Consider the following 68,957-nt stretch of genomic DNA (forward strand, 5'->3'; position numbering starts at 1 on the left):
TTTTAAAGGAGTAAACACCAAACACCCAGAGCGATTTTGTCTGACAAGAATCAGGGGGATGCTAGCTAATGAATTAAACTGCTTATTGTCTTCACCCAGCAATGAATCTACAGGACAGCGATAGTACTAGTCAGTTATAATTTGTACGGCAATTGCACCTAGAGGCGACAACAAAGACTGAGCTCAACGGGCCAGAGGGCTGCACATTCGAGACAATCCTTTCCTCAGAGAGCTCACAGTCTACATCGACAAGCCAGACAAAGGAGGGATTATTAGCTCCATTTGACAGATGGGTAACAGAGGCCCATCCCCAAGACACGCTGGGTATGTCCAGGCTGCAACTGGGACTGACCCTCCTTACCCGGCACAACAGACTAGAGGGCTCAAGCTAGAGCACCAGAAATAACAGTGTGTACGTGGCAGCTTGCACTGCATTTCAGACTAGCCCCGGGCCCCTCAGGGTCTGAGCTTGCGTGACTAGCCCAAGTCCCCGCCGCAGCTGCAATGTTCACGCTGCTAGCACAAGTCTGTCTACTTGGGCTGGGAGACTCACTCCGAGCTCGTGTAGACATACCTTAAGTGACGTGCCCAAGGTCACAATGGGCATCTGTGGCAGAGCCACAGCCCTCCTTAGTTCCCATCCAGTGTTAATCCTCAAACCAGCCTTACTGCTGGAAGCCCTTTTCAACCTTTCTCTGGCCTGCAGGACCCCAAGGCACTGCACAAACTCCATAGGCCTTTTCCTTCTCCCCTGACTCATGAGAATACAGACAGGGACTTCCCCCTCCCGTTGATGTGAGTGGGGCTGCTTGTGAGGGTAAAACTATCAGGATTTGGTTTCTGGGATCACTTTACCACTGAAATGCAACCACCTCTGGAGGAGAGAGAAGCAGCTGGGCGCTCAGACGGAAGACAGTGCACAGTGTGATAAGGGACAGGAGAGCAAGGCAAGCTTCCAGCACATAAATATTACACAGGGATCTTTAATGTCTCTGCAGGGCAGGACCACAGGGCTTCACATCTAGCTTGACAGACCTCCCCATCATCTCCTACCATCCAAGTTTATTCACAAATGCTGGGCATCCTTTATCTGCACCTATCATATGTTCCAGAGTAAGGGCCTACCCTGGAAGCTTTAATTAGGCAATTAATTAGACCACGCCTGTAAGGCCCACTCTTGCAAGCAGGGTTGTAGGATTGGGCCCTAATGAGATCCTTCCTCTAGCTTTATTGAGGTTATAACTGTCCAATCCCTCCTGCAAAGTGAATGTTCGTGAGGTTCTGATGAGTGCAAGCTCAGGGCAGGCTGCTTCCTTTGTTCGGTTTGCGGTGATTGAAAGGGTTTCAGATGCATAGTGTGTGGTCTGTATATATGAGCCAAGGTGGCCTAGCTGTGACAACAGAGACCTAGGAAGGCAGGCCCAGTGGGTTTAATCATGGTGCTGCAGAAACTGTGTCACAGGGGCCTGGCCTGGGCTCAGAAACCTAGCACTGCTTCTCAGCAATAGTGTGATTGCTCCACGGTAAGAGCCAGGTTCCTTGGGACAGGTACTCTGTTGTTATGCATTTGTACCGCATCTAGCTAAGCGGGTTCTTGACCTTTCCAGACGCCTGTCCCCCTTTCAGGGGTCTGATTTGTCTCACATACCCCCGAGTTTCACCTCACTTAGAAACTACTTGCTTACAAAATCAGACAAAGATACAAAAGTGTTACAGCCCACTAGTACTGAAAAATAGCTTGCTGTCTCCTTTTTACCCTATATTTATAAAATAAATCAATTGGAATATAAATATTGTCTGTACATTTCAGCGTATGATATATAGAGCCATATAACCAAGTCATGGTCTGTATGAACTTTTAGTTTGTACCAACTTGTCCAGTGCTTTTTATGGAGTCTCTTGTAAAACTAGGCAAATCTCTAGATAAGTTGATGTACCCCCTGGAAGACCCTTGTGTACCCCAGCAGAGAACCACTAACCTAGCACAATGGGGTGCAGCCATTGAGCAGGGCCTGTAGGCACAACCATTATAACCTGTTTGTTACCCCTCTGAAGGCAAGAACCGGCCTGGCAGCGAGATCTGTTTGACTGTGGACTCGTCTCCCTAAGGAAGCTGCAACTAACTCTGTCGCCCGGGGCACTTCAGACTGGTCTAGACAAACTACAAAGTCCAAAATAATTCCTTAGGCTGAACTATCTCTCCCTTGGGCTTAGCCCCAAACTGACCATTTCCTGAAAAGGTTGGTAAAATCCCAGGTGGGCATTTTTGGCGGGATCGACTTGAAAGCAATCCATGGGCAAGTAGGAGCCACCATGCTGCAAATCACAGCCACAGCGGGAATATGTCAGCAGTAACAGAAATCAGATCCCCTGCTCCAAGCAATGCTGTCTGCTTAGCCCCACCATATATCCCATCTCATGAACTAGAGGGAAAATGTCTATAGGGGTCAGCAGTACAAGACCCATTGCCTAGAAAGGAGCAGGTCTGAGTCTATGCAATAGGGGCCACTGGTGCTAGCTAGTTCATGACAATAGATTCTCAAGCATAGAACCACAGAAATGTAGGGCTGGAAGGTGCCCTGAAAAATCCAGCCTCCTGTGCTGGGCTGGACCAAGTAAATCTAGACCGTCCCCGACAGGTGTTTGTCCAACCTGTTCTTAAATGCTTCCAATAATGAGGATTCCACAGACTCCTTTGGTAGTCTACTGTAGCGCATACGCTCTGTGCTTTGGTAACTCATTGACAAGCTATACAGAAGACACCCCCCTTGCTGAAGGGGCTGTGCTTTTACAAGGAGATCAGAAGTTTCGATCTGTTGCTGCTAGAGAAAAAGGTAATAATTAGTCATTATTTGAAAAGGAAAGGCGTGGGTTTGAATGGGAAACATGAGATTGTACAGGCAGATGTCAAGCAAAGGCTGCCCGGCACACACAAAACACAGCAGCAACGCACCGCAAGGCACTGGAAAACAACAAACAAACAGTCCCAGGCATTCAATCTGAACGATTAAAGGGAACTTCCCGCTGCAGTTAACTCCACTGCATTTGGAAAGTATATGCAGTGATGCAGAAAAATGAAACACGTGGCCTTTTACTGTTTGCAGCCTCTCCCTGTGGAGACAGGGGGAGCTGTGCCATCAGTGGTACCATCTTTGACGCAACGCCACGCTCTTGTCCATTTGTCATCACCGAAGATTCCCTGGCACTTTTTGCAAGAGTCAGGGTGTGACCATCCCCATTGGCCAAACTCCAAGCTGGGTAATAATGGTCTCCCATCAGCAGCTTCAGCTGGAGACAGTCATTTTCACCTCCTACCCTCCCCTGTTGTTTAGGGCTGATGCGGCACACCACTCCAGAGATGGCTGAGTTTCAGCAGTGACTAAACCCATTTGACAAATGCTTTGAGACCCTTGTGGAGGCAAGGTGCCACGCACCGTACCCGCGAGACGTCCTCATGATGCTGGTTGTATCAAGATAAACAAAAAAGGAAGCAGGATGTGAGCTGCTCGGAAGAAGATAGCGTTAGAAGCTTGGCTGTTTGCCAGCCTCCTTTGGGACACCTGCAAGGAGCTGCTGATCAGAAACAACAGCGGGCAAAAGAAACACTCCTGCATGACGAATCAGGACTTTTTGAGGCATCATATGAGGGGTTTAGGAAGAAACCCATGGGCCAAATCCTTCCCCTGATGCTGGCCTCACCAGCACAGCGGGTGGTGTGGAGAGAATCTGCACAAGGGGCATGGGTGAAGTTGATGAAGTCCTGTACCCCGGCATGCAGAGGAAGCCATTCCCCTTGCAGGTGCAGGGCAGCCACAATGGCACAGAATGGCCATGGCCATCTCTCCCCTCCCTGTTAGGGGAGAGGATTGTCATGTTCCTCCCCCGAGCATACCCCAGGTGCTGAGGCTGCATGCAGGAGGGAGGACATAGCCCTGTTAGAGATAAGAACATATGACTAGCTGGACCCTCTGTGCAGATATGGCCCCACAGTGACGCTGTGCACTGCAGATCTGGGTCTCTCTGCACCTTCTGGTGGCCTGTGGCGTGGTGAGATGGAGCATGCAGCAGCCCTTCCTAACCTTGCCAGTGTAATCAGACTACGACTTCGGCTGCACCAGCCCCTCGACTCCCCACACTCCCCTCCATTCTCTTCACCCCACTCTGTAATTAAACGGGGACAGCCTACTGGGGCATGTACTGCTGGGAACAATCCTGCCCTTGAGGGCGTGGGTCATTGGGAAATGAGCTAAGAAATCTCTTCTTTTGAGTCTCTCATTCCATGGGCTGCTCCTAATACATTTTGCGCGGGCGTACGTGCTTCTTTAGCTTAAGCAGTTGAGATTCATGCTTTTAACTCCAGAGGTCCTCCATTCAGCCTTGCAGAGGACGCTGGCCGGGCAGGGTTGTTGGATGTGCCCACAAGGGGTATGAAACATAAAGGCCTCTGAGCATCTCCTCTTCCTGGCTGACTCCCTAGCAAGGAGTCCTATCTCACACCATCACCACGTCAGCCACATTCACTTCCCCTTGTATAAAAATAATCAAATGATTCATTTTTTTAAAAAAGAAAGTAGCATGGGGCTGCTAAAAAAACAACAACAACTAAACAAGTTCCGATAAGGTATATTACGGCCTTGCATTTCCAGTAAAACAGGTATAGGCCTGTGTTGGGAGGAGGAGGTGTGACGGAAAAGTGAGCTACTTATTATCATGGTTTGTTACTTAATTACCACACGACTTCTTATCGGGCTTCCTTCCTGAATCTCACCCTTTGAAGCCCAACCAACCCCTGATGAATGGGGCTCTCTGCTCTTCCTTCCATTCCTTGCTGTGCCTCGGAATCAGAACAGGGATGGAAAAGCAGCTGCCATGAACAAAAGGCTAAGAAAAACACCCAGCACTGGGGGGACGTAGAAATAAACGTGAGAGATCAGGGGTCCGAGGGAGCGAGCGAAGAGTCTGGCGAGCAAAAAAAGTGGGAAACTGACAAAAAAGAGTTCTATTAGGAAGTCAATTAACCAGGTCTCCTCCAAGCGTTCTGGAACGGCGAGTCAAAACGTTCTCTCCCTAGCATCTTCCTCCGACTCACTGTTCTGACCTGGAGCAAGCCACTTAGGCCAACATTTTTAAACACGGGTTGCCTAAAGTTCGATCCATCTTTAAGCCACCCCCGGTGAGCATATGCACCTAAACGTACAGGGCAACGTGTAAAGAACTGAAAGGAAAATGCCAGTAGGCAGGCGAGTTGTATAAATGATCTGCAACCCAAACTACGGGGGTGAAGATTCTGTGGAGTAATGTTGCCACAAGTCACTGCACACCCCCTTCCTGTTCCCCCTGCAGGCTGGCTCCTTCTTTCTGGGCTCTCCGAGGTTTCATTGATGTGTAGGACCCTCTCCAGGGGGTGGCCTTTAAAAGTCATATTTTATTGGTGTGCTGTTTCCAAGACACTGCCTCGGTCTAGAATATTTCTACCAGATAGTGGCTAATGTTTTTTTCTAAGAAGTCTAATCCTGCAAGGTGCTGAGCACTGTAAATTCCTATGGAAGTAGGTGGGAGCGAAAATGCTCAGCACTATGGGGATTAGGCTGTACAGTCTCTCTCTCTCTAGCTCCTCTGCACATGGAACCGTCTGACATCCTGCCATGTATCCCACATGGTTTCGGTGGACCTAGTTCGTTTAAGGTTTTATAGTTATCCTACCCCAGGATTCACGTGTAGAGGGAAAGCAAAGAAGTTCCCCCTACCTCTATGTCATAGTACCCAAGGTCTCCTGACTCCCAGGCAGATGCTCCCCATAGGCCTTTGCACTTCCAATGTACTCCCCACGCATCCTCCCAGCCTCCTTATGAAGCAGGTAAATATGGAATCTTAGACCAAAGGTTCTCTACCTCTTTTGTTCTGAGGTCCCCCCAACAGGCTATAAAGAACTCCACGGCCCACCTGTGCCACAGTAACTGTTTTTCTGCATCTAAAAGCCAGGGCCGGCATTAGGGGGTAACAAGCAGGGCAATTGCCAGGGGCCCCATTGAAGCTACATTGCTCAGGCTTCAGCTTCAGCCCTTGGTGACGGGGCTCAGGGCCCCGGGCTTCAGCCCCATGCGGTGGGGCTTTGGCTTTCTGCCCTGGGCCCCAGCGAGTCTAATGCTGGCCCTCCTTGGAGGCCCCCCTGACCCCTACTCAAGGCCCCCTAGGGGGCCCCGGACTCCTGGTTGAGAACTACTGTCTTAGACCCACTTCCCTGATGGCGAAACGTGAAGCACAGCAAGGGGATGGGGGTTGGGATGGTCCAGCAGCCAGTCAGTGGGAGAGCTGGGAGTGGAACCTAGGAGTCCTGACTTACAGCCAGAGGATATGCTGCCTTCCCCGCTCCTTCCTCCGACCAATGACTCGATGGGGAGGAAGATACGCTTATGTACCCACAGCAAACTGCAGAGTAACTCCTCCTTGAGATGAGACACGATACAGATTTCTGATCTGCCAGAAGATCATTTCCAGGCGATGCTTCACACTGCAGTGAGAGAGGAAAAAAAGCTTAGCGTGGGTGTTTTGTATGGGAGTCCGTTGTGCAGCTCAACTGCAGCTCCCTGTAACCCACTTGGCTGTGAGATCATTTATCTTTAGACGCTATTTCTGCCTTCTTCACCATGGTTCACAGGCGAGAGCAAAGCAAAGGCTGCCATCATTGTTCTGTTCCTTCCTAAGTAAGGTCCTGCATTTCCCTATCATCTTTTACCCCACCAGATCCCATAGCAGAGAGGGCTCACCTCATCAACCACTGCAGTGCAGCCCCTCCTGCTCCTGGGAATGGAACAGGGGCAGGCAGCTGTTTCACAGAGCACAGCTCTTTAGGACAGGAAGTAAAGAATAACACACCTAGTTGAAATTGCAGGAGGAACTTAAATAGGCAAAAGGCAGCTGCCTGAGCTGGAATTTGGTCAAGACACCAGTCAGCACTTTTATTTTTACCAGTAGCACCATGGGATCTTTAATGTTCACCAGCCCCACTTGGTATTTGTCCACAAGTGGGTCCTTCAACTCTTTATCTCAAATATCTGCTTTTTAACTGAATTTCATCACTACAAAATGTATCACGGGCGGGGATCTCTCTCCACCTCCCTTTCAGTCATAGGCATTTTGTTGCTGTTCACTGAATGCCCGCAGGCTTTGTCTGGGCCTAGACTAGAGAACTGTTTGTCAGTCACCTCTCTTCCCAGCTCGCTGCAGGCTGCCACGCAGACGTGTAACCCAAAAATGATACCCTGTCGCTCTAGGGCATCTTCCTACATTGGCACACAGGTCCCCTGTCCAGATAGGCACGTTTCTCCCTGGGCACATGCCCCCCTGTCCAGATGAGCATCCTTCCCCATGCCCTGGGCGTAGGCCCCCTCCGTCCAGATGTGCGGGCCTCCACCCCCATCCAGATGTGCAGCCTCCTCCTCCAAGCCCTGGGCACCTGCCCTCCCAGCCAGATGTGCCTCCTTCCCCAGGCCCTGGGTGTAGGCCCCCTCCGATCAGATGGGAGGGCCTCCGCCCCCATCCAGATGTGCATCCTCCTCCTCCAAGCCCTGGGCACCTGCCCTCCCAGCCAGATGTGCCTCCTTCCCCAGGCCCTGGGCGTAGGCCCCCCCTCCGTCCAGATGTGCGGGCCTCCGCCCCGCACAGGGGCGCCCGCCCCGCCGGCAGAAATCAGCGCCCCGCCCGTGCCGCGCAGCTCCTGCCCGCGCGGCGCTGGGGGGCGGGGCACCGGCTCGCGCGGCTCCCCCGTCACGTGACGGGGGCAGAGGCTTGCAGAGTCCGGAAGCGGAAGCGAGGGGCGCCGGCCGGGGGGAGGGCCGGTTGCTGTGGTAACGCGGCGCGGCCGTGGCCATGGGGGAGCCGCTGGGCCAGCCGAGCCTCGAGAACTCGTACAGCCTGCGGCCGGCCTTCCAGCACAAGTGAGCGGCCGCGGCCGGCTGGGAGGGCCCTGGTTTGGGGGATGGAGTGGGGTGGCTGGGGGGACGGGGAGCAGTGAGGTGCTGAGGGATGGAGTGGGGGACCCTGGGGGGTGGGGGGAGGTGTTGGGAGATGGAGTAGGGTGGCTGGGGGGGGACGGGGAGCAGTGAGGTGTTGCGGGATGGAGTGGGGGACCCTGGGGGGTGGGGAGGTGTTGGAGAGGGGTGGCTGGGGGGAGGTGTTGGGAGATGGAGTGGGGGGGCTGGGGGGGACCGGGAGCAGTGAGGGCCCTGGGGGGTGTTGAGGGATGGAGTGGGGGACCCTGGGGGGTGGGGAGGTGTTGGGAGATGGAGTGGGGGGGCTGGGGGGGGACGGGGAGCAGTGAGGTGTTGAGGGATGGAGTGGGGAACCCTGGGGGGTGGGGAGGTGTTGGAGAGGGGTGGCTGGGGGGAGGTGTTGGGAGATGGAGTGGGGTGGCTGGGGGGGGATGGGGAGCAGTGAGGTGTTGAGGGATGGAGTGGGGAACCCTGGGGGGTGGGGAGATGTTGGAGTGGGGTGGCTGGGGGGACCCTGGAGGGTGGGGAGTAGCAAGGGCCTGGGGAGGGGGGTGGAATCAAGGTTCTGGCTCACAAACCTCCAGTCTTGCCCCATCCCTCCTCCCCCCGCCAACTCCCTGAACACTGTTTTTTGTGAGGTCCAGAGGAAAGGTGGCCATTGCCCCCCAGTCGCTGTCCCCTCAATACTGTGTGGGGAAGGGAAGGTGGGTGTGGACAGTTACCCTTCTCATCTATGCTTGGAGGTATGTGTAACAGGGTTGGCACCCACCTCTCAGGAGTGCCCCCTTCTGGTTGGGCATCTTGGCATTTTTTAGGTCAGGAGCCCCCTTTCTGTGGTTCTCAAGCACTCAGCCCTCCGGCCATGTGACACTGTCTGCCCGTTAACCAGCACACACCCCTTCTTGGGTATACAGTCCACAGAGACCTAGCTCAGTACCCCTCTGGTGGTCTCTCTCTAGCCCTCCTTTGGCTTTAGCCTTTAAATAGTCCGGCCCTGGTATGGGGCCATATTCCCAGGGCTTCCTCCCTGGAGACACTAGCTTTCTGTAGCCCTCCTCAGGCTCAGTCCCTAGCAGCCAGCCAGGAGCCCCCCAAGTCCCTGCCAGCAGACTTGGCTGTCCATAGTTCTGCTGTTCTTCCAGGCCTCCAGTCCTTTCTTCTCCTGCTCCATGCAGCAACTAACTACTGCTCTGCTCTGCAGCCCTTCTTATATGGCCCTCCTGGGCCCTGATTGGTTGCTTCCCCTGCAGCCACTCTAAGCTGCTTGGAGGCCTCTCTACTCTCCTTTCCTGGGATGGGTGTGGCAGAACCTTGAGGCCTCCAGCAGGGGGCCTTTGGGCCTAGTCCACCCTATCACAGTATAACTATGATCCAGTATTAGATTTTATTTGCCCATCTACCTGACTAGAATGTAGAGCTGGTGGGTGTGTACAGTTTTGCAAGGTTGGTTAACTAGCTTCCACTTTTGCTGCTCTTTTCATGCATTTCCACTTGCCGAGAATGAAAGGTGAATTTTTCCAACATAGCTACATTTCATCCTGTACTGTGAACTTTCTGAGATTTAGGATTTTTTTCCCCTGTTAGATTCCGATCTTCTGCAGTAAAAGAGTGCATCCATGCGATACTGAAAGAGAATCTAGCCAATGTGCAATACAACCCAGAGGAAACGCCAGGGCTCACACGGTCCTTATCAGAGACAATTAAAGATAGACTGAAAGGTAATGAGGATTGGTGGGGAAACTGCCTCTTTCCTTACTGAATTTGTTCCTTTCTTTTGCAAGTATTGATTCTCTCCTCTGTTCTTTAAAACTCCTCGTTCACTGATGACTGACCACAACTCTATATTATTTAATAAACTAGTATATATGTACATGGTGCTTTACAACTTGGTCTCAGTCTTGAGGCTCTTAACATTTAATTCAGACAAATCTGATTACATACAGACGCACTGGTGAGAGAGATCAGCTTAGGAAGTATCATGGAAGAAGTAGAATGCATGGAGCATGGGTAGCATGGAAGAAGGGGCATAACTGAGAGTTGGAGAGCGAGACCGGGACCTGATTCTGACCTCACTTCCATAAATGGAATCACTCCTGGTTTAGCCTGATGTAAATGAGATCAGAATCAGGTCCAAAGGGACCACACTGGGGATCAGACTCATTGGGAGCAGCTGAGGGAAAGGTAAGAGACTAGGGAACAAGAGGCTGTGGGTCATGACATCATCATGTACTGATGGCATGTTGCAGCATAGCAGTGTTGTTTCAGAACATTGCTTTGCATGTTTTCGATTCCAGAAGTTATTTCAGGACCCATTAAATGTTCCCCACGTCCAATTCTGGAATAACAACACAGATGAGTGTCAGCATTATCATTTTGGGAATAGGGTTGTACTCTCTCTGCTGTCTGCCTTTGCAGCAAGAGAACCAAAATATCATGAGTTCCTGCATTAATAGTGTGTTTTAGATCTCCCTTACAGAGATGCTAATTTTAAAATAGATTATGTAGCATATGTCGTCTGAGCTATACCCAGGACCTGATTTCAGTGCTTTATAAAGATATACATGGTGCCCTGAGGCAGGAGTGGCCCAATACAGCCCACAGGATTTTGCCTGACTTCTGTGTCTGCTGTCATCTTGAATAAGGAATGACACTGTGAGCACTACCAGATCTAGCATGTCACACTGCATCTTGCAGCGGAGATACAAATGGAGTGTAGCATGCTGGAGTCTTGCCTTATTGAAGATAGAGGCAGTGTTCTATTTTAAGCAAATTTGTTTTGGCTCTTGCATTTCTGGCGAGTTGCCAGTTTCACCCCCTCTACCAAATTGGTATCACCTATACCCTGACGGTATCTATTTGCTGTTCTTTTGGAATAGAACCAGACAGCTTTGTAGTCATGTAGCTCAGATCTGTGCATGCTCTTAAGAGGCCTCTACTACTAAAACAGGAATGTTAAAGATACGAGTAATACATGGCAGAAACAGCAATCAATTTCCTCAAGATCAGAACAATTTTAAAATAATTCAGATGACTTGAAACTTCTGGGTTTCATGTAACAGCCTCGCTTCTACTCTGACCCTTTTGTTTTCATGGGATTTTTTTTTTTAACCCTGGAAAGTTGTCTAATTGGCATGGTTGGTGTTTGTTGTATCTGTTTGAGAGGTTTTTCCTCTCCCTAGCCTGTGTTTCAAAGGTGCTGAGCACCTGCAACTCCCATTTATTTGAATCAGATTCTGGTGCTCAGCACTTATGAAAGTGAGGCCATTAGGCAGCTTATCTACTGTACATAGCATTCATTTCGCTGCCCATTGGAAACTAAGAGTTTCTAGTTACAAAATAAATAGCTCTCTCCCGGTGTCCTGTCTGACTATAATAAAATTCTGTACTCTTCCATTTTGAAACTGTTCATTTTTCTCCCTCTTACTCTGCAGCAGAGGGATTTCACCGATATAAAATGGTGGTGCAGGTTGTGATTGGAGAACAGAGAGGTGAAGGAGTGAAGTAAGTTTTGTGCATTTCAGGTGCCTTGCTTTTGTCATCCTCATCAAGAGTTAATACAGCAACACCCTTGCTCCTAACTCTCCGAGACAGGCAAGTGTTCTGCAGGAGGTCAGACTAGATAATCACTATGGTCCCTTCTGGACTTAAAATCTTTAAAACATAGCTCACGTCACAGAGTTCTCTCTGCTGTAGTTAGCAAAGAAAGGCTGTTCGTATCCTCTTGTTAGGCAGCAATTTACTAAAGGCCAGATTTTCAAAAGTGCCCACCTCCCATTTAGGTCCCCAAATAAGTATCTAGACTTTCAAAAGAGCTTAGCACGCAACATGTAGAATTCTCTTAAAAATCTGACCTCAATTGTGGGTGCTGAGCACTTGAAAATATGGCCCCAAATGCTGGTGATTAGAGAAGAATTCTTACATGTTGACATAGAAAGATTGTGGCTTCCACTAGTGCTGAGCTAAGAAAAGAACGTGTTGAACAACCCAGGAAGTAGGTAATCTGTATCTGCTGGGTTTGTCTTCAGTATCTGTGTGCTCCTCAATGAGATAAATGCAACAGATAAGGGTAATCAGATCTCATACCCTTTGTGTAAGCTGATTAGAGATCAGGAAAGAATATCTCTTCCCTGTGCGTTACCTCACGTACATTTGGCGAGATATAATGTGTGTGTGGTGGTCCCCTTCCTCTAAACCATCTCCATGCGGGCCACTGTCCGAGGCAGGATACCAAACTCGATGGACCAATGATGTAATCCAATCTGATGAATCCTGTGTTGTTGAGCTTGATGCAACAGCAACAGAACCGGGGGCCCAGGATGCCATGGCCCCCCCACTTCTTAATACGGGCGTAGTTTGGAGGGCAGTGGGGCGGTGCTGGCCGAAGGCTTGAAGTTTAGGGGGGCAGCACCACTGCAAAGTGCATCCCCTGCCGGTGCTGCTCCGCAGCTGCCCAAGGCTTCCAGTTTGGGGGGGCAATGCAACTCCCTACTCCCCAAACTACAGCCATGTTAAAAAGTGGGGGGCAGGGCCCCTGGGCCCCCCCCAGTTCCAGCACTAGTGACCCCCTCACTTCTACAAGGTTCTGGCGCCCTTAACTTGGTGTATAAACCATTGGAGGAAATTCTCTGGTCTGTTATGCAGGAGGATGGACTAGATTTATCATAATGGTTCCTTCTGGTCTTAAAACCTTAAGTGCTTTGCTATGGGGTATCAAGTTGGCCGGCCCTGAGCTCTTATTGACTCAGCTAGTGTCTGAGGTGGGGAAATTGCAAGTAATGCTCTCCCTAACTCTCTGAAAAACATCAACTTCATCCAGCACAGTCACATTCCCAAGTCCAAATGAGCTGGTTTTGTTCTTCAAAGGAAAACAACTCTTGGCTTTCAGGGAAAGTAGTGACCAGGTATTCATATCTCAGTTTACCCCCCCAGGTTGCCGTGTTAATGGCTTATCCCAATTCATTTGTTTAGCATGGCTGCGCGGTGTTTCTGGGATGCTGACACTGACAACTATGCCCAGGATGTTTTTATTAATGTGAGTATTTGCAATTTTTCCCGGGGAAAATTGAGTGAATCTGTTCTGTGTGTGTTTATAGAGAGAGAGATTCTGATCACAGAATGTGGACTTGATATATTAACCTCTAGGCCATTTGTTCGTACTAAGTACCAAGACAATACTGAAAACAAATACCAATAGTCAGCAGTGGAATTTGTATAGGCCCCAATTCAGCAGTCTGTCCCTATTCAGCAAAGCACTTGATGATGATACTACAGTACTTAGATCTTACATAGTGCTTTTCAGCCAAGATCTCAAAGCATTTCACAAAGGAGGTGGGTATTCTTAGCTCCATTTTACAGCTAGGGAAACTGTAGCACAGGGAGGTAAAGTTACCTAAGGCCATGTTTAATGCTTTGCTAGTCAGAGTACAGGACTGGAAACCAGGATATCCTGAGCTTTGCCACTGACTGTCCTCTGACCTTGAACTAGTCACTGAACTCCTCTGCAAAATGAAGATAATACTGGGGTGCTGAGAATTAATGTTTGTAAAGTATTGTGAAGAAGAAAAGCCCTGCTTACATTCTAAGTATTTAAGCAGTTAAAAGTGAATCAAATACCATAAGGATGTCTTCTGCAAAACTTGAACCTGTGTTATTTGTCATCTTTAACCATTTAGTGCAGCATCAGGATTTCTAAGTTTTTAGTGGATAATAAAATGACTTTAAAATAAAAGACAAAAACTTGGTATGCAAGTTGTTTTAGTCTGTTTTTTTTTTTTAAAACACTCTTAAGTTCTTGTCTAGATTTTCTTTATACCAAATTAAGGACATAACAAAAATATAATCTTTGAACTTTTAGTTGGGCTTCAATATGATCACTTGTTTCAGTGAGAGGAGTACACTTTTGTTAAAACTAATATGCTTCTCTATTGTTTTCTCAGGACAGTCTGTTCTGCGTGGTAGCTGCATTTGGCTGTTTCTATTACTGATGCCAGTGAAGACTGCAGAAAAGTACTACAGTAATTTTAGAGAGGAGTTAGTTTGTTTGGTTTTCTTCAATAATTTATACTAAGGAGGAGTGTACTCATGTTTTCTCAAAGTAGCAGACTTACAATTGTACAAAGCCTGCTCACTGTATCTCTGTAATACACTGATGTGTCCACAACTTCCTCTTCTTTCCTGCTTGTATAAATATAGCTTTGTAGCATGTTGTTATTCTTTTGTCTTTTTAATCATCCTTCCTGCTTTGTGCAAAATGGATTTATTAACTCCTAGGAGCCAGATATAGTGCCTTAAAAGGACTAGATTGCTTTTATTAGTAGTGACTTGTTTCCATAATGTAATAAATATTTATGATCAATGTAATATAATAAATACAAATGTATATATTATACCTTTTCCCAGCTTTGTCCATACCTATGTGTCTGATCTTGTCTCTTCTAGCACTAGCATCTGCTCCCTCCACTCCACCAAATATGCCAGCCTTGAATGTTCATATAGCTGCTTCTCCCACAAATGTCTCCATGTTTCCTGCCATGGCTAGAATGCCCTCCTTCAGCTAGGCCAGAAGGCTACTACTCTGTCCTCTTGTAAATCCCTCCTCAAGACCACCTATGGCTGTGATGCTTATAAGAAAGAAACCTTGGTTCAATCTAGCTAACGTTAATTGGCCAGTTGGGGAGAGCTGATATTTAGGAAGAAAAACAATTTAAATGATTCAGAGCCATTAAGTCGGACTCATTATTAGGCTGTGTGACTAATGATTCTATGACCATTACCCTCATCCTTCCTTCCTGTCATTTGCTAAACTCACTGGTTGCGTCTTGTTTCACATTAGGCCCAGATCCTGCAAAAACTGACAGCTCACATGCTTAACTTTAGCATGTGAGTTGTCTCATTGCCAAGTTAAGCATGTGCTTAAGTGGTTGCAGGATCGTGGCCTCAGTTTCTAAGCGCTATGAGGCAGGGACCCAGTCTACTTATTTGTCCATGCAGAGCTCATCACAGTAGGACTCCAATGCTGAGTGGGATCGCTGGATGCTACCACAGTATAAATTAGCAAACAAAAACTACGTTTAGTGACAGTTAAGGTTGCAGCAGGGCACATCCCTCCATCCCAACCCTTAAAAACATGGAAATTAAGGGAAAGACGTGTGCATTCCTTTCCACCTTCACATCACCTGCAACAGCAGAGCTAACACACTCAAGTGCGCCATAACACTTCACTCCCATCTCCACCAGCTACCCACAAGCCATACGTACCCTGGCTGCATCCAACTTGAACTCTGCTACAAAACCTCGGCAGTGACCTCATATGCTTTTTATGTATCAACCAATCAGCACATCTGACTGTCACCCATTCATGCATTTGGGAATTTATTTTGCTTTAACGCTGCAAGTTGGCTGAAGTTGAGGTACAAAGAAAAGTGAGACAATCCAGTGAAAAGGGACCAGGAGGGGTGATTTTTAAACTCTTATTCTTTCTATACCAATTCATTTTTCACCAAACCACTGTGAAAAATCAGATTTCTCATGAAAATGGGATTTTTACAAACAAAAGGGTTAACGCTCCTGTCAAATTGAACTCCGTAACACAACCCTACTATAATCTACCCAAGCTAACTGATGGTATCTTCCCCCTTTTTCAAGAAAAATGTAACAGCTCGTGCTCTAGAGAAAACTTGTATTAGCACAAATCATACTGCAATACAGTACTTTGCCCCAACTATGCTAGTTGCCTAGATGAAGTGAGCTGTAGCTCACGAAAGCTTATGCTCAAATAAATTGGTTAGTCTCTAAGGTGCCACAAGTACTCCTGTTCTTTTTGCGGATACAGACTAACACGGCTGCTACTCTGAAACCTAGATAAGTTAATGTACAAGTTGTGATGCAGCATCCTTCCATTTTTAGGTTTGGTTTTGATGGCTAATAGAATCCATTAACACACAAAGGGTCTCCCAGGCCTTAAGGCAAAGCAATGTGCTTCCAGCCCCAAGGCAGACATTTGGGTGTAATATGAAGACCTAGTGCATGTGGTTGTCTCCCTCTAGTGGCTGGCCCCAGCCATGGTAAGAACCTGTCATTTCCTGACACAGTCCTCCATAAATGAGCTATGTTTCCCCCTTGTGGATCTCCGAGGCCCCACAGCACTATTGCCTGGGGATCCTGCCCCACACCAAGCCCCGCCCCTCACTTCCAACCCCCTTCTTCCAGCAATGCAACTACTGCAGCTCCCTTTGTTTTAAATCTTGTCTCTCTTCCTTCCTTCTGGTGGATCACTGAGGTTTTAATCCCTCTCACCCTTCCGGCACGGCCCCACCTTGTCAGGCTTCTTCTGCACCCTCAGAATGGCAGATCGGCCGCGAAAGCACCACAGCAAATCCAAAAGGTGCTCAGTGTGTGAGGCTCCCTTTCCAGGAACATCAGAGGGAGAACTGTGTCCTATGTGCTGCCAGCCCGCCTCCCCCTTCTCTGTCACAGGGTTGGGCTTTGAGTCAAAGTGGCGTGATGGGGCCGTATCTCCTGCACGTAGCCAGGACTCCACCGGGGAGCCGTGGGACTCACAGGAGGAGGAAACTCCTCCACCATTGCCACGCTGGGTAAGTTAAGCAAAGCCCCCTCTTATGAAGGGAAGGAGTTTCACAGGCTCCTACCCCAGTTCCTCAGGCAGGTGCTTTCCTTCCTGATCTCAAAGCCCTCACATCAGTTCACCAAGATTTTCCATCTACTTCAAAGATGATGCTCCTGCCAACTGCCTACATGATCAGGGCCTCAACAGACGCTCTGCAGTTTGTTGTGAGTAACTGATATGTGCCACACCTCGCCTGTGTGTGATATGCTACAATTGCTAAGAATCAGACACTGATTAAAATGCTGGAGCTGGGTTTATGTTGCAGTGGGTGCAGAGCTTGAAACACACTCTTGTCCATGCAGCCCCGTGCTGATATTAAATATGCAAACAGCACACCTCATGAGGGACCCAGGTTGGCAAACAAACCTAGTAGGTGGCTCAGCACTCACAGGAAACCCTACAATAACAAACATGGTCAACCTGTGGAACTCATTGCCAGGGGATATTGTGAAGGCCAAAAGTATAATTGGGTTCAAAAAAGAATTAGGTAAGTTCATGGAGGATAGGTCTGCCGAGGGCTATTAGCCAAGATGGTCAGGAATGCAAACCCTAAGCCCTTAGATGTTCCTAAGCCCCTGACTGCCAGAAGTTGGGACAGGATGACAGGGGATGGGTCTCTAGATAATTTCCCTGTTCTGTCCATTTTCTCTGAAGCATCTGGCCCCGGGCACTGTCAGAGGCGGGATACTGGGCTAGATGGACCACTGATCTGACCCAGTACGGCCGTTCCTATGATGCACATGACCCAGTGCTGAGGACTAACTCTGCCATAACAGACTCAGCCTGGGCATCTCGCGGTCGTGAGCGTGACCCTCTGCTCTGATCGGTGGCCTGCACAGCCTGAGAATTAACGAGTGAATCTAAAATGTGCGAGGGGACGTGGGGCTGGACTACTAACAACCCTAAGATAACAAACCTTCTCTGCTGAGCCTGGAGGCCACCGGGAAACCCTTTTGTAAAACTGGGCCCCTCGACCTCCCCACGATGATAAACATGGAACCCATCGGCAACCCTACAATAACAAACCCCCTGCGCAGGGCCTGCGGCCCATCCGTGATCCTCCTACAGCAAACCCGGCTCCCCTGGCCCTGGGTTTGCAGCGACCCCACAACACCCAATGCGGGGCCCACGGGCAACGCTTCCCCAGCAACTTGGCACGTCAGGGGTCCACGGGCGACCCTACAATAACAAGCGCAGGGCACTGACCCGGGGCCGCCAGGGACCCTACAAAAACAAGAGACCCAGCCGCCCTGCAGCCCTACGACAACCAGCCCGGCGCCACCGGGCGACCCCACCACAACAAGCCCGGCCGGCCCGGGGGTTGCCCGGAACGCCGGTGCCGGCTGCGGTTTCCCGGGGGCCCCGCTGGAGCCGCGCGCGCGGCTGGTCCCTTCCCGTGCGGTCCGGCCCGACACGCAGCGTCCGGGGCAGCCGCCCCGCTGGCGAGCGAGGGAGCCGGGAGCGGCCGCGCCCAGCCCCGCCTCGGCCGGCGAGGGAGCGCGGAGCGGCCTGGCAGGTCGGAGCGGGGGGGCCCGAGGGGGGCAGTGTCTGCGGGGCGCTGCCGGGGGAGCTGGTTCTGGGGGGGGGCGCTGCCGGGGGGGGGCATTGACTGGGGGGCTGGTTCCGGGGGCTGGGGGCACTGGGTGGGGGGTACCCGGCTGTGGGGGCGAAGGGGGCACTGGCTTGAGTGGGTGTGGGGGGGCATTCGGCGCTGGGGGCCTATTGGCTGGGGACCATGGGGGGCACTGGGTGGGGGGTACCCGGCTCTGGGGGTTAAGGGGGCACTGGCTTGGGTGGGGGGGTACTAGGCTCTGGAAGGGCTGTGGCTGGGGGCACTGACTAGGGAGTACCTGGTTCGGGGGGGGGGGTTGAGGGGACACTGACTTGGGTAAGTACAGGAGGGGTACTTGGTTCTGGGGGCATTGAGGGGACCCTGGTTTGGATGGGTATGGGGGGCAACTTAGCTCTGGGTGGGCCACTGGTGGGGGATACCTGGCTCGGGGGAGCACTGGTTGGGAATGTATGGGGCGTAAGGGGTGGTATAATGAGACTTGGCTTCCTCCCTTAGATTTTCCAGGAGAGAAGCATAAACTCCCCACCTTGCTCATCTCAGTGCCCATTATTGTGTCCAGACAGGTCTGCTAAGGGTGCCCCATTACAGTATTTGCTTTTGAATGTCCTTCCTTTTGTTCCATTTCCTTATCTCTGGTAGTAATGACAGAATCAGAGTCCACACCCTCCCCCATACCTCCCACCCATATGTGCTCCATTTCCCTGTGGCTTGTGACAGAGTCAGAGATTAGGGTTGGTTGAATTGAAGCAGAGTACGCAGATGAGTTATTTTATCTAGCTGTGTGGTAGGGAGGGTTATTTTTCTGACTTCTTCTGGGCTAATGTGGGCACCATGTTTGTGCTCAAATCCAGACCAAAAAAGTCTGCCCTATACACCTGAAGATGTGTGCAGTATATCACAGAGTTGTTGAGTTTGTGGATTTAAGACTACATTGATCTGGTGTCTGGAATTTTATATACCGGAGTTCTCAAATTGGGGGTTGGGACCCCTCAGGGGTCACAAGGTTATTACGGGGGGGGGGGGGGGAGGGGAAGGGGTCGTGAGCTGTCAGCCTCCACCCTTAACCCTGCTTTGCCTCCAGCATTTCTAATGGTGTTAAATATCTTAAAAAGTGTTTTTAATATATAAGAGGGGGTTGCACTCAGAGGCTTGGTATGTGAAAGGGGTCATCAGTACAAAAGTTTGAGAACCACTGTTATATACTCAGTGGTGGACTAATGCCAAGAAATTGTTATAGAATGACCAGTCAGTGACAGTTTGAAGGTATAATATTTTGCAAACCATTAGAGCTAACCTTACCTGATCACTCTCGTTACAGTGTGTATGGTAACACCCATTGTTTCATGTTCTCTGTGTATATAAATCTCCCCACTGTATTTTCCACTGAATGCATCCGATGAAGTGAGCTCTAGCTCACAAAAAAGCTTATGCTCAAATAAATTGGTTAGTCTCTAAGGTGCCACAAGTACTCCTTTTCTTTTTGCGGATACAGACTAACATGGCTGCTACTCTGAAACCTGTATATGGCAGTGGTTCTCAAACTGTGAGTCGGGATCCCAAAGTAGGTCATGACCCCATTTTAACGGGGTCACCAGGGCCAGCATTAGACTTTCTGTGGCCCAGGGCTAAAACTGAAAGCCTGAGCTCCACCTGCACCCAGGGTAGTGGGGCTTGGGGTGCGGCCCTCTTTCCCCCTGAGCTCTGACTCTGACACCCCTGGAGTGATGTAGTAACTTCATTGTCAGAAGGGGGGTCGCAGTGCAATGAAGTTTGGGAACCCCGGTATAGGGAGTAGGAGGGGAGAGTTTGATTTCTTACCTGTGTTTGCTGACTGGCACTTCGTATGAGGGACAGGGAGGTGTGCTGTGGTTTTGGTTTGGTAATGGCTTTTGTATTGTTTTTCTAAATTGATAACACAGCTCCTAGAGACCAAGGTAAAAGGTTTTTTATTACTATTATTTTAGTACATTTAAATCTAAATAAGTAGCTGGCTAGCTCTAGTAGTTTGCAAAACGTTACACCTTCAAACTGTCACTGACTGGTTTCAGAGTAACAGCCGTGTTAGTCTGTATTCGCAAAAAGAAAGAAAAGGAGTACTTGTGGCACCTTAGAGACTAACCAATTTATTTGAGCATGAGCTTTCGTGAGCTACATATGCATTTCGGATGCATAGTATGAATGATGAAGTGAGCTGTAGCTCACGAAAGCTCATGCTCAAATAAATTGGTTAGTCTCTAAGGTGCCACAAGTACTCCTTTTCTTGTCACTGACTGGTCATTCTATAACAATTTCTTGGCATTAGTCCACCACTGAGTATATAACAGTGGTTCTCAAACTTTTGTACTGGTGACCCCTTTCACATACCAAGCCTCTGAGTGCAACCCCCCCTTATATATTAAAAACACTTTTTAATATATTTAACACCATTATAAATGCTGGAGGCAAAGCAGGGTTAAGAGTGGAGGCTGACAGCTCACGACCCCTCCCCCCGCCCCCGTAATAACCTCGTGACCCCTGAGGGGTCCCAACCCCCAATTTGAGAAGTACTCCTCTCAAGTCATAAAGTACTCCTTTTCTTTTTGCTGTATACAACTTACCCCTATCACCTCTGTCCTTTCCTTTTTCCTGCTTCAACAGATGGGCCGTGTGGCATGTATGACCCATCAACACCACATTTGGGTTATTTTGGACCAAGGAGGGGTGTGAATTTAAAAGATGAGTGGCCTTTAGGGAGAATGCCCTACCCACAGCTCTCTTAAATACCAAAAAAGCTCCCTCTGAGGTGCTTTTGCTGATTTAAAATGTGGTGCTCTTATTTGGGGATGAGAGGGGGACTCTGATAGGACGGTCTCAGGCCATTTAGGGCTTCATACGTTAAAACCAACACACTGAACTCCACAGATCACAGAATGCTGGTGTCATTTGTAACAAACAAGGTCTGCTTGACCCTTAAAAAGTTTAACTGGCATAACTATGGTAGTTAAGGGATGTGAATTTTTTTTTTCCGAACATTGTTATGCTGGGAAAAGCCTCGGTGTAGAAGCTGTTACACTGGTATATGGCTGGTATAGCTTGTTCGGCTCTGCCAAGCTGGAACTGGTGTAAGCTTTCACACCAGCATAAATGAATTTGCAGTATTGTAGCTTGCTGCTTTAACTACACCGGAATAGCTAAAGCAGCAAAACTTTTAAAGATAGACACGGCCAAAATCATCACATCCTGCACTAGCTTTTGTCTTCCAAATGGAGTGAAGGTGTAGCCCCACCTAGAGCACATTGCAGTCCAATCTAGACATGACAAAGGCCTGATCTATGCTTAATTTTTGCCAGCATAGCTATGTCAGACAAGGGTGTGACTTTATGCCAACATAGCTGTGCTGGCCAAAGCCCTAATGGAGAGGCAAAAAGTATTCCGGTAACAATACTTCGAGAAACAGTCAAAAGAAAAAAAAGTCCCATTCAATTACATCATGTAATGGCAGACAGCTAAAAAGTGACAAGTTTTTAAAGAGTTTATATACCAATGCTAGAAGTCTAAATAATAAGATGGGCAAACTAGAGTGCCTTGTATTAGATTAGGATATTGATATAATAGGCATCACAGAAACTTGGTGGAATGGGGATAATCAGTGGGATACAGTAATACCAGGGTACAAAATATATCGGAAGGACAGAACAGATCATACTGGTCGGGGAGTGGCACTATATGTGAAAAAAAGTGTAGAATCAAATGAAGTAAAAATCTTAAATGAACCAAACTGTACCATAGAATCTCTATGGCTAGTGATTCCATGCTTGAATAATAAGAATATAGCAGTAGGGATACATTACAGACTACCTGACCAGGATGGTAACAGTGACTGTGAAATGCTCAGGCAGATTAGAGAGGCCTCATGATGAAGCAGTGGAATTTATTCTCTGCCCCTCCCTGTTCATATGCAAACAACATTTTTCTCTTAATGAAACTCTTCTTCCAGTGGAATGCAGTTGGGCCAGCTCCTCATTCCATTGCTGTGTTTCGATGGTATATATTCAAAATTATAGGGTCTGTTTCTCAGCAGTACTACAAAACCTGGCTAACAAAACATTAACACCGTCATCAAGGAATATACATCTCTCCATTGAGATCAGCCCCCAAATTAGCAACAAGAATTGCCACTGGTGGTTACTAAAGATTCCACATGGAGGTTAATCCTCATGTCCTGGCCAAACTTGGCTAATTGTGTCCCATAATCTCAGTTGTCTACCTTATTTTTCACTCCCATCCTCAAATGTTTGTGTTGTGTTTCTGTGTTCTGTGAAACGTCTACCACTTTCCACCCCAGAGGTGGCTGTGTTTCTGTGGTGGGTGACTTGAGCTCTGTAGCATTTGTATCTGTAACGGACTTGGGCATCCTTGAAGGATATTTTCAGCATTTTAAAGAGGATCATTTCCCCCCCCCCCCCCCCCCGCCCTTGTCTTGCACTGTTCAAGATGCAGAATGCATTGCCACTGTAACAAGACCAATCAATTAAGGTGGGCTATTACCAGCAGGAGGAAAAAAAACTTTTGTAGTGATAATCAGGATGGCCCATTTCCAAGTAACCATGGGGGGGGAAATTAGCATGGGGAAATGTTTTTTCCCCTACTGACAGGTTTCAGAGTAGCAGCCATGTTGCAAGTGCCACAAGTACTCCTTTTTCTTTTCCCCTACTGTTACTCACACCTTCTTGTCAACTGTTTGAAATGGGCCATCCTGATTATCACTACAGAAGTTGTTGGTTTTTTTCTCCTGCTGATAATAGCCCACCTGAATTGATTGGTCTCCTTACAGTTGGTATGGCAACACCCTTTTTTTTTTTCATGTTCTCTGTGTATATAAATCTTCCTACTGTATTTTCCACTGCGTGCATCTGATGAAGTGGGTTTTAGCCCACGAAAGCTTATGCCCAAATAAATGTATTAGTCTCTAAGGTGCCATAAGTCCTCCTTGGTTTTTTGCTGATACGGACTAACACGGCTGCCCCTCTGAAACTGTGCCGAAGGCTCGCTGTGAGATGAAGTTAACAGAATGCTGCTCTCAGCCCTGCAGATTTGTGTCCTAAGGGTCAGAGAGATTACACAGCGTCCACTGGTCCTGATTCATGACAAGGGCTCCTAGGCGCTACGATGATATAAAGAATAATTTGTTCACGTTTGGAAGGCTTTCTTTGCAGCCAGAAGAGCAAGAACCCTTTTTTCAATGGAAGCTTAAATTATGCAGAAATTAGCTGCTAAAAGCTCTCACTGGGGCAGCTTCTCACTCACCACAGGCAAGAGGAGTTCTGACACCTGCAATGTTGCAAAATTTGCTTTGTCAAATAGCTGCATTCATGTTCGTGTCTACAGGAATTGTACTTCCTCTTTGAGTGTCCAGTCCAGTTCTTCTGGAAGTGGCTCCCTCTGATTTCCAGTGAGAGTTGGATCTGGTGCTTGGCATTGTTGCAGCTAGTGCAAACTTGAGTCATTGTCTAAGGCCAGGCCTACGCTTCCACGTATGTTGGTAAAACTTACATGTACATGGCTTTAGGGTATGTCTACACTGCAGTTAAAAACCCGCGACTCTCCCAAGCCAGCTGACTCAGGTTAAGGAGCTGTTTAATTGCAGTGTAGACATTTGGGCTCAGGCAGCCTGAGCTCTAGGACCCTCCCACCTTGCAGGGTCCTAGAGCTGAGGCTCCAGCCCAGTCCGGAATATTTACACCACAATTAAACATGCCCTGGCCTGAGCCCCACGAGTCCGAGTCAGCTGGCATGAGCCAGCTGCAGGTTTTTAATTGCAGTGTAGGCTCACTCTAAAGCAGGTTTTTCCCTAAGCTGTGTGCATGTGTGGCCATTTCCCCTGCTGTCCCACCCCATCACCCAGGGGTGCTGCTCTCCACCGAGCTACCTTAGCCAAAGTGGGAGGAGGTGAAGGGCATGCACCAAAAGAGATGAGTCAGGTGGGCGCAGGAAGAGTGTAAGTGGGGAGGAAACACAAAAGGGAGAGTGAGTGGTGAAGAGGCGCTGACAGATGTGGGGGATGGGGTAGGGTTAGCCCTGAACGCAGGCAGTCACTCATTCCATAGACAGAAATCAATAAAACAGCATTGCCCATTGGAGGAACTTACCGTTCTTTGACTTGTGGTAGCCCTTACATCTGGCAGCAACACACTTGCAGTATCTCAGCAAGGAGCGCGTTTGTGCTCATTCATGCACTGGCTTAAATACAGTGAATGGAAATCTGAGTCACTCTGAGATCACTCCTAGGCAGGCTGCTACATTAAGAAGAGCACATTCTGTTCAGAAATTGGGTGGGTTAAGAATTCCTATGGTTAGATACAGCCTGATGTTTCAGAGTAGCAGCCATGTTAGTCTGTATTCGTAAAAAGAAAAGGAGTACTTGTGGCACCTTAGAGACTAACCAATTTATTTGAGCATAAGCTTTCGTGAGCTACAGCTCACTTCATCGGATGCTTCATCACATTCAGCCTGATATTTGTGAGCTTAAAGCAGCACTGGCCAACTCAGTGGACTTCTAATGTTGTACTCAGTAGGGACTATTGTATCAGCTGCTGGGGTTGATGGAGATGAAGAAAGTGATGGCCACAGAGAATGGAATGGTTAAGCACAGTGTCAGATTGTTCTGCCCAAAGCCATAAAAGAAAGAGTGATGTTGGTTCTCCAGTCATGTTAATGAATATTCAGGTTATTTGAAAAACTGACCCGGGTCACTTTGTTTTTCATGAACTGGGCACTGGTTGCTGAACCAGTGAAGTGAATATCTAGTATGAAGGGCATACTCAGCTGGTAATGCCTTACGAAACGTGCACCTCCTGTGTTTCACAGTGCTTGTGTTTACAGTGACCGTAGGCGGCGGTTATTGTGTTTATAGCATCCCAAAGTGCCTTAACCACTTCACAGAAAACTCTTAAGACCTGGCACTACCTTTTGCGCTTCAAGTTAAGCGCATGCAGAATCAGGGCTTGGGCTGTAAACTCTTTGAGGCTGGGACTGTCTTGGTACATCTTCTGTAGCACCCTGCCGCACTTGTGGGTGCTATAAAATAATATCAACGCCAATAATGGTGCTCACCAAAAACAACTCCTAAGCATTGTCAGATTAATGTTAAAATGGAATGAACGCTAGAGTGGATGTATTAGCTGATCTGGTCCATCTTCCTGTTGGCACAGGTCTGATCCTTACAGCACACTTCCAAGTGCCTCATCCAGTCCCATGGGCCAGGGCTTCCATTGCTTTCTAGAGACAGTTCCACAATCTAATAATATCATTATCATGAATTTTCCCCTGACATTCTGCTTAAATTTCCCCTCAATTTGATTCCATTGCTCCTTGCTGTGCCCCCTTGCACTGCTTTAAATGATTTCTGTTACTGCTTGGTATTTACTCTCCCTCCTGTACTTGCAGATGGCTTTGTTCTCTGTTAGTCATCATTTTATTCCTCCAGTCCCCTGAGATCTCTCAGGTTCTCTTCTCTGAACTCCCTTTTTGATATTCACAAAAAGAAAAGGAGTACTTGTGGCGCCTTAGAGACTAACAAATTTGTTTGAGCATAAGCTTTCGTGAGCTACAGCTCACTTCATCGGATGCATTCAGTGGACACCTACCTACCTGCCTCCAGCTTTCACCCTGACCACACCACACGATCCATCGTCTACAGCCAAGCTGTGCGATACAACCGCATTTGCTCCAACCCCTCAGACAGAGACAAACACCTACAAGATCTCTATCAAGCATTCTTAAAACTACAATACCCACCTGCGGAGGTGAAGAAACAGATTGATAGAGCCAGAAGAGTTCCCAGAAGTCACCTACTACAGGACAGGCCTAACAAAGAAAATAACAGAACGCCACTAGCCGTCACCTTCAGCCCCCAACTAACCCCTCCAACACATTATTAAGGATCTACAACCTATCCTGAAGGATGACCCAACACTCTCACAAATCTTGGGAGACAGGCCAGTCCTTGCCTACAGACAGCCCCCCAACCTGAAGCAAATACTCACCAGCAACCACATACCACACAACAGAACCACTAATCCAGGAACCTATCCTTGCAACAAAGTCCGTTGCCAACTGTGCCCACATCTATTTAGGGGACACCATCACAGGGCCTAATAACATCAGCCACACTATCAGAGGCTCGTTCACCTGCACATCCACCAATGTGATATATGCTATCATGTGCCAGCAATGCCCCTCTGCCATGTACGTTGGTCAAACTGGACAGTCTCTACGTAAAAGAATAAATGGACACAAATCAGATGTCAAGAATTATAACATTCATAAATCAGTTGGAGAACACTTCAATCTCTCTGGTCACGCGATGACAGACATGAAAGTTGCGATATTACAACAAAAAAACTTCAAATCCAGACTCCAGCGAGAAACTGTTGAATTGGAATTCATTTGCAAATTGGATACAATTAACTTAGGCTTGAATAGAGACTGGGAGTGGCTAAGTCATTATGCAAGGTAACCTTTTTCCCCTGTTTTTTCCTACCCCCCCCCCCCCCAGACATTCTTGTTAAACCCTGGATTTGTGCTGGAAATGGCCCACTTTGATTATCATACACATTGTAAGGAGAGTGATCACTTTAGATAAGCTATTACCAGCAGGAGAGTGGGGTGGGGGGAGGTATTTTTTCATGCTTTGTGTGTATAAAAATATCTTCTACACTTTCCACAGTATGCATCCGATGAAGTGAGCTGTAGCTCACGAAAGCTTATGCTCAAATAAATTGGTTAGTCTCTACGGTGCCACAAGTACTCCTTTTCTTTTTGCGAATACAGACTAACACGGCTGTTACTGTGAAACCTGTCATAGGGAAACAGTTTTACTTTGTGTAATGACCCATCCACTCCCAGTCTCTATTCAAGCCTAAGTTAATTGTATCCAGTTTGCAAATCAACTGCAATTCAGCAGTCTCTTGTTGGAGTCCGTCCCCAAGTTTTTCTGTTGAAGTATTGCCACCTCTAGGCCTGCAATCGAGCGACCCGAGAGACTGAAGTGTTCTCCAACTGGTTTATGAATGTTATAATTCTTGACGTCTGATTTGCATCTATCCATTCCTTCACGCAGAGACTGTCCAGCCTGACCAATGTACACAGCAGAGGGGCACCTTGATTATCACTACAAAAGGCTCCCTCCTCCCCCCCCCCCACCCCGCTGGTAATAGCTCACCTTAAGTGATCACTCTGTGTTACAGTGTGTATGGTAACACCCATTGTTTCATGTTCTCTGTGTACATAAATCTCCCCACTGTATTTTCCACTGAATGCATCCGATGAAGTGAGCTGTAGCTCACGAAAGCTCATGCTCAAATAAATTGGTTAGTCTCTAAGGTGCCACAAGTACTCCTTTTCTTTTTGCAAATACACACTAACACGGCTGTTCTCTGAAACTTTTTTCTTTTTGTGAATACCATTTCTTTTTGTGAATTCCATCAGACTAACACGGCTGCTACTCTGAAACCTTTCTGATATTGAGCTGCCTAGAGCTGAACATAGTAGTGCAGGCCACTTTGGAGACCACTGGTGTAAAGCCATGTTGAATCTAAATTGGGAATGTTATAAAGCACATTTCTAGTCTCCATTCCTAAGTAGTCTTTTATCTTTGCTTGACTCATTACTCCGGAATTTTCCCAAAGACAGAATCCTCTGTGCTCCTAAAGTGCCCACCAATAGTTGTCCCTTTAAAAGCCCGCCTTTCAAAAAGCTCTGTAGGATCTGGCTGATGGAGCTTCATCCAACACCACTTTATGTTAAATCATCCAGTAGGTGTAACTGAGCAGTGATAGTCTGCAGAGATTGATAATATACAACCATATGCTTCAAGGAGGGTCGGGGTAGCGTTCAAGTGATGGTGTAAGCCTGCTCTCTTCCTGCAGTAGGTTCACCATCAATCCAGAGACTCCAGACGTTCCCTACAAAGTGTTCCAGGACACCCACTGCATGTGAGGGGGGGCAAAGTCCTAAATCCACAGAGCATTTATTATTAGAGTTTCTAGACTTGGGTGTGAACCATATTTCCCAGGCATGCCAGTCTTCTCTGACGAGAGGCGATGCATATAGCTGATTTAGTAAAGGAAAAACTTCAACCCAGTTTTAAGTCACAAATTTGCAAATCCAGCATCTGCTTTTAAATCTTGTGGCAGTTGGAGTTGAGATTTTCCAGCGTTACCCATTCATGTAAATGCCTAGTTCCACTTCACCAGCAAGCAGTGTGGGGCTTCCTTGGATTCCTGGCGTATGGGAAGTTAACAGCTGAGAGATCACTGCAAATAGCCTAGTCATGAATTAGTTCATGGGCAAGGTTTCTTCTCTCCCCCCGCCCCCGCAAAGGAAATCCAGCTTTACTCATCAGCTGTCTTGTTGTGTGGGGGTTCTTTTTGTGCATCCAGTTTATCATTGAAATGAGTGCTGGGAAATTGTACACAGTTACCCTTCAGACATGTGGACTGGGCATATTTTAATCTTTGGCCTGCCACTCAGATACTAAAATAGCATAACTAGCTTCATGCTAATGATATCATCACTCATAACGCAACTCCTGCCTGAGGGAGTTTCTCTCCAGCCAGCTGAGTGTTACCCTCTCGTCATTCTTGTGACTAGGAGCTGCTCTGCAGAGAGAATTTATTCAGTGTTCCCACCGGGCACTGTGTGTCAAGAAGTTTTGTTACCTGATGCCACATACAACTGGCTAGGCCTCCTGGTTCAGGTGCCTTTGGGCTGATCTTTTGTACATAGTGCCCATTGTTGGCTGGTTTCTTAGCCCTTCCTGAGTGAAATACCTCTTATATTTCTTGTTCTTTATTTCATTCTTATAGTCTGCTGGAAAGACCTTGCCAAGCACCTCTTCTGTGATGGAGCCACCAAGTTCATCCAGGCTGAATCCCCGGAAGAGAAGAAAAGATGGGTCAGGACCCAATGGGGCAACAGAGCTGGATGGAATCCCTCCGAAAATGTCCCGTCACTCGTTTGTAAGTAAGCAGGGCTTCTGATCAGAAACGTTTCACTTTTGGAAAGCAGCTGAATGATACTGATGTTGCTACATTGATTAGGGCAAAGTAAAATGTCCTCTGTGCCCAGGGAAAGAGGCAGAGCAGTGCAGCCCCGCTAGTGCTGTTTGCTTCTTGCAAAGCTGGTTCGAAATCCTCCTTTGCTCACACTAATGTACATACTTACAACACAGACGTAAAAAAAATAGAGTCCAAAGCCAGCTGAGGTAAGCTTCTTTGTGGTAATTGTGGTGGTTTACTCTGGGCGTGGATGTGTACAGACTTGAAATAAATCAGCTTGTCACAGTTCTAATTTCTTTAGTGACGTAAGTGAGATTTTAAACAAAATTGATACTGGTTGCTTAGACCCACTTGTGGCCATGTTCCTACAGCTACTCATGTGGTTAAGCACATTAATAATGCCACTGAAATAATGGAACTACTTGTGGCTTTAAAGTCACATGCATGCATGAGTGTTTGGGGGCTAAATTATTAAAACCAAAATAATGTTAATTAACATCTTGCCTTGAGGCGGATTGATTTCAATCAGCAGGCAGGAAACCTTGGTATAAATAATCAATTTTTATCTTGTTTTGCATTTGAACTTTATTTTCCTAAAGTGAGGTTGATCCTTGTTGGTTAGGTACTAAATTTGTTACTATTTTTTGCTAACCCGAGGATACGCTATATCTATACACATTTATTTAAGCAATTATATAGCTTAACATGCTTATTTGGTTTCTTAATTTTTACATTTTCATGATGTTAGAAAATGGTGACTGCATTCTTATTTGCCAGGTTGATGATTTGTGTCTGTGGTGATTTGTGTCAGGCTGCGTTTGGATGGAAATTGGAATTGCGTTAAAAATGCACAAAACCAGTATTTTCAATTTTTTAATTAGTTAAATAAAACTATCTGAAATGTGCTGGGTCCACACATGGTTTACATTTAAAACTGATTTAATAAACCAGGGAAGTGTTGGCTGAGCTGATTGTTTCTGGTCACCATGTCCTTCAAGATTTTAGAACTAGTAGTTCTCATCTGCCCAAACCTCCATTTTTATTCACAGATTGGAAAAGGAAAACAAGCTTTCCTGCTCTTTCAGCTCCCAATTTCTCAACTTTCCATGAACCTAGTTATTGAACTGAACTAGTTGAATAAAGTGTAATGAAGAAAATCTCTCTGAACCTGCAAAAGAGGCTGCTGTCAGTCAAAAGCTTGTTTAGCATTTCAACAAACTCTGGTTCCAGGTGCTTAGCCAGTGACTGCCACAAGTTCACTGGTTTGTCTTTCTTTAAAACTTCCACAGCAAATACGTACTGCTTGAATATTATATTTTTATCTAAATTAAATGATGTTAATAGAATATAGCAAGTTTAGGCTTTCATATAGGTTATCATTTCAAATTTAATTTTTAAATAGGTTTATTTTTTTTAAATATTTATGCTGAATAAAATCTGATTTTTATAAAATCTATTTTTATGCACCCTGGTTTGCCTTCTGCAGTGATGGTAGACTGGTTAGTCTCATTTTGTGTTTAATGGGTTTCACTTTCTGATTCTGAGATATTTAGCAGGAAGCTGTATTTGTGTTTCCAGCACTGCAGGAGAGTTTTCAAATAATCCATGAGAACATTTCTTGTCTGTACTGGGCTCAGTACAGCCTTGTCTTACAAAACTGAAATGCTGGGGCCTCCGTTAATCTGATGGTGCCTCTCGAAGAGTCTCTCTCGGGCTGATTTCTTGTATTTTTAAATCATTAACACTGCTAAAACTATAACTCCGTTGCTTTTTCTCTCCCCCCACCCCCCCTCCAAAAAAGGCCCACTGTTTTCACTCACTGTTAGTACCAGACCCTGATCTGTGTTCTCCTTCCACCTCCCAAGTAGACATGAAGGGTGGGTTTATTGGGATCACCATTGCCAAAATCTATGCTTCCTTTCCAGAGCTTGCCTTGACTTCATACTGCCCTTGCTGTAACTCTGTAGGTTTGTCCTTATGTGGCAGCTCTCTCCCTCCCACTCCATGGGGCTCATGTGTATCACACATTCTAGAGTTCTTCCTTCCTGATCTTTCTGTCAGAGCTGGCTGCCATCCATTCCCCCATCACTGTGGGGTCAGAGTTGCTCGTAAAAATACCTGCAATGTGTTTCAGCTTCACCTTTTACCTTCCCAAATTTACGAACGAAGCTTTGCCTTTCAATAGCACCTTCCATTAAAGGATCTCAAAGTGCTTTCCAAAGCTGAATGGGTAAGAATTAGTGTCTTCACTTTACAGATGGGGAAACTGAGGCACAGAATGGTGACATGACTTGCTAAAGCAGCTGTGCCAGAGCTGGGTGAAGAACCCAGATTTTCTTGACTTCAGTGCCTGTGCTTTAACCAACAGACCTTATGACATATCATCTAAAGACAGGGAGGGGACGTGTGCGCGCCCGCCCTCTTTGGTGCTACATTCATAGCCCTGTGAGAGCACAAAGCGAACTGTGCTTATACTTCTTCCTCATGCTACCTCTAGCCAGCCCTCTTCAGAATACCTCAGCCTCTTTGAGGTGCAGCCTCCATGTGGGTCTCTTGAGTTTACTTCTTTTCGTTCATGAAAGGTTTTATTCCTAGGAGTTTAGAGCAGGGCTCCCTGTTCCTGCAAGGGCAAAAGTATCACCCAGATACTTTACACTCTTGGCAAATACTTGTAACTGAAGATCTGATTGCTCATTTAGAGGATTGCAGGGCTAGAGTTCCCCAGCAGACAGTAATAAAAAGCCCAGTTGACTTTATAGCCCTGCTCTGATCATCTATTATATTCAGTATTTCAGGGTGTGTACCCCAACCCTGTTACATGGTGGAAAGACTGGGTTTTTTAATCTAGAGAGGAGGGTTTCGTGTGATCCGTTAGGTAACATAACAATAAGAACAGAGGCAAGCATGGAAGTATTGGGGAAAAAAAAATAAAAAATCAAAGGGGGATTGAGTGTTAAATAGGAAATCTGAGGGCTGTATTGAGGAATGGATTTTGGCCTCATTAAATGTAAGAGTTTAATTTAGAACCCCTGAAGTGAGGAGATGCATGCCTGGTGCTACAAATTTAGAGCTAGGAACGATGCCACTTCTGCCTCTGCATCCCGCAAGGTCCAGAAGACCCAAGGCCTCTGACTGTAATGGACAAGATGGCATGTAAGAGGCCAGAGACTTAGTACAATACTCTCATTAAAGAAGGTTTCGAAGGGCATTAGCTCACCACAGCATAGCAGCCAGGTTGCTGCCTTCCCATGCGCTGCACTTAGAGATCCATTTCAGCTTAGAACTCCAATAGAGAGTGACAGCTGCAATACTTGCAGAAGGTCTGCCAGGGCTCACCACAGTGTGCAGGATGAAATTGCTGAGAAATCTCTTGCGGCTGTAGTTTGGCTTAAGTCAAGACATTAGTGTAATGGTTAGCAAGATTGATTCCTCATCATCTGATTTAGGGAAGGGCAATCTTCTGCTGTGACACACCTTTCTGCTAAAAGAGAAAGTTAGTCTCTAACAGTCACAGACCCTACATGGTCATTTAGCTGAAACTGAGCTGGCTGCTTATTGGAGGGTAAGATGCTTTGTTCTGGTCCAGAAGAAATCAGCCCTACAGTAGCTATAATTGGACTTTATGCCTCCTAATTCTCACTCTGAACTCCACCAATGTGTTGTTTTTGCAGGTAGTTTCAAAGGGGTGTGGGGGAAGTCCTGTAATGTTCCATCAGATTTCTGTGCTTTCCCACAGAATGTGACTGGTTTCCCACCTTCTAGGGCTTACAAATCGGTGCTTGTAAACACTTTCCCTGGAGAGTCAGACCGGCTATAGGCAGCTTCTCTTTAGGTGCTAATAGTTTGTGTTCTGATACCTGTAACTGCTGGCATGTTACAACACTGGAGCCTACGCGTGGGGAGATTTGTTTCAAAGTATGGTCCAGCTGAGGCACTTTGGTCCAGTGGTTAGATCTGAGGACTTGGGAGTAAAGGAGTCGTGGGGCAGATCCTCAGCTGGTGTGAGCTGTCATAGCGTCACTGAAGTCCATTCACACCAGCTGGGAATCTGTGCCCTGGGCTCTGCTGAGCTTTTCCTTTGATTCAGCATGTAACTTAACCTCAGCTCACCTCAGTTCTCTCCATCCATAAGCTAGGGATAATTACCGCCCAGGACCATGTTGGGGCTTAACATCAGTAAATCTCATTAGCACCTTTTGCACAAAGCTCTCCTAGTGCAGCGTGTCTGCGATTGAATTGCTGAGCTGTCATAATTCCCTTGCCATCCCGGTTTGCTTGTGCTGTGGCTGTGTAAAATGCTGAACCTTGGGGGGGTTTGCAAGCTATTTTTCTCTCTGATTATTTAGGGCTTGAGGGAGCCAGCTCCGTTTTCAGATCAAATTGAAGTGGACTACAGTAAGCCGTATGTCAGACTGACGTTGGAAGAGGCGACCCAAGGCACCCCCTGTAAGTACTGTAAAACCAAATGAGAAGGCAGTTACCTAAACACGTGTGCTGTTCCAGGATTTCTCCTGGCTGAATTAAAGCGTTTCATCCTCCCTTGTGTCAGGTTGGAAGGAGCCCTGCTTGGCTATTTAGGAGCGTTATATCCACCCTGGGGACTAAGACTATTATTATTTGTATTACGTGACTGCCTGGAGATTGGGGCCTCTGTTCTGGGAGCTGTACGTACACATTGTAAGAGAAGGTTCCTGCACCAAAGAGCTTTCATTCTCCTCAATGCTAATATTGCTTGTAGCCACCTTCCTGAGTTACTGAAGAGCAGTATCAACACTAACCCTCTTCTTTGCGACAACTGAGACAACTTAAAAAGCTAGACGAGTAAAGAAGCCAAAAGGCATTAAAAAAAAAAAAAAAATCACTTGTCTCGTGACAAGTATAAGATGTGTGAGCAAAACAAATACCCTTAACGGTGACAACGTTGCGAGGAGCCCTGCCTGCACGCTGAAGGATACAGCAGCATACGTTAGATAGCCAATTTTAGGATGCTCAGCAGATCTGCCCCTGGGAATAGGAGGGTGCCGATTTCTACAGTCACTTGTATGAGTAGAATGGTATATTACTCACTGGTCAAGGTTTTGTTCAGAAGCATGAAAATGGCAGTGCTAGTAACACCTGCTAGGGGCCACACTCCTATGCTGACTGTTCAAAGTACATGATCGTACCCAGCCCTTCATGGTGCCAGCTTCGTAGCTGTAACGAAAGCACTGCACTTCTTCTTTCTGTAAATAGCAATAAAGTCATTAAAGGAGGTTTACTCATCTCATGACCTGTCAAGGCCTACTGAACAGTCTCCCAAGGGAATTTCTGGAAGCCCCATGGCTTTGCACAGTCAAATCTAAACTGATCTAAATACTAGCACACAGGTTTCCAACCTGTTGTCTGTGATACATGCTTTGAGAAAGTTCAAGACGCCCATTCTCACATATATACACCAGGGACCAAGCCTGTATTGGCCCGCAGATCAGGGTTAGAGGTCTCGAATCTCTGATTCCTCGGTTTCTCTATGGAATCATTTAACACCTTCAGGATCAATCAGATTGGCTCTGCAAGTAATAAATTGTTACTGTCTTTTAGCATTCATTATACAGCTCATCTGCATCATCTAACATCTGTCCCTTTCCAGCAAAACTCACTTTATTACCTTAATTGACTGCCTCTGTCTCACCTTCAATGCCCTATAGTGTCCCTAACTACTGTACATCTGTATTCTTCCCCCACACTGCCCCCCAGTCCCATCCTCCTGCTGCTCCCTTTATCTGATTCTCCTTCCGTCAGCTTCAGGCCTCCTTAAATGCTGCCCTCTATATATGAAGCAGTCTCACTTCCTGTCTGCCAAGTGCCCTCCCTCTGGCTCAGTCTTGTCTGTCTGGCTTAGATTGGCCAGAGAGCTGTGTGTCAGATAACTTCCGGGATGGGTGAAGTGTCCCACAGCTGTGAGAGAGTCCTGTGTTGGCCCAGAAAAGTGGAAGTTAAGAAGTCTATTGTGGTTTTAGTAGTTATATGGGCTCTCGAATATCCTTTAGGCTGAATGTGGAACAGTGGGTGAAAGTTAAGCATGTGTGAGCTCAAGTATCGAAATAAACGAGCTGCTCTTTACTAAGAGATGGAATAGCCATTAATCCGAATGGGGCTGAACCTTCTGGCCCCATCCAGGGAAAGCTTTACAGCAGTAGCTTCTCCATGAAATTATCTGACAGCCCCAAGGCCTAACAGGACTGTTTTGTGCTGTCTCGAGATGATTTTCAGTGCAGCTTGGCATTCCTTGGAAGCAGGAACTAAAGGGTGGCTCAGTAATAGCCCTGCCTGGTTGATTTAGGAGTCATACTGAGCAGGAATTCTCGTTGGCCATTCTTCCAGAATTGGAGGACTACAGCTATAGTAGTGAGGTTCAGCATGGAGTGTGGGGGGAATTGGGAAGATCTCAGGATTTCCTCCAGGAGCCTGCTTGGCAAACATAAGACAAACCCATGAAATGTCTTCGGCTAGTCACTCATTGGTAGTCAGTTGCTGAGCAGAACGTTGGCATGTTGCATTTTGATTCCTGTAGGATGGCGATGTTGGATGTTTGCATTTTCCCCAGGTTTCCCTTTGTGCTGTGTGCACCTTGTCTCAGAGCAGCTGCACTTAGCCCCATGAGAACACCATGCATGGCACTTTCGGTTTTAAGTCTGTCTCTGAATGTCGTTCCATGCTTAGTCTGGCACCCCCATACACTGACTCCTAACGGAAACAAACCAGCAATTTCCCTTCTCAAACCTTTTCTGGCTACAGCTCCACATTCTGACAATTGTTTCTGTAACAACACGTACAATCACAAGGAACCCAAGGCTCACTAGGTCTTTGCGCAGCCAGCAAATGCTTTCCCCAGGAATGGCTCTCCATGAATAATGTCTGTTTGTTTTTATGCTCAGTGGATCGACCAGTCAGGGTTTATGCTGATGGGATATTTGACTTATTTCACTCTGGACATGCCCGGGCCTTGATGCAGGCAAAGAACCTCTTCCCGAACACATATCTCATTGTGGGAGGTAAGGAGAGGTCTCTTGACTTTGGCAGCCTTTCAGGAATAGTTTACCATGCCAAAGGTAGGATTGCAACCTGTAGTTTCCTTTGCACTGTCCCATCCTTAACGTCTTACACGGTGCCTTGCACTTGTTGCAGCTCAAAGGGCAGCCACGTTGTAATCTCGTCCTCTTTCAGTATTGAATTGGATAGAGTGCAGTGCTGGGAGACAAATGTGCCTGTCTATAAAAATGGAACTCCAGAAATTTTTTTTTTTAAAGGTGGGGACTACTTTCTATTCTGACCGAGTTAGTCTAACCATTGACCTAAATTTTGTGTGCCAAGAAATGCTGTTCAAAGCATTGAGTGCCAAAAATAAAAGGGGACTTTCTGAGCCTTCGTCTGGAGAACCGGAGCAGGTGAAGAATAAGAAACTGTCCCTCTATGTGCGTAGTCTCAAGCTGGGAGTGATTTCACCCTCCCTATATCAGCTGTTCGGCTGGAGCAGCAATATATCAATTGAGATCGGCCTGTTTATGTTTGGGCCTTCCCAAATTATTACAGAGTTAATAAAGAATTGTTGATTTTATTTCACGTGGTTTAATCAGCCTGGTGATTGGATGATTTGCCATGAACCCATTCTATTCTAGTTTGATTTGTTCAGATGGGTTTTGGCTTCGTTTCTAAATTTAGAAACCTGTTTTGGTTCTGATGTTTCTTTGCTAGGTGTCAGGGGTCTGGACCCAAGTCATCCCCTGTGTAAATGAGGCAGTTCTGTGTCCCACCTCGTGGCGGTCCATAGAGCTGCCCTGTGCTCCCAGTACTGACACTCAAAGAGGAAGAACACTGTTAGCTTTTAAAGGAAAGTTGACTTTTCTGTATTCATCATTTCTTTCGACAAGCAGCATGGGTTTCAGAGCCTTTGAGGGCCTGGGGTGAAGGGTTACCAGCCAGTCAACTGACCAACTTTGCATAATAATGTTGTATTCTTCACAGCGTGCGGAAATCAGTGGAATTGAGAGGCTTCCTCGCCTCCGTAACGCGCTCTCTTTCCCCTTCCACCTCCAAACCTTTCACATCTATGCTTTACTGCAGTAGTTCTCAAACTGGGTCAGGGCACCATTTTAATGGGGTCACCAAGGCTGGTGTTAGACTTGCTGGGGCCCACGGCCAAGCCTGAGCCCACTACCCGGGGCCAAAGCCCGAGGGCTTCAGCCCAGGGTGGGGGGCTCAGGTTACAGGCCTCCCACCTGTGGCTGAAGCCCTTGGGCTTCAGCTTTGGCCCCTCCCGCCTGGCGCAACGGGACTTGGGCAGGCTCAGGCTTTGGTCCACCCTCCTGGGGTCGTGTTGTCAGAAGAGAGTCTTGGAGCAATGAAGTTTGTGAACCCCTGCCTTACTGGTTAGGGCTGTAGACTGGGAGTTGAAAGCTGGGTTCTCTTCCTGAATCACCAACACCTCTTGTGGCACTTGAACTGTAACTCCTGAGCCCGCTTAGCTTGGAATATCTGCCAGTGTCTTGGCACAGAGTCCTCTCGTGCTGCACGGGGCAGACGGTGGAGTCGGGCAGTGGAGGGGGTCAGGGTGGGTATTCAGAAGACTAACAGAACTCACCTTTTGCTCTGCAGTGTGCAGCGATGAGCTGACCCATAACCTCAAAGGCTTCACGGTGATGAACGAAAGCGAGCGTTACGATGCGGTGCAGCACTGTCGCTACGTGGATGAAGTGGTGAGAAACGCACCATGGACCCTCACCCCGGAGTTCCTGGCAGAGCACCAGGTAAGACGCAGCAGTAGAGCTGCCAGGTGCTTTCAGACAATCAGGCAACTGTGCTGTGTGCGCGCACTTGTAACTACCATGCTCCCTCCGCACACCGGCGGTACAGGATTCCGAGTAATTGCTGTATTTCCCTCTGATCATTCGTGCCAGCAACCCTCTTCTGTTACACGTCCTAGACTGTGCCATGAGTTGGTATAACGGGCCATGTTCGTTTCTGAGGAGGTTAGGGGCCTGAGCAGAGCTAGCCTGTAATGGCAGGTACTGTCAAAATCTGAGAGGAGGCCAGATCCAGGGCGGGTCCATCATAGTGAGCCCTCCTTTTTGCTGTTCCCTAATATGAGAACAAGGGGTCACTCAAAGTTAGTGACAGGTAAATGCAAAACAAGTAACAGGCCCGTGGGTGAAGTTCCACTGGCAGGAGTTTAGAGAGGCAAATACCGTGGCTGGCTTTTAAAAGGGGCTGGTAGTTTTACTGCCAGTAGTAACACTTGTGGCTGTGCAGATTGAGAAGGTGAATCAAATCTCCTGCTTCAGGACACGTGCTTATTTGCTGCAGGGGTCAGGAAGGAATTTGCGGCCAGATGCACTAAGGAGCTTTCTCACCGTCCTCTGGACATCAGATATTGCCCTCTGCTGGCACCAGGCTACTGCTTACGGGCCAACAGTGCACTTGGTTTATAACGCTGTTTGAAGCTTGAAACTGCCGTTTGCTTCTTACTCCAGTTGTCTTCCTCCTTGGCGTGCACTCGTAGGCTTGCCTAGGGTTGTGTAGGAGGGCTGGGCTGTGGAGGGTTAACCTTGTTTCGAAAGCAAAGCACATTGACATTCCTCATTGCTTTGCTAGCCCCGTACCTGTACACAGGTGCACAGCAGTAAGTAATTAACCGTTACTTGGTCATTACATAAAAAGGTACCTTCTGTGGATTCAAGGAAAGATTTATTCTAACTCTTTTCTTCAACTCCCAGATTGATTTTGTTGCCCATGATGACATCCCATATTCTTCTGCTGGGAGTGACGATGTTTATAAACACATAAAAGAAGCAGGTGAGGCATAAGTCGTGGTGGTGACCTGTAACCTTTACCTTCTAGCACTAGCTGGTGGGTCTTGAGGCAGGTGTTCTAGCAAAACCAGTGTTCTAGTTAGTACCAGTTACTGTCCAGCTTGGCAAGGATTGAATGTCTTGGGAGACTGAGCTCGCCTCTGTCCAGGTTCTGTAATGCTCCCTTCGCCATGGGATCGGAGTGCTTAAAAGTTTGATTCTTCCACACTAGGCTTGCACCACATTGGCATGGCTGCTCCTGTGATACATGGAGTAAACAGAAGCCCTGGGTCTCAAAGACTGATACCATGGTCACGGTTAAAAAAATAAATAAATTTTTTATTTATTTTTTTTTTTAGTTCACTAGTCCTGGTATGGTGGATCTGCTCTTTCATGATACATCCTTTAGGTAACAACGACCGAATGCTTGTTATCTAATAGCTAGCAAAATAAGTGACCCACAGTTGTATCCCTCAGTCTCCATTCTAGAGATAGCAAGTATGTCTCATCTCTTAGTTAAAAATGGCACTGGTCTAAAAAAGCAAAATGCTGGGTGCAGTTTTCACATCTCTTGGGCTTAAATGAATGTAACCCTCTCATACTGCAACATTTTCATACTCGATGTCATGGGTAGGACAGCAAATTTCTCTTGGCATGTTTGTCACAAAGCACAGAGCAGTCACGGTGAATTTAGTAAAAGGCCTGGGTGACTGCTCCCTGATTTTTGATTTTAAAAAAATGCCCCTCTCCTTGCCCTGCTCCACGCTAGGAGCATCAAGCACCCAGAGCAACACTGATACCTTAATCCTGGCTGGGTGAGGAGAGGAGGACCAGGGAGGGAGAGTGGGTTGGAGAGAGAGCTCACCCTGCAGTTCCTGTCTCGCAGGGCTGGGGCCAACACCCTCTTGGGACAGAGGGTCGTACGGGCCAAACTGGAGCGGCACTGCAACCCGGTGTGCCAGGCTGCAATGCCCACTTCAGGGCACTGGGCCCAGCCCCACAGGAGAAAGAGCCACCACAGTAGAGTGAAAAGAGAAGACATGGGCAAATGGGAAAATCACGCTATCCTTGACTCTTGTCCTGCTGTGACAAACCTCCAGCGTAAACATGGCTACCAGTGCTGTTTGTATTCAGACAAAGGCAGGGTCCTCTCAGTCTTTTTTCCTTTGTCCTGTCACGGCCCATTCCATGACGATGGGCTGGTATCCTCAGCACAGTATCACAAATTCAGTGCTGGAGATTCCCTGATTAAAACGCGTCTCTAACAATAGCGAAGAGAAACGAGTACAAACCAACCAGTCAAGTACATTTCTTAGAAACATGCTCTCTTCCGGGTGATTGTTATCCTTCAGTCTATTGGCTAACTCTTCCTCAGTAACGGTGCTCCTCTTCATTTAGAGTCCAGCTTTTGATCAGCTTCCCCCCCCCCCCCCGAGTTTTATATTAAATAACTGCAGAGATCCAACAAAGGAGGGGTGGGTGGAGAATCTGAGCCCACCTTCCAGCATGCTACTTAGCACTCAGGGGTCGCTCGGTCAGTGACAAACCCAGATTCCCATCCAGTCAGCTGGCTGCACGATACGCTTCAGTGGGCCCTTCTCATGGGAAGGAAAATAAAGTTTTTGCTGCCAGCAACCTGACCCTTTATTGGGTGCGTTAGGTTCTCCAAGGCTGACGGTCAAATTTTTTGGCGTGCTTTAAGTGATGTGTGTTTGGAGACATGGGTTAGTCTCCCTACATCCTTTATGAAATCAGTACATTTGGGCGAGCGAGGAGTCACCTGCACAAGGTAAAAGAGACCCATGGAAGTGTACCCTTGACTTGCACTCTGCAGCCTTGGTCCAGCCACTGTGCCACCCCATAGACTTCACTGGCTCACCGCCCAAGTGCCTCTGAGTGCAGGTTTCAGGCCCGGTAGTATTGTTGAGCTGTTTGTGTAGATAAGCCCTGACGGGACCACTGTGATCATCTAGCCTGGATTCCTCCAGAACACAGGCCAGAGGACTCCCCTGAATTAATTCCTGCTTCAAGTCCAGTCACTGTGATTGAACAAGAGCAGATCTTTTAGAAAAACATCCCATCTTGATTTAAAAAATGCCAGGGATGGAAAATCCCGCATACCCCTTGGTGAACTGTTCCAGTGGTTAATTCCTCTCACTGTTTTAAAAACAAAAAAAAACAAACTTCTAGTCTGTATCTCTCTAGCTTCAACTGCCAGCCATTGGATCGTGTCTGCTAGACTGAAGAGCCATCTACAGTCAAATTTCTGTTCCCCATGTAGGTACTTAAACTGGTCAAATTGCCCCTGAACTTGTTCTTTGATAAGCTAAATAGCTTGAGCTCCTTCAGTCCCTCACTAGAAGGTATACTCTCCAATCCTTTAATCCTTCTTGTGGCTCTTCTCTGAACCGTATCCAGTTTTTGACCATTCTTCATGAACTGTGGACACCAGAACTGGACAGTTTCCAAGGGTCAAAATATAGACCAAGGCCAATTGGGAAATAAATATATATAGTAAGTAGGGTATGATCTTTAAGAGCCTGTGAAATACCCCAGCCTGCATATTGAGAGTCAGTAGCAGCTCCTCACTTCCATCTGACCTACACCTGTCCTGGATTCTGTTCCCCTGGTTTCAGGCATGTTTGCACCAACTCAGAGGACCGAAGGGATCTCCACATCCGATATCATCACCCGGATTGTACGGGACTATGATGTCTATGCCCGTCGAAACCTGCAGAGGGGATACACTGCCAAGGAGCTGAACGTCAGCTTCATAAATGTGAGTCTCAATGCGTTAGACTGCAAACCCACCTGGGCAGGGACTGTCTCTGAACAGTGTGAGCCTGATCCTGACCCAGGCCTCGGGGAGTGGCTGCAATACAAACAAGTAGTAATAAATCTGCAGGACTAACCAGTCACACACACACACTGCGCCAATATTTGCTTTTTTCGCTGTCCTAGGATCTTGTCCGATCATTTTCCCCCTTGAAATGCTGCACAGAAGATTCAACGCCAACAAAGTGGCAATCAGAATTTTTCAGTGAAATTGTCTGTTTCTGCCAGTCAGCCATGTGACTGCATCAGAACAGTTCCTGGTTGTGTACTGTGCTGTGAACGCTGCAGATGCAGGTTGCAGAGCGTCGTCGTTTTGTGTTTTTGATTGAAACATCATCCATTCCCAGTCATAGCTTGTGTGTGTCCAGGAGCCTCTGGCTGCTCAGCACTAGGACCAGTGCTGTTTGCTTTTATTATTGCCAGCAAATTATCTTCACCCTTTAAATCCTAAAAAGTAAGAGTAATTGCCTGTGGGACAGGTGAAAATTTAAGTGTTCCATGTCCTAATCCTTCCCCCTGCATTGTTTGCTTCTGCAGGAGAAGAAATATCACCTGCAGGAACGTGTGGACAAAGTGAAAAAGAGGGTGAAGGACGTGGAGGAGAAATCGAAGGAGTTTGTCCAGAAAGTGGAGGAAAAGAGCATTGACCTCATTCAAAAATGGGAGGAGAAATCCCGGGAATTCATCGGCAACTTCCTGGAGATGTTTGGACCAGAAGGAGCACTGGTAACAAGTTCACCCTGGAGATGGGGAACAAAGACTGGGTGGGTGGGGGATTTCAGAAAGTGTCCTGGTAAACTTTAATGCTTCTGGGAGTTGCTGTTGTGATAGCCCTGCAGAGGGAAGTCCTCTAGCTAACCACAGCACTGAGTGCAGTGCCAGCTTCCCTCCCAGACCATCTCCATCAGCCATGTGCTAAGGGAGGCCCTGCTAGAGACAAAAGTAGCTCAGTCTTAAAGGATCACTTATCCTTGGCCTGTCTGAGATGACCAACATGGATGCCACTTAGTGCCAGCTGCCACGGCGGGTTTTTATTCAGAACACTGATTCCCCGAGAGTTGGACTGACCCCTCCAACTTGTTTTACACGTCACCAAGTAGCCATGGGAGGGTGGTAACTTACAGCCATTGATTTGAACGGAGCGCCTAGTGGTGAAATGCTCCCTGTTCTGTTACCCAGCCCTCTAAGGCTGTGTGCTGTAGATGCTTGAACTGATTGACACTGAGCCTATCCAACTGCAGCTAAGTTTGTGCTCATGCAAGTGGAGTTTTTTCCATAAGGTTCATATCGCAGCATGGGATGGCGATAGGCCAGAGCAGCCATAAATGCTGCGAGTGCTGGCTCCAACACCCATTCCCATCACCTTCAAACGTGCCACCAGGCACGATGTTAATCTCCCTCCTGTTTCCCTCCCCTCGCTAGAAACACATGCTGAAGGAGGGCAAAGGCCGGATGTTGCAGGCTATCAGCCCAAAGCAGAGCCCCAGCAGCAGCCCGACGCATGAGCGCTCCCCCTCTCCCTCCTTCCGCTGGCCCTTCTCCACCAAGACCCCTCCTTCCTCGCCGGCCAACCTCTCCAGGAACCAATCCGCCATCGCCTATGACATCAGCGAGGATGAGGAGGACTAGGCGGCTGGCCGCGGACACTGAATCGCTGATTGCCGAATTCCAGCTCCTCACCCCAGGGGAACTTTAAATGTGAGAGCAATGGTAACGTGGCTTCTGACGACCCTCCAAGAGGCACCATCTGCTCTGTGCAAGGGCTACTGTCTGGGAAGCACAGTCTAACGTTCTCCCTATCCCCAGCCCCTTTTTATTGTTTACGTTCCAATGGTTTCCAAGAGAAAAGTGGGTTTTATTTTTTTTAAGTATTTTAAAGAGAGTGGCACTGAAGTCTTTGCCCTGTGAAACCTCAGCCAGGGGGGTATTGGGAGAACAGTTAATCGGACCCTTTTGTCTGTCTGCTGTTTAGACCCGCTGCAGCCTTTTATTGCCCCAAGGCAGGATTCTCCATCGCTGCCGAATCTCTCGAATGACGGATATGCCAGGTCCTCATATGGTGTGAACTTGAGACAGCGCAGGAAGCGGTAGAGTAGATGAGCTATTTTTTAATTATAAAGAGACGTCCATACTCTTCTGGAACCAGTAAGAACCTACCCAGCTCTCTGTGTCTTGACCTTGCTTCTTTTAGCTGAGGTTCCCAATGTTTCATAGTGGAAACATGCCTCATGTCTCCTGTGTGGGAAATCCGCCATCTGAGCAGCCACACCAGCATCAAATGGGTCACGCGCCATTCTGTAAAGTCTGGTAAACCTGCACAGTAGGTACACCTCTGCAAGGGAAAGGCTGTCTTAGAATGTTCTATCTGCCATGCAGGCATCTAGGAGCATCACTAAATCTCAGGCCAAGAACCTCGTTTCGCCCATCGGCTGCTGTTTGAGGGAAGAGCATCACCTCTTCTTTCCAGACGTGCGTTGTGCGGTTGTGTGCACGTATGCTCAGCTAGGCAATAACAAATATGCCTGCTCCTTCAGAAAGGTCCTCTTCCTGCCTTCGCACCTCCCCCCAGTCTCTGGTGTGCCGACCATATTACGGTCTGTCCAAACGTCCACTCTGAGTGCTCTGCTTTGCGCGGGTCCGTATTTGTTTACATTATTGTGCACTAAGGGATGGAGAGCTGTGATCTCTCTCCCATCGGGGAGGTGAAGACCCTGCTAAGAGAGCTGTTCAGAATGTCCGTGGCCAATTCTGTGTCCATTTTGATGTACAGTCGGATAGATGCTGGGGTATGTTATCCCAGCGAAGGGCGATGTTCTCACATAGGTGTCAAATCATTTGTGCATTAAATGCAGGTACCTCTGTCTGTTAGGTGTTTCTTGGGGGCGCAGAAATAGCATGAAAGGAAACTGCCACTATTTTTAATTTTAACCGATAGCCCCTGTTCTTTTGAAATTGTCATCCAATGATGCTTTGCTATTAACTATATAATAAATGTTTATATTGCGCTTTAAGTGCCCCTTGGTAAGCTGTGTAGCACAGTGTCAAACACTGAGTCCCTGCACAGCGCATGCCCAAGGGAAGTCCTTTGGGCAGGCAGGTTGTGGGTCTTGTTGGAATACACTCTATCCTGGAAGCCAGCATCCAGGGGGTGGAGCTGCCATATCTACAGCCGTGAAACTCCCAACGTTGCTTTTCTGCCCGAGCTTGCCTTGCCATCTGCTGCTTGGAAAGAGCTTCCTTGAATGTTGCATACAGACAATGGGGTCAGATTAAGACTCTCGTGGGCAAAGTCTGCGGGTGTTAAAATCCACGACGTCCGATCCAGGGAAACAGTGATTCTGTGGAGACTAAAAGGCAGATGCTAGAACCATCCTACACAGTAATATGCAGCTGTTGAACGTGACCACCCTGTATGTAAAAGGGGCGGCTACTTCCTCAAAGTTCTGTCAAGCTATTCTTTGAAATGCCACCTTTGGGGCTTGGTATAGACTCTCGTCCTCCACCAGGCTTGGTCAAACTGATTCTTCCCCCACCCCTATATTTCCCGTGAGACCAGAGCTAACAAAGGGGAAGGAAAGCTTTGGTTTCCCAGTACCCCAGTGTGAGTGATTCCTCCCAGCAGGGATGGCCATGGCTCTGGGAAGTCTTTTAGCAGCGGTAGGGAGCACTTGCATTCTGAGGTGGCACCAAAATGGTGAGATGCAAACAATTCTTAATTTCTCGGCATCTGAGTGGTGGCATATATCTGTATCACTCTCCTTCCGCAGATACTTAGTCTATTTCCTCACCTGATCGCAAACTTTAGGCAGGGCAGCACAGGGCACTGACAGTCACGTTAAACACAGGGTGTGAACAGTATTCTGTAGCTTTGGATGATAACAGTATTTATGGTGTCCAGTCACTCCTAAATCCCGCACAGGGAAGCTACTGCATGGTCTCTCTGCCCGGGGTGGGGTCACTTGTGCAGCCGGGGCGTGTTGTTTGCCTGTAACTAGGAATATCAAAACTGTTGCTTGTCCCTAACAATCCCTGCTTCCTCCTTTCACTTTGCAAATTGAAATGGACACTCCAATCCCAAATCAGTGTGTTTATCATGGCTTTTAGAGAGACAGCGTCATCGCATGGAGTCCACTGTCTGGCACACTTCATGTCTGTTGCCGCACATAGCTGAGTGCCAGGAATCCTTCATCTGCACAGTGTAATGTATCCTCAGCATAGCAAAGTTCTCCATGACAATTGATGAGGGACAGGCTGGGTTTCCCAGGGTGTTACCTCATCATAATCACTTGACTGTTTCATTCTGCACGTCTCTGCTGAGCCTCACCTACACATTGGAACAGCTGCTCATGAGTGTCGGACGGGGCTGGTTAGAATCAAACCCTACTGAGGAAGTGGCAGAGTAGAGGAATGAGAGAAGTCTGTGTTTCTCCCCCACTACAAGATCGATCTCCATGGAGAATTTGCCGCAATAAGATGGAACCTGGTACCACTAAATCCATATGGGTCAATTTCTGCAAAACCATATGAGATGCGGCTTCGAGCGATCTCTGATCTCATGCATACGGTGGCCGGCTTTGAAGGCAAGCCGTTGCAAATGCCTTTCCACATGGGACAGGAAGGACGGCAGTGGAGTGACGCTAAAAGGTGAAGCAGGAGATAGTAGCCGGCAAAGGCTGAGCATGAGCAGCGCTTCTGGTGCGACTGATTGGACTCTAAGAAGCTGTGATAGTGATGTTCAATAGCACGTGAGTTGGGGCTTCAGAAGAAAGTTATTCAAGCTTCTGGAGGGAAAGTGGAACCTGTCTGTCAAAAAGTGTGATGGGGTTAAACTCTTTAACAAAATCATTTAAAACCTGGCCCACTGTAGAAGGTGTGATTAAGGCCCATCTGTAACTCGAAGCATGTGTTAGTGCAGTTAATGCTTCTAACGTATTCTTTCCCTCTTTGTAACGATATATATGGAACACGCTGGGGTGGGGGCCTTGTGCAGGAAGCCTGTATGCAGACCCACCCTGTAGGGGTTGTTTGTTGTGACTTTTAATGGTGTTCAAATTCCCTGCCTTCCTTTCATATACAGAATGAGGTGTAGCTTGTCCAGCGAGGAGACAGAACCTGTCTTTTCAGCTCTTCGTTTGAACATTGTACGTGGCCAGGTACATGGAGCACGTGTTCGCCTTGGCTGCTGTTTGACTCCTAGAAAGCCATAGAGAGAGAGGAGTAGAAGAATATTCTCAGCAGTACATTGTCTGTCACGAGTATAACCAACTGTGTAAAACTTGACAGTTTTGTAACTCATCTGCAATGCTGCCACTTGCGTCAAGCTTGACGAGAACAGTTGTTTTGTTTTTTCTTGGGACGAGATCAATGCTTGTATTTTCCAAAACAAATACATGGAACAATGTGGATTTTGGAATTCATTTTAAATTCCAGCTTCTTTCATTCACTGAAACGTCACTTACCTTGTTCCGAAAGCGCTGCAGGATAAGGTTTTATGCTGGGATACGAACTGAGCTAAAGGGTGTGGTGGTTCAGAGTGCTAGGGGGAAAGTCCCACTTTCCATCAATGTGATCCCAAGTTGCACGACACTCTAGGCCAGGGCACCGAGTTGGGAGTCACGTGAGTTTTGTTGTCTTCGCAGGACAGTATGCTGTCGTACTCGAAACACACCGGTGTGGTGCATTGCTCCTCTCACTAGGGTGCCTCAGGATGTCTCCTCTCAATCATTGTTAACTGTATTGGTTTCTCTGTGTGTGCACACGTGTTACTGGCTTGTTCTGAGTTGGTTTTTGGCTTTTATGTTTAGCCAAATAAATGCAAAGTCATTTTACCCAACCCTTGTCAATCTGTGCCCGACATATTTTTTTTTCTTAATTTGAGTGCTTTTAATCTCCCTTGATCTGCCGTCCCTTATTGAAAAGATGATCCAAGGTAAAAACATGCCCAGAGAACTCCTGAAGTCGTAGCCTTTCTTAACAGATTTCCCACCAGTTCCCCTTCTATGTGCGAAACTAGCACTGAGCTACTGACCAAACATGCCCTGTGTCATGTTGGTTAATGCCGCTTTTCTTTACCAGTTTATTCCAGACTGTATTCTACAGCTCTGCAAGTGCAAGGCCGCTTTTTCTTTCTTTAATTCCAGCCTGGCAGCTGAGTCTGTTCCGCTAAAGCAGAGGGGACGTGCAATCTGTGCCATGTTTGATTTGCAGTTAGAAAAGTGGCAGCATTTTCCAATGGAAAATAGACTTCTCTAGGAGTCAGGATGCCTGGGTTCTCTGTTCCACCACTGTGACCTTAGACAACTCACTTAGCCCATCTGTGGGTTTGCTTTCCCCGTGTGTGTAACTGGAATACTAATACCCATCTTTGTGAAGGCTGTTGGGGCCTCTGGATGAGTGGTGCTGTAGCTGTGATAGGTACTGATGTTTCCATAATTAAAGCTAGCAGCTGGGGCCACTAGTTTGTATAAAGGGGCTGGGTTTTCAACACTGCCCCGACTGCATAAGTCCACAGAGACTCATTTATACACCTCAGTGTTGGAATATCCCCTTTTGTCTAAACCAGGGGTTCTCAAACTGGGGGTTGGGACCCCTCAGGGGGTCGTGAGGTTATTACATTGGGGTTGCAAGCTGTCAGCCTTCACCTCAAACCCCACTTTGCCTCCAGCATTTATAATGGTGTTAAATATATTTAAAAGTGTTTTTAATTTATAAGGGGGGGTCACACTCAGAGGCTTGCTATGTGAAAGAGGTCACCAGTACAAAAGTTTGAGAACCACTGGTCTAAATCGATGGAAGTGGTAGCCAAACCCTCAGCTCTTTGAGACCAGAAGTAGGCAGAGTTTTAGCCCCCACTTTTTTTCCCTTTTGTTAAATGGAAATGGAGTAGTAGCATTCGTTCCAACAGCAAAGAGCCCAGTTTAAGTGCCTGGATCGATTTTTATTCTGTATTTATACAGCACCTGAGGTGGGATAGGCACTTTATAGATAAGGCCTTTGCACTAAGAAGCTGGTTTACAGAAACTTTGGTTCATATCCTTTGGATTTCAGAGCCATCTACCATCTGGATGCAAATTGTGTTTCCCTCCTATATGTCACTTGCCAAATGAAACTTCAGACAGCTACCTAGGGAAATACTCTATCACTGTGAAATTGCAGAGGGAACACGTTTTGGCAAAGTGGGAGAAACTCTGTGCTGTCAGAAGCTGTCAGAAGCTTTCTGGTCACCGCTTCTTCCTGTCTAGGCTTTGCTTTCCATGTCCCCATCCGGAAGGCTGAAAGGTTGGTATCCTGCCTTGTCGTCCTGTTTTCTGTAATACATCCTAGTCACCACCGTTATGATGAAGGTCTCCAGGATAAGCAACTGCGCGCTCATGTCTGAAAACAAACCAAGAAACAGAGGGGTTAGTTGACATGTCTTTCATTAGCATTCTTCCCTATTCACTCACCCGCCAGAACAGTATAGTTGTTTAAAGAAGTATGTTACAAGGGTAAGGGGAAATCAGGATTCACTAGCTCCCAGCAGTTACCATATGGGGGCTAAAAATATTTCCTTTTGGACAAAGGATTAATTCGCTCTTTAGAGCAGCAGAATTTCACTTCCATGCAGGTGAACAGTGCCTATGTCTAGCTAGTGAGTAAGGCCTAGTTCTGCCTTGTCCCTCACCCAAGGCAGGGGCCTAGTCTCGCAGATAATGCAGTCTACTTTGCTTTTACAAGAGTGTTGAAGAGAAGCTGGCCTGGAAAATTCCCGGGAGGAAGGGCTGGAAACAAATACAGCAGCAGCTGGATTGACTAAACTAGCACTTGCCACTTCAACAGGCTGTTGTTCATTAGTGAGCAAATGTGTAGAGATGCCTAGTCTCCTCCTGCATCACGACGTTGAAAATTACAGCTGTCTTTGCTGCAGTGGAGATCGCAGGTTTGTATAATTTTTGGTGGTGCCCAGAAGGGGTCCAAGTCCTGCCCCCCTTCCCGGCCTTCCCCACACACACCCCTTCCTTGTAAGCTGATACATACTTTTTTAAATAATGTAAAAATAGACTGGAAACAGTAAACATTTAACAGTTTCCAATATTGCACAATATCACTATCGTAAGAAAAAATTATTTAACTAAGAGTATCAACTTTATTAATACTCGTTTGAATATGGAAACAACCCAGCACTCTTGTTTCCTTTTGAGGGTTATTGATCCAGCTCTGTCTAATTCGCTATTGGACTCCAACCACGTAAATCTTGACAGCCAAGACTGATGAAAACTCCTTTTCTGATCTTTTAGATTTGCCACATCTTTCTTTTGTAAAAAGAAAAGGAGTACCTGTGGCACCTTAGAGACTAACCAATTTATTTGAGCATAAGCTTTCGTGAGCTACAGCTCACCTCATCGGATGCATACTGTGGAAAATACAGAAGATGTTTTTATACACACAGACCATGAAAAAATGGGTGTTTATCACTACAAAAGATTTTTCTCTCCCCTCACCCCACTCTCCTGCTAGTAATAGCTTATCTAAAGTGATCACTCTCCTTACAATGTGTATGATAATCAAGGTGGGCCATTTCCAGCACAAATCCAAGGTTTAACAAGAACGTCTGAGGAACAGTGGGGGGGGAGGAATAAACCAGGGGAAATAGGTTACTTTTTATAATGAATCAACCATTCCCAGTCTCTAACTTCAGTTTGCAGGCCATCACTTGATGAATTACCCTTTTGTTCTTTTTCTCTGGGTAACTTTATTAAGAATGTATCCATTGTTGTTTATTATTACACAAAATTAATGGGATTATTATTACACAAAATTGTGGGAGGAGGCTCAGGGTAGGGCAGAGGGTTGGGGTGGGGGGGGATGAGGGCTCTGACTGGGGTGCGGGCTCTGGGGTGGGGCTAGGGATGGGGTTTGGGGTGTGGGAGGGACTCAGGCAGAGGGTTGGGGAGGGTGAGGGCTGTGGGGTGGGGCCCGGGATGAGGGGTTTACGGTGCAGGAGGGGGCTCAGGGTTGGGGTGTGGGGGGTGAGGAGTAAGAGATTCCTTTCCTCTGCCAGGCTGGAGAGCAGGCAGAACTGGGTTACATGACTGGCATTACTATGCGGGGTGTACACTAATTTAACTGGATTTGTTGTTTTAACTATTATACAAATATTTCAGCCTAGTAACCAAGATGAAAGGAATCTAAAAGGGTAAATCTTCATTAATGTGCACAGGGAGGTAAATGCGAAACTCTGTTATTGGAGACATGGCCAGCCTGAAAGCCATGTATTGTAAACAAGTATTTCTTTACCTCTTTATGACTCTCTCTAAGTCTGCACATCTCTTATCTTGGACAATGAAAATCAATTAAGGTGCTTCCAAGTTCTCAGTGTTGTAATCTTTGGGTTGCGAACACTTGATGGAAATTTGTCCTTGCTGTAAAACCAGTGTTTTTAATGGAATTTAAAAGAATAACGGGGGATATTTTTCTGTGGGTCTTCAGGGTTTGTTTTTATAAAACTAATTTTTTAGATAAAGTGGAGTTGTCACCTTACTCAGGGCTTGTCCACACTGGGGTTTCACACTGACAAAAACTGTGCCAGCACAAGTCATGATTAACTGGGCATGGATTGTCTACACTAGGGGCTTGCACAAATGCAGCTATGTTGGTGTAAAATAACCCAGTGTGGACAAGGCCTACAAGTCAGACAGTCTAGCACCCACAGCAATGCACCCCTAGGAACCACATGGAAAGAAATGCCAACTCCAAAGCAAAGAATGGGGCCGGGGATGACAGGTTCACTGTGCAGGAGGGGGCTTGGGGCTGGAACAGAGGGGTGGGCTGTGAGAGCTCTGAGTGGGGGTTGAGGGCTCTGACTGGGGGTGTGCGCTCAGGTGGGGCTGGGGATGAGGGGTTAACGATGCAGGAGGGTGCTCAGGGCTGGGGCAGAGGGCTGCAGGGTTCACGGTACAGGACAGGGCTCAGGGCTGGGTTACAGGGTTGGGGTCGGGGGAGTGAGGGCTGGGGCTGTGGGCTCTGGGGCGGGTCTGGGCCGGGGATGAGGAGTTCAAACTTTGGGGTGCAGCAGGCAGGCTGCCCTGGGGCTGGGGCCAGAGAGGAGGACTCCCCCCAGCCCTCTCCCCACCGGCAGCAGCAAGCTCCAGGGTGGGGCCTCCCTCTCCCCTGGCACGACACTCACCCAAGCCCCAGGCTGCTGCTCAGGAGGTCCAGACAGGATAAGCCCCCTCGGAGTTGCCTGCCAGGGGGCAGGGGGTCTGCCATGCCGCTGTGCCCCCTCCCCTCCGCAGGTGCAGCCGTCAGCCTGCCGCCTATGCCCCTCCCTTAGCCGGCAGCGGCCACCGAGGGAGGGCAGTGTAGAGCTGCAGGGGGCAGCTGCCCGGGACAGGCAGGGACGCTCAGGGGAGGGGTGCGGGGGCAGCAGGCAGGGCCAGGGGAAGAGACCTGGCCCTGAACATTGGTGGAGCCGGGCCCCTGGGGCCCTGAATTTGTTGGAGCCCGAGCACCAGGGGCCCATACAACTCGCCGCCCCTCGTGGAGATGCAAAGAAGGCAATTACACTTTCCTTCAAGGAGTGCAATAAGAGGAGCTTCTCCTTTTCTTTCAAAAGGGAAGAAAAAAACATTGTGAAAATATTCCTGTGCCATGGAGAGAGAGGCCGACTTCAATCCTGGGCCAGTTGTCATCCTTAAACTAACCCAGGCCGGGGCCTCTTGCTACTCACACTGTGACCTCGTCTTGGAGGACAAGGGCGGGGCGCAGGCGATCTGGCCGCTGCTTTGCAGGATGCTCAAGATGGAGGGCTGTAGCGCAGTCAGGATGAGGAGCACCTGCCACCAGAAGAAGTGGGGATGAGAGAGCTGCTTGCAAACTGAGGGACCCCCAACAGGGGGTGTGTTGGTGTATCCAAGGCCAAGCCCCTTCCTTCACGATGACTTTCTCATTCTAGCAGCTAGTCGCTTTCTTCCATACCCTTGGCCTCCCGAGGCCCCTGCAGCAAGCTCCAGCTCTGCTTTGAATACGTGTCCACGGGGCAGCCTTGCTGCTGCTTTGTGCTGGAGACTCATCTGCTGAGTCTGTCACCACCACCTACCCTGTTCCTCAGCCGTTCGTGCCACTACACTGTTACCTCGCTCTATAGCCTTAAAAACCGGAGTAGAGGTGGTTTAGTGTTAGCCCACTTTCCTGATACTTAAAGCATCTAAATTATTTCCTGGGACCACTCCCTGCGTTCCCATATCAGGTGAGGAACTGGTTCTTGAGCCCTACAGGGGTTACACCACCCAGCTTTGTGTCTAGTCAATAACTATACATTATTCAAACTACAGTGACCAGTTAAGTCTAAATATGAGCAGTTCACGATCCTGCTGTAGCTTGGGAGAAGCACAGTATCTTCTCTTTTGGGGCAGACTTCATAGGATCTTCCTCTTTTCTCCTTGGTCCACAATTCTTGCCCTCCCCCTCCCCCCCATTTTTTTTTTAAACTAAACTTTCAAATCCCTGCTTACTCAAAGGAATCTTTATGTCAGTTTCTCCATTTTTACATAATTTCCCCCTTCCATGTCTGCCATTTCAATGCCAGGTATCCTAGCGTGTGCTGGAATCCTTCTCTGTCTTGATCCACCCTCCTGTGTACTCCTGCTGCTCACTCACGGCATATGGCAGGGATACTTGTGGGAAAGCGGGGTCGGTCTTAGGCATTGAGCTGGTCCTATTGCTCATTCCACACCTGAAGCCCCTCGTGCTCCTTGAGAGGACGAGGTAGTTTCAAGACAGGGGAATAGAAAGGCAGCCAGCTCTGGGGTATCAGCCAGCCGGAATATGGTATGCTGCACATGTGGGGCGAGTGGAGTTTTGAAGGACCCAGTTTATAGATGCAAAGGCCAATGAAAGCCCCTTTGTGGCCAGGAAAATGCTAACAATCGGTAATCACCCCGAGCAATGTTACCTGGAAACAAGCGAACTTGGCCCCCATGTTCTGCTCTGCCAAATGCACCCTCGCCTGGCGGAACATGATCCCAAGGGCCCACAGAGCAAAGATGGTGGAGAACCCAAGGCAGGTGTTTATCCAGAGTGCCACGCTCTTAGCGGAGATCTGGGAGGGACAGAAGAAAAGGAAGCATGGCTGTGATTTCCAGCCCCGAGTAGGAGACGGAGCATTGTCCAGGATGGGGCACGGACATGCTGCCCTGATACCCCTGGGCACTGGGGAGAGATGGAGAATCCGAGCAAGACAGGCAGCCCCACAGGTTGCTGTCACGTTCCCCTCCCGCTGCACAGCCAGGGAAGCAGTCTCCCTGCTACTGCTGGAATTATGGCCCAGAGTCAGAGGTAGGGCTGAAGTGGTACCCTAACCCCTCCGCCTTCGATGGGTGAAGGGTTGTGACTTACATCAGCCGGATTGTAGTTTCCATCTTCAGCCAGGGCCAGCCCCACAAAGACACAGGCTGTCTTGAAGAAGGCGAATTGGAAAGTGCCCAGAAGAAAGAGTTTAAGTTTTCTCCTATGATGGCAACAGAGCAAGACGTCAGTGACCGCTCCGGAGCCAGGAGCTTGCTCCTTGCAAGTCTGCTTTTTACCCAACCTTCCACCACTTGCCACCTTGCCTTGCCCTCAGGCCACCCCTTCTAGGCCTGCAGAACGGACTATAACATGAGACTGGAATGCCCTGCAAGCCAGAGACCAAAACTGCCTTGTGCAATTCACGGGGATTTCTAGTACAGCCCTTCCCTGCCACTGGCCGTGCACATTGGACAGCAAACTCTTGGGAGCAGAGACCTTGCCTTGTGGGGCTGATCTATAAATCATCCCACATCTTTCACTTGGCTTTTGGTAGCACCTGGGAGCCCTAGTCATAGACCCTGCCCCCACGGTGTGAGGTGCTGGACAAACGACAAACGAAAAGACAGCCCCTGCCCCAGAGCGCTGACAGTTTCCGTATAAGATAAGATGACAGCTGGATCCAGACAGACTGGGGAGTAGACGGAAACAATGAGCCAACACTTGGGGCTGCTCTAGATTGCACAGAGGTGGACTGAAGCCAACCGTTGCCCCTTCCCTCCACGGGGTGCGGTGCAAGCAGAGCTCAGCTGCTCCCATGCTTCTGGCCGGGCACCTTCAGAGGGAGTTATGGGGTTCAATGCACATCTTGGGAGAAGCTGCACCGCCCAATGGCTGGCTTCTCTGTAAAGGAAGGGGCTAAGGAACCCGCATTCCTCCCAGCCACTGCTGTCCCTGTATAGTGTCCCAGGGCCCCCATCAGTGCCCATGCCCAGCAGCCTTACTTGGTCATAGTGATGCGCGGGCAGCAGGGGCAGCAGCAGCAGCAGGGGCCTGTGCTGATCACCATGGGCGTGTCCCTCAGGGCTTTGAGCAGGGCCTCCTTCCCCCCGAAGCCTTCCACCATGATCAGCATGAGGAGGTAGAAGCATATGCTGAAGTACCTGGGGGCAGAGAGCGAAGTCAGCCCAGGGGGGTGACAACGCCACAGCACAGAGTTTGTTCCGCACGGGGCCAGGCCCCGCTCCTGTAAGGCGCAGGGACAGATTAACACACGGGTGGCCTGGCCAATTTGGCAACCCCCGGAAAAATCTCGTGATGCTTGGGCAGCAGGATTTAGCTGCTGCATCGTCTGCTCTGCTAGTTGGGCTGGCTGGGCTTGGAGCAAGGCTTCCTGGATGAGCCGGTGAGGGGATCAGCCGGCGGGAGGCTCCTGCATCTGGCTGGGCAGCCGAAGGGAGGTGGGGAACACCACCTCCTGCTGTGTCTCCTCCAGTCCCGGCCGGAGTCCTACTGTCCCGAGCCCAAGGACACAGGCTGCAGCCTGCAGCACATCAGCGACCGGGAGAACGTAGACAGGAAGAGGGGTGGGCTGGCTGCTGGGATGGGGAGCTCCCCGCAGCCAGGGGCGCTGGTGAAAGCCCCACTACCTCAACCCACCAGTGAGCTCCCAGGGAAATGCAGCCCCACAAGCACATGGGGAACCAAGGGGGGGTTCTCTGCTGTCCTCAACAGGGGAAACATGGAAACCCCCAACCCTACAAACACACACACCCACAACACCCCCCCCCCGTGGTCTCTGCCTTGGCTCTCAATATTCAATCACTTCTCTCCCCAGGTGTGACCTGTTCTCTCTCTCCTCCTCTTCCAGTTTTTTCCTGTGTCTTTTGGTGATTGCAAAAGACATGGTGAGACGGAGGCTTTGTCTGGGTTTTTCATACCTCCAGCCACGGTTTCGAGGCCTTTGGATGCCCCTATCTCTGCACCTCACAATGCAGCATTATTTACCTCATCCTAGTATGTCATGAGGTAGCCCTGTTTACCCCCACGTGAGATCGTTGTGGATCCCACCTCCCCACGCATGTGCTTCCTGCCGTGGGATCTTAGGGTGGGTTCTTGCCGTGTCCATTGTGACAGGGCATTATTCACTCCCTGCTCAGCTGATATGAGGCCTTCCATAGTACAGTTCTCCCACTTCGGCAGTGGATGAAAGACACAGTGCTATTTACCGACGGTACGTTTAAGCTCTGGGTGTGTTTCCCTCTCACCCAGCATGAACTGATGTGGCTCTGTTTACACTGGGCCCCAGATTCCAGCCCCAACTCACTCAACTATGAACTTCACAGATGAATTGTGGCCCACCCAAATTTACTTCACAAAGATGGCCGGTGGAATCAACTGCTGCCCTAGGCATCCATTGCTATGGGAATGCCAAAGCCAAGCCGGGCTAGGGATAAAACATAAAGGACAAACCCAGATAGTTATAGAAATGGGAGAAATGTATCTTGGGAGGCCCTTCAGCTCCCGTGACTTATTTCCCTTCCCTCCATTACACCAATGATGCGGCATTGGGAGAAGGGAGTGCTGAATATTCTCTCTCTGCGGGATTATTGGACAAACTATATTCTCATTGGCTTAGTAATGACAGAACTTGCTGTGGTGTGCTCTGGCTAATCAGAACCTGGCCTCTTCTTCACAGTGCGATTGAATGGATACGTACATGCTCGTTTCTGTTTACGTTTTAGCACTAACTGTTACAGCTAACTGGTAAAATGTCACCTTGCTGACGGTTTGACATGAACTTTGGCACCCATCAGAGTCTTTCAATGTTTCTTCATAGCTGAAGTGATCAATTGTAAACTTTGCTTTAAATCAGTTCTCACCATTGGCTGAACCTTACAGTTCTGAATAATGAGTCATTGTGCCTCAGGTTTGGCTTATTTCTTTTAATTAAGTTACTCTGGAACGGTGCCGCCTGTTCTTTCAGACAATAGAAAAACTGAAAGATAACGTGATCAACAGGTGGGAAAACCACACACTGGCCACGTTCAAGATAATTGGGGGAGATGAAAGACCCGCTTCTTGGCTTGCGAAGAACTGATTCCTGTAATACCAGGGTTGCCCAGGTTAGCAGTGTGATGGTATGTATAAGATCTAGCTAGATTCATTTTCTGTGTGGAAAAATTGAGCAGTTAATATCGGCATAAGGAACCGGGATAGGATTTGCTTCATTAGTAAGGCCGTGTGTAAACACTGAATTGAGTCATCTTATCAATACAGTTTGATACATCCATGTTTTTTATGCGGCGGGAGGAACGTTCTTTGTGCCCAGGGCCCTAATAAATCTTAATCCGCCTCTGGCTAGGCCAGGAGCAGCCGGATCAGTCCGAGCTCCCCCAAGCTGCAGCGGGGCCGGGTGGTAGCAATACTCACATGCCAATAGCCATCTCCACCACCATCATGGAGCGTGGTAACCAGAGCCCAAAGCAGCAGAACACGGAGACCATCTGGAGAAGAAGGGAGGGCAGGCCCAGCGTAAACGGGAGGTAGCCGGGCATGCTCCAGTCCGGTTCCCCCACAGGCCCTGGGGTAGGCGGGTGAGCGGATGGCAGAGATGGGCCCACAGCAGAACTCTGGAGCTCCACGGGCCAGCCCGTTTACAATCCGAGCTCTATGGGGCTGGATTTTGCAATTGGTCCCTGGCTCTAAAGTGGTCTCAGCATCTCATCACCCCCGCGACTTGGGGGAGCTCAGAGACCCGCCATGATCCCAGACCCCCCTGGGATATTTGCAGTGCCCCCAACTCTGGATCCACTCTCTAATGCGGATGTAATAAACCAGCCCAGCACGGTCCCCTGTCCTCCGCAAGCTAAAGCTCCAGCGCTCACTCCCAGCCTGCACTGTCCATCAGCATAACAGGAACCCACAGCATGGCTGTGAACGCCCGCCAGGATCCTGTTGCCATCCCCTCCCTCACAGCGAAGGCTGGGGCTCACCGTGGGGGCCGAGCTGCTCCAGATGAGGGTTTTCATCTTGATCAGGCATCGGATCTTCTTTGACAGGTAGATGGCTTCTTCGAGGAAGATGGCGACCGACACCAGTGTCAGGAAGGTCATGAGGCCATGGATGGAGAGCTCGATGGGGTCCAGCTCTGCAGGGGAGGGAGGGGATGAGAGAGATGTCACGGCCGTCCCTCCCATGCAGTGCAAAAGCCCCCTGGAAATCTGCATGAGATGTGAACACGCCCTAGGGAGGGTGAGTGGTTGGCCAGCCGTCCCTCTGCCTTTTCTCCCCTGTCCTCGGGGCTGGGTCCCTGCCCCTCTCCACTGCCCCACTTCCCTGCTCTCTCCCTCAGCCCTACAACCAGGAGCCCTTTCCCCCTGCCCAGCACCGGGGCTGAGAGGGCGGGGCTGCTCTGTGGCCCAGCCAATATTCAGTCCTGGCCCAGTCTAACTCTCCCCCTCCCCCCGCTGGCACCCATGGGGCAGCGCCCCCCACATACGGTACAGCAGCTGCAGCGAGGTGGGCGGCTTGGAGACACAGGCCAGGGGGACGCTGAAATTCGTAATCAGCAGCTTAATCAGCTGAGGTGAGAACCTGCAGGAAAACCAGGCCCCCGGTTAGCTCCGCTCTGGGGCTGGAGTCCAGTCCCACCCGTGGGGAGGGATTCGAGGAGTGCGAAGCGGCCCCAGCTCTTCTTGGCCAGCAGCTTGCACTGGGCGCTGTAAGATCTGCCCATCTGCAACAGGTCATCGGCCAAGCTCGCCCAGCCCAGCTACACAAGGGCTAATCATACAACTTGGCCCCCTGCAAAGCCCCATGGCCACTGGGGGCGCTGCTGGCCTCCCTGGGTGGAAAGCACTCGATGGGCAGCCCTGATTCATAACCCCCCCAGCCGGGGCAACAGCAAGCGACCACAGGCAGCAAAGGGGCCAGCGGACGCGCAGTGACCCCTGTGAAATGAGTGTGGCAGGTCTCAGCCCAGTTCCCTTGGAACAGGTGCCCCAATGACTAATCACCCTTCACTCGTGGGGCCTGGGTTTAAGGTGAGGTGAGTTTATGGCTAGGCATTTCGGGGGGGGGCTGGCGTAGTTAGAGTAACCAGGTAGCAAGTGTGAAAAATCCGGACCGGGGGGGTGGGGATAATGGGTGCCTACAATAAGAAAAAGCCACCAAAATCAGGACTGTCCCTATAAAATCAGGACATCTGGTCACCCTAGTCGTGGTCGGAGGTGACCAGCACTAACTGCCCCAGAGCTGGCAGAGCGGGGTGACACATCCTTCTTCCCTGGGTACTCAGCCCTCCGTGGCAGATGGGACCTGCCCCGGCTTATAAATAATGGCACTCAGCAGGGAGCAGATTGCACCAAGTGTCTGGACATTTCCCGAGGGCATTGGGGCCCCACACCAGTGCAGAACCAAGCAGCTGCCGGCTGAGCAGCGAGGAGCCGCTCTGCCTGCAGCCTCGACGTCCCCTACCTGGGGTCGGATAGGAGCTCTGCGGTATACTCCATTCTGCCCCTTCCCCCGGCGATCAAGCTGGCTCCTGCTTACCCTCCACAAGCCCAGCTGCTGGCTGGCAAAAGGCTCCAGCAGCGTTTGCCAGGCGGGGGCAGAGTCCCAAAGGTCGGCGCTCGCAGCTCGGCCTTGTGCAGTTGTAACTCCCCTTCCGGGGTGGGGGGAACGGATCAGTGGTCACGATGCGTCCCCCGTAGGTAACCGGCTGCGGCTTGTCTGGGGACACAGACACTCCAACTAGCAGAGCAAATTCAAGGGTTACCACGAATCTCGGTCAACCGGTTTGCACAAATAACCCCCCCCACCCCCGCCTTCTCTGTGTGTGTCAGGAGGTTCATTGGACGAGAAAGTGGCTCATCCCCGCTCTGCAGAGAGGAGCTGCCCTGGCTATCAGCTGCCAGGTTATTGACCTGGGGCCCAACAGCACTAACCGGCCAGGATCGGGGGACTTTGCATCCACAGCAGGGAGGGGACGGCTTTCGAAAGTGGAGAAAGTGAAGTTAATGCAGTGTGTGCGTGCATGTGTTTTGTGGGGCGAACTCTGGCCCCCCTGCTCGGTGGGAGGGTGACTCCATCATTCAGAGAGCCCTGGGGGTGACAGTGGAGGGCAAAGCAGACAGGAGTTTGCCTTGGGACCCGGCTGTGCACGAAGCCAGTTCAGCTCCAGGCTTTGCAGTAGTGAGCCCGCGTGGGCCCTGCTCTGTGGGGCTGGGCCCTGGCACAGCTGGGCAAAGTGGAGAGAGTTCAGCGAAGAGCAGGGGCGGTGGGGGGAAGCGAGTCAAGGGGGAACAACTGAGAAGGGAAAATGAAAGGAGCAGAACAAGCTGAAACTGGTTGAGCAGCAGCTCAGGGGGAGGGGATTCATTGGAGGCCTGAGGGGGGTGCACTCGCTGCAGTGGGGTGGAATTTAAAAAGAGAAAACATGGGAAAGGGTCTGGAGAGTGAATCGTTCCCCCAGAGCAACCCTGTTGCTTGGGGCACTTAACGCTAGCCTGGACGAACTGCCAGCAAACAGGCCAGGGAACAGCCCAGCCCCGGCCCCAGGAGACGGACCAGAGCAGCAAGTGGGTCATTTCCATCTCTAACGTCCATTCCTACCGATGGAATTGCAATTAACCTTCCTGCCACCACTACCGGCCTGGGCTCCCGGCTGGCCTCTGGCTTCACCTCCCCGGGTGCTGAGCAAAGTCGCGGTGAAACCTTCTACCAGGGACACGTCCTGGTCTCTTGGCAGCGAGGTTTTGCCACCACTCCGGTGCTGTTTTGCAGTGTGGGGTGTGGAAACCCACCAGCCCCCAGGCTGGGCTTCACTCTGATTTGCACCAGAGCTGAGCTACGAGTAGGGGCCCAGCCTGTGGGCACGTGGGGATGGGCTTGGAGCTGCCAGGGACGCCGTATGAATATTGTGTGCTAACCAGGCTATTGTGATGGTTTCCCGCGTAGCAGGGCTGTCAGGAAATGCGCCCAGGATGGGGCGGGCGGTGTATCCTACCCACATCTCTCAGACACTGGAGAACAACCCACAAGCCTTCACCTTGATTCACCGGCTCAGCCCCCTTCTGGGCCTGTCAGGCTGGTTCCCCCAGAAGCGAACTGGTCCCTGTGGAGTGGGGTCGGGGCCTGGGAATCAAAAGACGTGGGGGAGTTTGAGACACTGAGGCAACGCCGGGGTGGGGGGAGTGTCATGTGCCCAGCGGATTTCTACCTTCCCTATAGCAACAGCTAAATGTCCCAAAGCGACGAATGCAGAGGGGTCACGCAGACTCTGCGCCAGCCCACTACATGGGACTGCTTCTCCTTCCTTGCGGGGGGGCGGGGGGTGAACCCCCGCTTCGGGGAGGCTAGCCTGCTGGCCCCGGCCCAGCTGAGGCCCCACCCCTGAGTCCCCCTTGCTCCCCCCGTGGCTGGAGCCTCTCCCCCTCTTGCGACTGGAGGAGCCCAGGCTGGCTGGCCCCAGCCATGCTGGCCAGCCCAACCCCCCCACCCCGGTCTGCCCGCCTCAGTTGTGCCAGCCGGCCTGACCCGCCCTGGCTGGCCCAACCCCCACCGGCCAGCCCAGGCTATGCCGGCTGGCCCTACTCCCACCAGCCCAAGCCACCGCAGCGGCTGGCCCGAGCTGCCCATGGCTGCCCCAGCCCCTGGCTGCTAGCCGAGCCCCGAGCTCCAGGCCTGGGCAGGCGCTGAGCCTCTGCGGGCTTCAGGGGATGGGGCACTGAGCGTGGATGGGGCCAGAACCTAGCTTAGGGGAGGCTTTGCCCCCCCGGCCAATGATACCCGCTGCCCCTGCCTGCTGGGGCAAACGCCCAGGCCTATTCCTAGGCTAGAGGCTGCTCTCCGTCCCACTCCTGGGGCAGGGGCTCTGCCCCGGGGAAACCGCTCCCCTGGCACTGCTGCGGGGCTTGTCCTGCCTTCCAGTTAGCAACAGCTGGCACGCCCTCCCCGAGCCTCGCTGTGCACGCGGGGCTGGCCCGAGCCACCTGGCATCACCGCTCCCCCCGAACTGTCTAGAGGTGATGGGTGGGGGGGGCGGTCATGTGCCCCCCAACCTTGAAATCCCCTCCCCTCCCCGCATCAACAGTTACATATCCCCTCTGTGACCCACAATCCGGCAAGGAGAGAGCAGGTTTGGCGAAGGAGGATGCTGGCCCACAATCTCCAACTCCCATCAAGTTAGGAGACTAGCTACCCGTGAGGATCTCAACCCCTGCCAAGCGGGCCCGGAAACCTTCGGCCTCCCTGGTCCCCAGCAGAAGGACGCGGGACGCCAGGTGTGACAGCCGCGCACGGGGGCTGGGTTAAAGCCCTTTTCTCCGAAGCGCTCTGCTCCTGGGGTTAAACAAACGGCACTGCTTGGAGAACGGCCGTTTCAGCTCAGTGGCAGCCACAGGTCACAGCGAGGGTTGCCAAGTTTCGAATCGCACAAAACCGAACACCCTTGCCCCGCCCTCTGCCCCGCCCCTTCCCCTAGGCCCTGCCCCCCGGTCACTCCATCCGACCTCCCTCTGTCACTCGCTCTCCCCCACCCTCACTCCCCTGCTCACTTTCACTGGACTGGGGCAGGAGGTTGGGGTGCAGGAGGGGGTGAGGGCTCTGGCTGGGGATGCGGGCTCCGGGGTGGGGCCAGAATTGAGGGGTTCGGGATGTGGGAGGGGGCGCCAGGCTGGGGCAGGGGGTTGGGGTGCTGGCTCTGGGGTGGGCCAGGGATGAGGGGGTTGGGGTGCAGTAGGGGGCTCTGGGCTGGAGGGTGGAGCTGAGGGGTTGGGAGTGTGGGCGGTGGCATCAGGCTGAGGCAGGGGGTTGGGGTGCGGGAGGGGGTGAGGGCTCTGGGCTGGGGTGTGGGCTCTGGGGTCAGGCTATAAATGAGGGGTTCAGGGTGTGGAGGGGGCTCAGGGCTGGGGCAGGGGGCTGTGGCTCTGCATGCTGCCTCCACCAACAGGTGCCACCCCTGCAGCTCCCATTGGCTGCAGTTCCCGGCCAATGGGAGCTGCAGAGCTGGAGCTCGGGATGGGGGCAGCACGTGGAGCCCCCCTTGCAGTACCTCCCCCTAGGAGCCGGAGGGACATGTCGCCACTTGCAGGAGCCGCGTGGAGCCGGGTGGGGAGCCTGCCAGCCCTGCGCCAACCGCACTTTTAACAGCCCGGTCGGCGGTGCTGACCGGAGCCGCCAGGGTCCCTTTTCGACTGGGCGTTCCGGGCAAAAACTGGACACCTGGCAGCCTTACTCACAGCTCCTGAAGGGAAGAACCGCAGCTGCTGATCCAGTTGGCCCTGCTGCTGGGCTAGAGTGGTCGGCACACGGCGGGCCCCGTCTGAGCGTGAGCAAATCGAATCCGCGATGAGAGCCGTGGAGTGGAGGTCCAAGGTCCGAGCCCGGCGGGGTGCACTCAGAGAGGATTCAGTGGTGCAGCCAGCCCCTGCACTACGTAATAGTGACTGATTCGATCTAGGGATGCAGAAGAGAAGTGACACATCATCTGCCAGCTTTAGTTACACTCTCCAGGTTGTCCGAGCCAAACTGCCCTGCCCAGGGGCTGCCTGATGCCCGTGTGTGCGCTACCGGCCGTTCAGATTGCGTATCTTTAGTGAGAACAAACGTACCTGTTCATTAGGCCATGCAGCTTTGTGTGTGTGTGTGTGTGTGTTTCTCAGAGCTAGACGTCCCCATCCAGCTCTTCGAACCGACAGCTTTGTCACAGGGAGAGGTTTGGTGTTGTCACAAGATTGTCAAAATTCAAGTTTTCTGTGTCCGGCTTGGATCCAAAGAGAGCCTAGCTCAGGGTCAGGCTGACCAGATAGCTGGTCCCTGAATGGCGCCTGTCTGCACTCAGATCTCTACAGCACAGAGTGATCAGTGTGTGTTCAGAAAAATATATGGGGTCTCTTAGCAAGGAGATGGTCATATTTTCCTTCACCACTAGAGGGCGGTCCTAACAAGCTACAGAGGAGTTTGAATACTTGGTTCATGACTACTTCTATCTCAAAGTATGTCTACACTTAAACCACTAGGAGTCCTTGTGGCACCTTAGAAACTACAAATTTATTTGGGCATAAGCTTTCGTGGGCTAGAACCCACTTCATCAGATGCACGGAGTGGAAAATACAGTAGCAGGTATATATACATAGTACATAAAAAGATGGGAGTTACCTTACCAAGTGTGGGGTGGGGAGGTCAGTCTAACAAGACAATTCAATTAACAGTAGAATACCAAGGGAGGAAAAATAACTTTTGTAGGGGTAATGAGGGTGGCCCATTTCAAACAGTTGACAAGAAGGTGTGAAAAGAAAAAAGAAAAGGAGTACTTGTGGCACCTTAGAGTAACAGTATGAGGAAATTAGTCTTTGTAATGATCCATCCACTCCCAGTCTTTATTCAGGCCTAATTTGATGGTGTCCAGTTTGCAAATTAATTCCAGTTCTGAAGTTTCTCGTTGGAGTCTGTTTTTGAAGTTTTTTGTTGAAGAATTGCCACTTTTAAGTCTGTTATTGAGTGTCCAGGGAGACTGAAGTGCTCTCCTACTGGTTTTTGAATGTTATAATTCCTGATGTCTGATTTGTGTCCATTTATTCTTTTGCATAGAGACTGTCCAGTTTGGCCAATGTACATGGCAGAGGGGCACTGCTGGCACATGATGGCATATATCACATTGGTAGATGTGCAGGTGAACAAGCCCCTGATGGTGTGGCTGATGTGGTTAGGTCCTATGATGGCATCCCTTGAATAGATAGGTGGACAGAGTTGGCACCGGGGTTTGTTGCAGGGTTTGGTTCCTGGGTTGTTGTTTTTGTTGTGTGGTGTGCGCTTGCTGGTGAGTATTTGCTTCAGGTTGGGGGGCTGTCTGTAAGCAAGGACTGGCCTGTCCCCCAAGGTCTGTGAGAGTGATGGGTCATCCTTCAGGATAGGCTGTAGATCCCTGATGATGCGCTGGAGGAGTTTTAGTTGGGGGCTGAAGGTGACGGCTAGTGGCGTTCTGTTACAGCAATTAGACAGCCCAGAGCCGCAGTCATCTGGCATGGGCCAGCTGCGGGGGTCTTATTGCAGCGCAGATAGACCCAGCGCAGCCATTCCCTTTGTCCGTTACTCCTGTGCTTTGCAAAGGTGCTAAGCACCTGCATCTCCCGCTGACACCTGGGGGATGTCTGAGCGCTCAGCGCTGCGGAAAGTCAGGCCCGGCGCGCTGGTAAAAAGCAGGGAGGGGTGTTTCCAGGAAGATCTGCACCACAGAGCCCTTCTGGCCATTGTTTTTCTTTCCTGGTAACAATTTTGGGCTGCTCCACCCCTGGCAATTTTCAACATCATGCTCAGTTGGAGCAGGAATGATCCTGGGGGTGTGCTCTGGCCTGTCCTGGAGGTCAGACAACCTAGCCTTAGCATCTGTGAGTCCTTACAATCCAGCTTCCTTTGATCCGTTAAGAAGCCTACCGTACCGCCCCTGTGCATGGTTGTTGATTTGCATCTCCCCCTTCTATGCCTCAGGCAAGAATCCACCTCCACTCACTCCCTCTGTTTTGAAAAACACGCCCAAGGGGCAGAAACCCAACGGCTAACTGCCCCCATCCAATGAACGTGGACTAAAGATTGGAACAGACCGAGCGGGAGTGACCGAAACGACAGCACGGCCGGCAGAAGGTTCGCGTCTCTGCAGGTGTAACGATGCTGGTTCTGGTGGGACCCAACAGAGAGTGCCAATTCAGGACAAATTGCTTAGAGCAGGGCAGTTACAGCCCAAGGCTGGGGTTTCTGTGCGCACCAAGGCAAACCAAACAGCCAAACAGAGCAGACTTTGGTCTCACCCCACTGGCTAACCACAAGTCACACAAGCAATTCCCTTAGATACTCCAGTTTCCCAGTATCACCACCAGTGCCACTCGTTATGGGGATGACTGGTTATGAAAACCAATACCCCAGTAAAAGAAAAATGGTTCTCCCAATCCCAAAAGACCAAGCCCCAGACCCCGGTCAATATACAAATCAGATCTTACCACAAATCACACTATTGCCAATCCTTTAGAATCTAAAATCTAAAGGTTTATTCATAAAAGGAAAGAAATATAGATGAGAGCTAGACTCGGTTACATGGAATCAATGACATACAGTAATGGCCAAGTTCTTGGTTCAGGCTTGCAGCAGTGATAGAATAAACTGCAGGTTCAAATCAAGTCTCTGGAGCACATCCACAGCTGGGACGGGTCATCAGTCCTTTGTTCAATGCTTCAGTGTAGCCAAGTCCCTCCAGAGGTAAGAAGCAGGATTGAAGACAAGATGCAGCAGGTTTTTATAGTCTCTTGCCATGTGGTCTCTGCTTTCTTTCTTTGTCCCACGGACAAGCTGCCCATCCCATGGCCTGGAAAAACCTCAGAGTTCTGTCCATAGGCAGGTCCCTGCCTGCCTTGCTCAGTCACCAGGCGTGTCTGCCTTCTCTCAGTGGGTCAGTTGTGTAGCTGATGGTCCTTAATGGGCCCTCAAGCAGGCTAGGCAGAGCTGACACCAACTTGTCTGGGGTGTCCCCCAGAAGCAGAGCACAGGTTTGAATTACAGACAGTATAGAGCCAGTATTCATAACTTTAACTCCAAAAATGATACACATACACAGACGGCATAATCCTAACCAGCAAACCATAACCTTGTCTTAGACACCTTATTTGACCCCCTTTATGCAAGATTTGGTTCCACTACAGGACCTTGGTTGCAACCATGTTCTATATGGTCCCAGTTCAAGTCAATAAAGTGAGAGCAGGGAAAGTGAAAAAAACTGTGAAAGCTGAAGCAGAAAAGGCAGAATACAAAATGTCCGGAGGCGGTGCACGTGGGGGGTGGACAGAGCAGGGCGAATGCTGAGAAGAGCCATGGTGTGAGCAGGGACATTAGACAAGAGACCAGCACTAGCTGCTGAGATGTGATTGCTCTATTAACTATTCTTACGGGTGTTAGCGGAGTGCCCCGTCACCCCCTGGTGCTTGGTGCTGTACAAACCGCAGAGAGATGGTCCCTGCCCCAGAGCCCTTGCAATCTAAGTGTGAGGTGCGAGAGAACACATGGATACAGCCAGACCAAGGGGGAAGCACAAGGAACCAATGAGCCAGCAGCGGCTAGCGCGGTAGTCAGCAGCCACAGCTCGCCAGCAGCCTTGCCTTTGGCAAGATTTTTGGCAACATCTGGGCACAGGAGAGCATTCATTTGTATTTCAGGGGTGGAAAGAGACCAAGGGCACTGAAACCTTGGTAGAAGTGGGGGGGTGGGGCCCACCGGTGACAGAACCGGGGGGGGGAGGGGCGGGCTATGCCCCCCACCTTGTAACATGGGTGTAGTTTGGGGGCAAGGGTAGCATTGCCCCCCAAAACTGCAAGCCTCAGGCAGGTTTGGAGTCATACTGGCAGGGGTTGCCTCCCCAAACTGCCCATACTAAAAGGGGGGAGGTGCATGGTCCCCCTAACCTCCCCCCCAGCTCCAGCACCATTGAAGAGACCTTGTAGTCAGATGGGCCTGTGCGCAGCTTGGGGACAAAACAGAGGCGGAAGCTATGCCCAGTGCTGAGATCTCACATGTGCGTAGGCTGTCTGATTAATTTCTTCTGCCCCACAAACGCCAAAAACAGGGAAACGTAACAAACGGGCAAGTCCTGAGCTGGGCCGGACACTGGGCCCTCCACCCGCCAGCAGCTGAGGGGTCCCAACCCTCCCATAGCAGCAGGGGGGGAACCACCAGCTCTACCTGCCCCCTTGCAGCCTGCCCCTGCTGCTCAGGAACATAGTTCATTTTAACTCCCCTGCCCCTGGGCCCAGGGTCTCACTCATGTTTCCGAGCTGGGATTCGGAGCCAATCCTGAGCTCATGGATCAGCTGGGTCCCAGCACCTGCTGGGCTGCTCCTTAGGCCAGGGCTTGCTGCTCCCCGGCTCTGCAGGGCCTTAAAGGGGCAGACCGCCCTGCCAGAGGCCCCAGCTGAGATGGGGGAGCTGCACGTGAACAGAGCAAGAGACAGGCCCTGCCCCAAAGAGCTAAACGGACAAGACAGACAATGAATGAGGAGAGGAGATGAACTGTCCAGGATCCCAGGATCCTTAGCTGGTAAGGGAACCCTGCCTCCTAGGCCTGTGTGCCGCCCTCGCTGCCTCCCTCTGCTACCCACCTAGCTCCCTGTCCCTCTGTGTTTGCTCCTTTTGTTCCACAGTAGCAGGGGGAGGGCCGGCAGGTCAGTGTAAATGTGACTGTTTAGACACCGGGTGATTAGAACCCATGTGGAAGCTGGCAGGGAAAGGGTTAACCTTATCCCTAAAGGATGGAGCGCAGGTGCAGGAATCAGGGTTGGGCCAGCCCTGAGTGAGGCCCCCACCTCCCACACAGTACAAAAGGGGTGTGGTACAGGGGGCTAGCTCTGGCTGTGAGGGCCAGGCAGGGTGGGTCTGTCGGCAAGGAGCTAAGAGGAGAATAAGGAAAGGAAAGGAAAGGGATCTGATCTGATCGTCTTTTATCCTCTCTGGGGCTTGGCTGACGCTAAGGAGGTGTGAGACAGGTATCTACTAGCTGAGATAAACCAGCTGCCCCAGGGAACTTGCGCAGAAGAGTCCTAACAAAGCTGTCTCAGGGGAGCTCTGGCCCACTGACGTTAATTTTGAATAAATTGTGGCATGCTAGGGAAATTCCAGAAGACTGAAAGAGCACTCATGCTGTGCCAGTATTCAGAAAGGGCAAGTGGGACGCCCAGGGTAACTAGGCTGGTTAGTGTTACGTTTCAAGGCACACAGAGAGAAGCTAGATAAAACCATAACTCCTCTTGCTGGAAGGCTGCAACA

At 49.5% G+C, this 68,957-nt stretch overlaps 3 protein-coding genes across 5 annotated transcripts; 2 read left to right on the forward strand and 1 right to left on the reverse strand.

The window, feature by feature from the left end:
- Nucleotides 1-7,796: 7,796 nt before the first annotated feature.
- DYNLT2B (dynein light chain Tctex-type 2B) lies at nt 7,797-14,292 on the forward strand. Of its 2 annotated transcripts, XM_074962870.1 has the most exons (5): nt 7,797-7,937; nt 9,576-9,709; nt 11,423-11,492; nt 12,960-13,023; nt 13,928-14,292. In XM_074962870.1, exons 1-5 carry the CDS (start codon nt 7,870-7,872, stop codon nt 13,973-13,975), a joined length of 384 nt encoding a protein of 127 aa, XP_074818971.1. In that variant the 5' UTR covers nt 7,797-7,869; the 3' UTR covers nt 13,976-14,292. The 2 variants fall into 2 exon arrangements, with proteins under 2 accessions (XP_074818971.1, XP_074818972.1); XM_074962871.1 differs by lacking the exon at nt 13,928-14,292 and having other exon boundaries at nt 12,908-12,977.
- Nucleotides 14,293-18,042: 3,750 nt separating this feature from the next.
- On the forward strand, nt 18,043-47,721 carry PCYT1A (phosphate cytidylyltransferase 1A, choline). 2 transcript variants are annotated; one of them, XM_074963371.1, is made up of 9 exons: nt 18,043-18,133; nt 29,038-29,190; nt 33,576-33,675; nt 36,144-36,260; nt 37,861-38,012; nt 38,979-39,057; nt 41,690-41,832; nt 42,426-42,614; nt 43,311-47,721. In XM_074963371.1, the coding sequence occupies exons 2-9, from the start codon at nt 29,074-29,076 to the stop codon at nt 43,515-43,517; spliced, it is 1,104 nt and encodes a 367-aa protein (XP_074819472.1). In that variant the 5' UTR covers nt 18,043-18,133; nt 29,038-29,073; the 3' UTR covers nt 43,518-47,721. The 2 variants fall into 2 exon arrangements, with proteins under 2 accessions (XP_074819472.1, XP_074819473.1); XM_074963372.1 differs by having other exon boundaries at nt 46,966-47,721.
- Nucleotides 47,722-48,814: 1,093 nt separating this feature from the next.
- On the reverse strand, nt 48,815-59,780 carry SLC51A (solute carrier family 51 member A). Its single transcript, XM_074962872.1, has 9 exons — nt 59,631-59,780; nt 58,654-58,748; nt 58,148-58,302; nt 57,585-57,658; nt 55,157-55,315; nt 54,264-54,375; nt 53,821-53,967; nt 52,597-52,702; nt 48,815-49,262 (listed from the first exon to the last, which is right to left on the reverse strand). The coding sequence occupies exons 1-9, from the start codon at nt 59,663-59,665 to the stop codon at nt 49,126-49,128; spliced, it is 1,020 nt and encodes a 339-aa protein (XP_074818973.1). The 5' UTR covers nt 59,666-59,780; the 3' UTR covers nt 48,815-49,125.
- Between the last annotated feature and the right edge of the window lie 9,177 nt (nt 59,781-68,957).

Source organism: Natator depressus, chromosome 9, assembly GCF_965152275.1.
Source record: "Natator depressus isolate rNatDep1 chromosome 9, rNatDep2.hap1, whole genome shotgun sequence".
Taxonomy (NCBI): domain Eukaryota; kingdom Metazoa; phylum Chordata; order Testudines; family Cheloniidae; genus Natator; species Natator depressus.

What these genes read in the sequence shown, in the direction of transcription:
- SLC51A (XM_074962872.1), bottom strand. Translation starts at nt 59,665, where the DNA reads ATGGAGTATACCGCAGAGCTCCTATCCGACCCCAG. An exon ending in CCGCGCATCACTATGACCAA is followed by an intron (nt 54,376 to 55,156) that starts GTAAGGCTGCTG and finishes TTGCCATCATAG; the next exon opens with GAGAAAACTTAAACTCTTTC. An exon ending in GAAACTACAATCCGGCTGAT is followed by an intron (nt 53,968 to 54,263) that starts GTAAGTCACAAC and finishes TGTCCCTCCCAG; the next exon opens with ATCTCCGCTAAGAGCGTGGC.
- DYNLT2B (XM_074962870.1), top strand. Translation starts at nt 7,870, where the DNA reads ATGGGGGAGCCGCTGGGCCAGCCGAGCCTCGAGAACTCGTACAGCCTG. An exon ending in CAGAGAGGTGAAGGAGTGAA is followed by an intron (nt 11,493 to 12,959) that starts GTAAGTTTTGTG and finishes TCATTTGTTTAG; the next exon opens with CATGGCTGCGCGGTGTTTCT. An exon ending in CCCAGGATGTTTTTATTAAT is followed by an intron (nt 13,024 to 13,927) that starts GTGAGTATTTGC and finishes TTGTTTTCTCAG; the next exon opens with GACAGTCTGTTCTGCGTGGT.
- PCYT1A (XM_074963371.1), top strand. Translation starts at nt 29,074, where the DNA reads ATGGAGCCACCAAGTTCATCCAGGCTGAATCCCCGGAAGAGAAGAAAA. An exon ending in TGAACGTCAGCTTCATAAAT is followed by an intron (nt 41,833 to 42,425) that starts GTGAGTCTCAAT and finishes TTGCTTCTGCAG; the next exon opens with GAGAAGAAATATCACCTGCA. An exon ending in TTGGACCAGAAGGAGCACTG is followed by an intron (nt 42,615 to 43,310) that starts GTAACAAGTTCA and finishes TCCCCTCGCTAG; the next exon opens with AAACACATGCTGAAGGAGGG.